General features: G+C 37.2%; 1 long non-coding RNA gene and 1 other non-coding gene across 2 annotated transcripts; one reads left to right on the top strand and one right to left on the bottom strand.

The window, feature by feature from the left end:
* Window positions 1–34,533: 34,533 nt before the first annotated feature.
* LOC112725775 (small nucleolar RNA R71) lies at window positions 34,534–34,641 on the bottom strand. The gene has a single exon (XR_003164858.1). It is a non-coding gene; the product is annotated as a small nucleolar RNA R71 (small nucleolar RNA).
* Window positions 34,642–44,873: 10,232 nt separating this feature from the next.
* On the top strand, window positions 44,874–45,943 carry LOC140176503 (uncharacterized). Its single transcript, XR_011868105.1, has 3 exons — window positions 44,874–45,011; window positions 45,644–45,763; window positions 45,878–45,943. It is a non-coding gene; the product is annotated as an uncharacterized lncRNA (long non-coding RNA).
* Window positions 45,944–72,089: the final 26,146 nt, after the last annotated feature.

Raw genomic sequence — 72,089 nt, 5'->3', positions numbered from 1 at the left:
CGTACTCTGTATCCATCTTTTCTCGCTGAGTTACAATCCTTGAAAAGAAAAAGGCTTTCCTTTTGTTGAAAATCTAGAATTTTTAGATTGGAACCAACTCTTTAAAATCCAAAAACCTGTTTATCCTCTGTTGGTTCAAGAGTTTTATGCGAATCTGACATATCATGAAGCGACTGTTCATTCTTATGTAAAAGGCAAGGACATTGTCTTGAACAATGAAACAATCAGTGATGCCTTGAAGTATACTGATGTTGGGCCGTGCGCTTATACGTCTGTAAAATGGATGAAGGAGTTGGTATCTCTTACCATGATGCTTTGGCTCACATTTGTGAACATGTTTCCTTAATTGATGGCATTACACCCACTCACAAAGCCCTAGGATATGAACGTGCTCAGTTGCACCGAATGATCAACCACATCATTCTTCCTCAAAGTGGTTCATATCAACGGGTTTCCTACATTGATACTCTTATTTTATATGACATTCTCACCAAAACAGAAATTTCATTTGCATATCTGATGGTTAGATACATGTTTGACTCTATTAGGAGTGAAAAAGACAAAGCACTTCCATATGGCATGTTTCTAACCTGCATATTTGAGTATTTTGGTATTGACTTAAAAAATGAGGATTATCAAAATAGACATTCCTATCTAAAGGGAGGTGGTGCAGTGAAACAGCAAAAATGACCCACTAGATCTGAAAGGGTGGTCCTAGATGATGAAGATGATGACTTTGTCCCTGAGAAATCTCCTGCTCCTTCCATCGAGGGTACTTCCATCTCTACTGGGAAGAAATCCGCTCTGCTGGATGTGGTCAAGGATGTGGTTCAAGAGTTTGTCTCCCAATCCAATCATATGATTGCCATGAGTAAGGAACAAAGGAAGCTAGCAAGCAAGCATGAGAATTTCCTCCGAAAGTCAAGAGATAGAGTGGCTGTGTTCATGACTTTTATTGATAATATTCAAAAGAATGAAGACCCTGCCACTGATGTTGAAGAGGAAGCTGATTCAGAGGGGAATGGTTCTAATTCCTAAAAATTGTCTCATGAAAACTGCTGCTGCTGCTCTCTTTTTGTCTCATGAATTATGTTTTTTTTGCTACTGTTATACTGTTTTTTATTTTGGATGACTGTAATAACTCCAAATACTGTTGCACCTTTGATAGTTTAGTTAGAAATTTGCACTGTGATCTGATTCTTTCCTGCAGGATTCAAGACATCGCTTTTGTTGTTCATGCTTATTATCCACGCTTGATGACAAAAGGGGGAGTAATAGCAATAGGATACTAGATGGTAAATGTGTCCTATGATTTTTTGGCATTTCTTTTGGGATTTTTGTCTGATTGCTGCATTAAAACTTGATTTCACATATTGAATCTTTTGGCTACTGATATTAGCTTGATGTTGGGCTGATTATGTGGTGTTGTTTGTTTGATATCCCTTAGACCAGATAAATGTGTGTAGCTCTTTATTGTGTTCTCCTTAAGTACAATATAAAATAGAAACAAAGAGGAAAGCATAAATCCAGGGGGAGCTACTCTTGAAAAAGAAAGGGGGAGCAACTCAAAATCAAGTAACATCAATCAAAGGGAGTTCTCTATCTTTACTAAAATTCAAATCCTTTTGGTTATTGCTTGATTATGTTTGTCCTCAAGGGGGAGATTGTTGAGTTAAGAAATTAACTAAATTAATTAGTAATGACAAACATTATTTTTGGGCAAAATAAATAATTAGTGTTGATTATAAATTAGTATATATTACTAATTATTTATTATATGTTGCAGGCCAAAACTTAGTTCAGCAACTCAAATTGGTATGAAAATAATATAGCAAGGCTGGTGGGTTAATAAATAAACAAAGCCCATAAGGAAACAAGGCTGGAAAAATCAAACCGGGCAAAAAGAAGAGATCCAATCCAAGCCCGAGTTGATTTCACCAAATCCCTCCAACTTGCTCCTAAAGCAACGTTCTTCTCTCCTCTGTCTTAGTCAAATCACAAAACTCAGAAAAGTGAGAAAGAGAAAGAGAAAGCTTCTTCCCTAAGGTGATTATCAAAGAAGCAAGAAAGAGAAAGTCCAAGCTTGAAACGCAGAAGTCCAATCAGAAAATCCAAACCATATCAAGCTTAGGTTAAAGGTAACCCATTTCCTTTTACATGCAACACACCTTCTTCTCTTCATCTTCAACTCTTTGCCACTCTGTTTTGAGCTATATGGAAAAGAGAATTTCTGTTTCTCTCTGCTATAAATCCACGGTCTCAAACATGTCTTAAGGACCAAGTTGGTTTTCAAGGGCTCAAATCAAGTTGACCATTGGAAGACTCTTGTGGTTGCTGTTTTATGACTTTCGGTCAAGATGGAGGAGTCAGAAGCAAAGTTTCTACTCTGAGGTAAAAATAAAAAAAAGTGAGTTTGTGGGTTGGTGAAGCTCAAGGCTCAAGAAGTTGACCTAGAAAGATGAACTTAGCAACATGCAAGGAGATAAAAGAAGACTTTCTGCTCATTCAGAGCTAAGGAGAGGAAACCAGTGAACCTGAGGTGTATGTTCTGAGAAGAGCTCTTTGAAGAAGTTCATCTAGCTGGACAATGTTTCCTAGTCAAAGGTGCATTCCGCCAGTATGAAGAACTGAATAAGAGGCTTGCTAATCTGGTTTTTCGCATAGCACAAAGGCTGTTGATGAAGTCAATCTCCTTCATGTTCTATAGATTGTGATGTACTTTTCTATGTTTATCTTTCTGTAATTTCTTGTGAGAAAAGGCATTGTGAGAAAGCTCAAGTAAAAGCCATGAGTGGAAAAAGGCTGAGTGATACACTTGAGAGAAAACCCTAGAGTTATTTTCTGATTTCTTTAGGTATATCTATGTCTTGTATCTTGTACCTGTGAGGTATCCCTTTCTTAGTTGGGTTAGCACTAAGAGTGAATAGTTAGGTATTTGCATAGCCAATGTCAAGTTAGGTTAGAACTTGAGTGAGAAAGGATTGGGTCAATCCTGTGAAATTGGTGTATGTAATACTGTTAACTATAGTGAAAATTCTTCCATAGTTATGGAGGAGACTGGACGTAGGTTGCATAGCACAAGGCAACCGAACCAGGATACATGATGGTGTTGGCTTTTCTCTTCTCTGCTGGGTTCTGTTTTTTGATATTCATGAGACAAAAACAAATTGTCTCATAAATTTCTGCTGCTGAGTACAAATAGAATCAGAATTGAAAGTTTGTTTAAAAAGGGTCATAACAGCAACTTAAAAGGAAGGCATAGATTCAACCCCCTTCTCTAAGCCTACCACAACCTTCAATTGGTATCAGGAGCTAAGGTCTCAAGAATCAAGCTTAACCGCTTGGAGCAAAGATCCAATGGCAAACAACTTGGGCACAACCACAGTTGCCTACACCCTCACTGAAGGCCAGTCAAACAACCGGCCACCTTTCTTCAACGGGAAGAATGATAAACCCTGATTTCATGGTTCATCTTGTGCTTAATTTGGGGGATTTTATCACCTTTTTGCATATTTATTCAATGAAATAGCATGGTTTTGCAATTCTCCCTTGATTTGTATTTAAATGTGAAAACATGCTTTTTAGTCCCTAAAATTGGTGATTTTAATTCACTTTAATTCCATTCGATGTCTTGATGTATTTTTTTTAGTGATTTCAGGTTTAGAAGGCAAGTATTGGATGGAAGAAGTGAGGATAAAAGCATGCAAAGTGGGAGAACTCATGAAGAAATGAAGGAACCGTAAAGTTGTCAAGCCTGACCTCTTCACACTCAAACGACCATAACTTGAGCTACAGAAGTCAAAATGAGGCGGTTCCAGTTGCGTTGGAAAGCTAACATCCAGAACTTCAAAATGATATAAAATTTCCCATATTTTACTTCGCGTATAGGGGCGCCCACGCGCCATGTACGCGTGAGCGCCGATACTGCTCGTGGGTCCACTTTAGTGAAATCGCCCCCAGCGATTTCTAGCTCATTTTGGGCCCAATCCAACTCATTTCTGATGCTATTGAACCCAAGGATTGAAGGGGAAAAGAACAAAGTAGTCATAGTTTATTTTTCATCATGTTTTAGTGTAGAATTCTAGAGAGAGAGGCTCTCTCCTCTCTCTAGATTTAGGATAGAAATTAGGATGAAATTAGGTTAATCACTTTCAAATTTCTCTTTCAATTCTTGTTTTGATTTCAATTCTCTTTACATTTTAGTGTTCTATTGTCTTTGTTCTTCTAGTTTCTCTTGTTAATTTCTTATTCTACTCTCTTTTATGTTGATGAACATTGTTGGATCTAATTTTCTTTTAATGTAATTTAATGTTTGTTGTTCTTTTATTGTTAATTTGAGTTGTTGATCTTGTCTCCTTGCAATTTGTAGTTGATAGATTTTACTATTTCTTATCATTTATTATGCTTTCCTTTTATGCCTTCCAAGTGTTTAACAAAATGCTTGGTTGGATGTTAGAGTAGATTTTGAGCATTCTTGGCTTGGAGAGAGTAATTAGGCAATCTTGAGTCATGAAAACCCAACTTATGTTGGTGATCTAGAGTTGTTAGCTAATATTGTTTCTATTGATGCTAATCTTTTGCTAATTTAATTAGTAAGTTGATTAGGACTTTTGGATTGAGATTAGCTAGTCTTATTAGACTTTCTCTCATGGAAGATAATATAATACCTTCTTCCAATGTTGGAGATGACGTAATAAGATAAATTCTTGTTATTATTGTGGTATGATTGATTAGTCTTGTTTGACTTTCTCCCTATTTTTTGGAGTTGACTAAATAAGATAAATTAATCATTGCATGACTAGGATAGAAAGCCTATGATCTCAATCTTTGCCATGAATGTCTCTCTTTATTAATTACTTTATTTAATTGCTCTCTTTACTTTTCTTGTCATTTATTCTCTTGTCCTCATATCAAATGAAACCCCCCTTGTATTTTCATAGCCAATAATTGAACACTTCATTGTAATTCCTCGTGAGACGACCCGGAGTCCAAAATACTCCGGTTATTTCTTATTTGGGGTTTGTTACTTGTGACAACCAAATTTTTGCATGAAAGGACTATTGTTTGGTTTAGAAACTATACTTTACAACAAGAATTCATTCAATTAAGGGAATTCTAGACCACACAAAAGTTCGTTCATCAAAGAACTACTCCTACTGGAAAGAAAGGATAAGGATCTTCATCCAATCCATTGACTACAACATATGGAAGATTGTTATGAGCGGTCCCAAGATCTCAACAAAAATAAGTGCTAACGGAGTAGTGACTCCAAAAGAAGAAGCTGAATGGAATGAAGATGATAAGAAGAAGATAGAGCTGAATGCTAAAGCAATCAACCTTCCTCACTGTGCTATCAGCTTTGAAGAGTACCGGAAGGTGTCTAGATACAAGATAGCAAAAGAAATCTGGAAAAAACTCCAGGTTACACATGAAGGCACTAAACAAGTAAAAAAAAATGAGGATTGATATGCTACGAAAAGAGTACGAGATGTTTAACATGAAGGATGGAGAAAGCATTGATGAAGCATTTGAGAGATTCTCAATCATAATCAACAACTTTGATGCTATGGGTACAAACTATGCAGAACAAACTTTGGTGAGAAAACTCCTTAGAAGCCTCACAAAAGAATGGGAAACCACTGCCACTGTCCTAGCCGAGAGCAACAACCTAAGTCCCATAACCTATGATGAGCTGAGAGGAAAACTCCTTACCTATGAAGCCACACACACAAACACAGACTCAAAGAAAAAGGGAATAGCCCTCAAGTCACAAATAGAACCAAAAGAGAGTGAGTCTAGTGATGGTATTTCAGATGATGAACTTTTGTTTTTTGCTAGGAGATTTAGAAGGATGATAAAGAACAAGGGCAAATACAAGGGTTCAAGCTCAAAGGAGCACAAGATCGACTTGAGCAAGGTGACGTGCCATCATTGCAAAGAGGCTGGACACTTCAAGCTAAACTGTCCAAAGCTCAAAAAGGAGGACAGAGGAAAGAAGGAAAGGAAGAGAGTGCTCATGGCAGCTTGGGAGGATCTTGAGAATGACTCAAATGAAGAAGAAGAATCTGAAGGTGAAGATAAAGACTGCTTCATGGCTGGAAACAACAATCTTGATGAGGTAAATTATTATGATTTGACTATTGAGGACTTACATGCTATTATTGATGATCTCACTTTAAACACCTTAAAATTGCTTGACAAGTACAATGAATGCAGATCTGAAAGAGATGTGTTAAGAGCTGAAAATGATTTTTTAAAAGAAAAAGTGAAAGAAACTGAATGTGCTTTGGACATCATTGAAGAAAACAGATTTCTAAAATCTGAACTTGAAAAATTAAAAAGAAAACACATTGTGGATCCTTCTCATGAGTTAATTGCTGAAAATGAAAGATTAAATGATATGATTAAAAGGCTAAATGGTGACTTAGAAAAATTTGCTCAAGGTTCTAGTAACTTGGACAAATTACTTGCAAGTCAAAGACCATTGTTTGAAAAATCTGGTTTAGGCTACATAGCCAAGGAAGATGCAGTTTCCAATATTTCCTCTGTATAGTTTGTGGCTTCTTCATCAAATACCAAATCCATACCAAACAAATCTGGTATTGGATATGTTTCAACATTTGAAGAAAAATTTGATGAAGTATATACAAGTGAAACTGAGCCTTCACCAAGAACCGAACCGAGTTCAAACAGGCCAGGTTTGGGATACAATTCGAAAAATGAGGTTGTTTTCAAGAAACCACCATTTTACAACAAAACCTCATATTCGAAAAGTCCAAATGTTCAAAGAAATTCTGGTGAAAATGCTTTTGCAAGGAGGAATAATTTTAATAAAAATCAGTTTATCAAAAGAAATGCATCTCCTCCAAAAACCAAAAAATTTCAACTCTTTAATCATTTCAAGCAATATAACTCACCTCAATTTCAACGACACACATCAGAAAATCATTGTGTTAATTGTAAGAAATTTGGTCACTCATATGCACAATGTTTCATTGAAAAAAGAGTTGTAGGAAACAAAGTTTACAATGTTGTTTGTGATTTCAATGCACTTGGGCAACCAAGATGGATTAACTTCAAAGGATCCAAATTAATTTGGATATCTAAGGCTACTTGAAACTCTCCATGCAGATTTGCCTAGCATCCAAGAACAAAAAGGACATGTGGTACATGGATAGTGGATGTTCAAGGCACATGACTGGAAGGTCAACTTACTTCATCAAACTAAATAAGTATGATGGAGGTTTTGTGACCTATTGCTGTTAGAAAAGTAGGTAATGAGCAATCTACTTTCATTGATGATGTACTTTTGGTATGTGGTTTGAAGCACAATCTTTTGAGTATAAGTCACCTGTGTGATTTAGGATATTTAGTGACTTTCAAAAGACTTGAATGATGTTTTGTTAGTAAAAAGACAAATGAAGTGATTTTTGTTGCTAAGCATTTTAATAATATGTATGGACTTACTCTTGATGAACTAAAGGATCAAAATGTAGCTTGTCTTCACTCTAAAGAATCTGAAAAGTGGTTATGACACAAAAGATTGGGCCATGCAAGTATGTTTCAAGTAAACAAACTTGTAAAGAAAGAATTAGTAAGAGGCCTTCCTTTGATAAAGTTTGACAAAGACATCACTTGTGAAGCTTGCCAAATGAAAAAACAAACAAAAAGTTATTTTAAACCAAAGGAAGACATCTCTACTAAAAGACCACTTGAATTGCTACACATTGATTTATTTGGTCCAACAAGAACTCAAAGCCTAGGTGGTAAACATTATGGTTTAGTAATTGTGGATGACTATACTAGGTTTGGTTGGGTTTTATTTCTTGCACACAAAAATGAAGCCTTTTCGGCCTTTGAACCTTTTTGCAAGAAAATTCAAAATGAAAAGGATTTAAAAATCTCTTCTATAAGAAGTGATCATGGAACTGAATTTGAAAATAATTTATTTGAATCCTTTTGTGAGGAATTTGGAATATCTCACAACTTCTCTTGTCCAAGAACACCACAACAAAATGGTGTTGTGAAAAGAAGAAATAGAAACATACAAGAGATGACAAGAGCTATGCTTTGTGAGAGTAATGTTCCAAAATTCCTTTGGGCTGAAGCGGTTAACACTGCTTGCCACATTTTGAATAGAACAATCATAAGGAAATTTTTGAAGAAAATTCCTTATGAACTTTGGAAAGGTTACCCACAAAACTTAGACTACTTGCACATCTTTGGATGCAAATGTTTTGTTTTAAATAACAAGGATAATTTGGAAAATTTTGATCCAAAGGTGTATGAGTGTTTGTTTGTAGGATATTCCACAACTAGTAAAGCATATAGGGTTTATCATCAAGATGCTAGGATTATTGAGGAGTCCATACATGTTATATTTTGTGATACTAACTTGGTACAAAGCATTTTGGAAGATTGTGATGCAGGAAATCAAGCTCAAAAGGAAGATGAAACTACTCAAAATCATGAAAAAGAAAATTCTGGTCAAGATGAACCAGAAAATGCAAATGCTGAAAATTCAAGAGACAATTCCATTTTGTCTCATGAATCTAAAGGAAATCCTGAAGCCAGCAGCACCTAGAATCCCTTGGTATCTGAATATGCCTCCAAATCTACCAAACCTCGTGAATGGAGATTCTTGAAGAATTATCCTGAGGAATTTGTCATTGGGGACGTCTCTCATTGAGTGCAAACACGGTCTTCCACTAGAAAGGCAAATGAAGGATCAAACATTGCCCTTCTTTCACAAATAGAGTCTCAAAACGTCAAGGAATCCCTTAGTGACCCCTCTTGGGTTAAAGCTACGGAGGATGAGCTTATTGAGTTTGAAAAGAACCAAGTATGGACTTTGGTTCCTAGGCCAAGTGGAAAGAAAATGACCGGCACCAAGTGGATAGTTGAGAGAAGATGGTAGCATTGCAAGAAACAAGGCAAGGCTAGTGGCACAAGGATATGACCAAGAAGAAGGAATAGACTTTGATGAATTCTTTGCCCCTGTTGCCCGAATGGAAGCCATAAGACTTCTCTTAGCTTATGCTGCATTTTGTGGTTTTAAATTATATCAAATGGTTGTGAAGTATGCATTTTTAAATGGTGTGATAGATAGAGAAGTATATGTGGAGCAACCTCCTGGTTTTGAAAATAAAGAGCATTCTAATCTTGTTTTCAAATTATCTAAAGCTCTCTATGGTTTAAGACAAGCTCCTAGAGCTTGGTATGAGAGACTTAGCTATTTTCTTTTGAAAAATGGTTTTCAAAGAGACACCACTGACACAACTCTATTTGTCAAGAATTCTAATGATTCTTTTATTCTAGACCAAATATATGTTGATGATATTATTTTTGGATCAGCCAATGAATCCCTTTGTTCTAAATTTGGAAAACTCATGACAAGTGAATTTGACATAAGTATGATGGGTGAACTTAATTTTTTCCTTGGGCTACAAATTAAACAAACTGAAAATGATATTTTCATTCATCAAGAGAAGTATGCCAAGGAATTAGTTAAGAAATTTGGTATGGAAAATGCCAAACCTATGGGAACTCCTATGCACCCTAATTCAAAATTAGATAAGGGAGAAACTGAGAAAGATGTTGACGAGACTAGGTATAGAGGAATGATTGGTTCTCTTATGTACTTAACTTCCTCTAGACCCGATATTGTGCAAAGTGTTGGATTGTGTTCTAGGTTCCAATCCAAACCAAAAGAGTCACACCTTTCTGCAGTTAAGAGGATCATTAGATATGTTCATGGCACATCCAATTTTGGTCTTTAGTATCCTAAGATTGATGATTTTTCTACAGTTGGTTATTGTGATGCAGATTTTGCTGGTGATAGAGTTGATAGAAGTAGCACTTCAGGCTTATGTTGCTTCCTTGGGAAGTCCTTAAATGTTAGGTCAAGTAAGAAACAGCCAACAGTGGCTCTATCCACTGCTGAGGCTGAGTATATAGCTACTTCTTCATGTTGTTCTCAGCTTTTATGGTTAAAAACACAACTTGCCGATTACAAATTAAATGTTAAAAATATTTTCTTGATGTGTGATAATATGAGTGTCATTAATATTTTTAAAAATCCATTTTTGCACTCTAGGACTAAACATATTGAAGTGAAATTTCAGTCAATAAGAGAGCATGTCCAAAAGGGGGATATTAGCATTCAATTTGTTAAATTGGAGGAGTAATTAGCAGATATTTTCAGAAAATTACTTGCTGAGGACATATTCTGCATACTTAGGACTAGTCTAGGAATTTTGAGTTATGATTCTTTGCTCGGAGGTTACTGATGTGCTTGTTGGAGAATTTTATCTCATAAACAGGTATGAGACAATTCTGGGCAGATGAAGGACATTCCTTTCAATCAGCGTGTTCTGGGCTTGCTACAAGTGAAGATTGATCTGGGCCAACCTCAAAAAATCAAATCTAGAGTGGTCCAATGTGTTTCCTTAAATCCAACCATCTCTGGGCCCAAATATGAATGTTACACTTTTTGTTTGGTTGATCATTTTTTGGTGCGTGTGAATTTATTTTTTTTTGAAAGGGCTTTCATTTAAATGTCTTCTGGTCCAAAAAGGGATTTTAGTTTAATTTTTTTTCGTTTGTTTTAAAATTTAAAATTAATTTTCTGTTTTAATTTAAAATCAAATAAAATCTTTTCTTTAATGAGGTCATGTCTTTTCAAGTCAAATCAGTGGTGATGCAGTTGCATGGTTTGAGAAACTTTCTTTTGGGTACGGTTACCAACACTCTCTCTCTTCCCTCCATAACTTCTCCTCAAACCCTTCAGTTTCTTCCCACTCTCTTTACTGCTTCTCTTCCCTCAAAAGCCTAAATATTACCAAATGAGGAAGAAAACCATTGCTAAAAGGCCTCTTCGTGAAAAATCTTCAAGCCTCACACAAAGCCTTCAACCCGCTCTCACGACCGAACCTTCACTCCATCTCCTTCTCCTCCTACCTCTTCTCCTCGGTGTGATCCCATGGCTCGAACCAAAAATCCTTCTAGGGTTACTCCTTCCGCCAAGCAGACACCACCGCCGAAAGAACCTCCATCCAAGCCAGGGTCATCGAAGCCGAGTACATCCAAAGGGAAGCGACCAGCCCCACCTGAACCTCCACCTGAGCCCACACAACCAAAGTCTAGGTCTGTTCCTTTACGTTCTCGGAGAGGTAAAACTCGAGTTCCTCTTAAATCAGTTAGTGAACCAGACATTGGGCCTTTTGATCACAAGTCGCATTTTTTGACCTCTCATTCAAACTACAATCCTTATAGATTCAAATCTACCATGAATAATGATTTTTTTGAAGGAGTAGTTAAGTACCGTACTCTGTCCATCTTTTCTCGCTGACTTACCATCTTTGAAAAGAAAAGGCTTTCCTTTTGTTGAAAATCTGGAATTTTTAGATTGGAACCATCTCTTTAAAATCCAAAAACCTGTTTATCCTCTGTTGGTTCAAGAGTTTTATGCGAATCTGACATATCGTGAAGGGACTGTTCATTCTTATGTAAAAGGCAGAGACATTGTCTTGAAAAATGAAACAATCAGTGATGCCTTGAAGTATACTGATGTTGGGCCGTGCGCTTATACGTCTGTAAAATGGGATGAAGGAGTTGGTATCTCTTACCATGATGCTTTGGCTCACATTTGTGAACATGTTTCCTTAATTGATGGCATTACACCCACTCACAAAGCCAAAGGATATGAACGTGCTCAGTTGCACCGAGTGATTAACCACATCATTCTTCCTCAAAGTGGTTCATATCAACGGGTTTCCTACATTGATACTCTTGTTTTATATGCCATTCTCACCAAAACAGAAATTTCATTTACATATCTGATGGTTAGATACATGTTTGACTCTATTAGGAGTGAAAAAGACAAAGCACTTCCATATGGCATGTTTCTAACCTGCATATTTGAGTATTTTGGTGTTGACTTAAAAAACGAGGATTATCAAAATAGACATTCCTATCTAAAGGGAGGTGGTGTAGTGAAACAGCAAAAAGGACCCACTAGATCTGAAAGGGTACTCCTAGATGATGAAGATGATGACTTTGTCCCTGAGAAATCTCCTACTCCTTCCACCGAGGGTACTTCCATCTCTAATGGGAAGAAATCCGATCTGCTGAATGTGGTCAAGGATGTGGTTCAAGAGTTTGTCTCCCAATCCAAACATATGATTGCCATGAGTAAGGAACAAAGGAAGCTAGCAAGCAAGCATGAGAATTTTCTCCGAAAGTCAAGAGATAGAGTGGCTGTGTTCATGACTTTCATTGATAATCTTCAAAAGGATGAAGACCCTGCCACTGATGTTGAAGAGGAAGCTGATTCGGAGGGGAATGGTTCTGATGCCTAGAAATTGTCTCATGAAAACTGCTGCTGCTGCTCTCTTTTTGTCTCATGAATTTTGTTTCTTTTGCTACTGTTATACTATTTTTTATTTTGGATAACTGTAATAACTCCAAATACTGTTGTACCTTTAATAGTTTAGTTAGAAATGTGCACTGTGATCTGACTCTTTCCTGCAGAATTCAAGACATTGCTTTTGTTGTTCATGCTTATTATCCACGCTTGATGACAAAAGGGGGAGTAATAGCAATAGGATACTAGATGGTAAATGTGTCCTATGATTTTTTGGAATTTCTTTTGGAATTTTTGTCTGATTGCTGCATTAAAACTTGATTTCACATGTTGAATCTTTTGGCTACTGATATTAGCTTGATGTTGGGCTGATTATGTGGTGTTGTTTGTTTGATATCCTTTATACAAGATAAATGTGTATAGATCTTTATTGTGTTCTCCTTAAGTACAATGTAAAACAGGAACAAAGAGGAAAGAATAAATCCAGGGAGAGCTACTCTTGAAAAAGAAAGGGGGAGCAACTCAAAATCAAGTAACATCAATCAAAGGGAGTTCTCTAACTTTACTAAAATTCAAATCGTTTTGGTTATTGCTTGATTATGTTTGTCATCAAGGGGGAGATTGTTGAGTTAAAAAATTAACTAAATTAATTAGTGATGACAAATATTATTTTTGGGCAAAATAAATAATTAGTGTTGATTATAAATTAGTATATGTTACTAATTATTTATTATATGTTGCAGGCCAAAACTTAGTTCAGCAGCACAAATTGGTATGAAAATAATATAGCAAGGTTGGTGGGTCAATAAATAAACAAAGCCCATAAGGAAACAAGGCTGAAAAAATCAAAACGGGCAAAAAGAAGTGATCCGATCCAAGCCCGAGTTGATTTCACCAAATCCCTCCAACTTGCTCCCAAAGCAGCGTTCTTCTCTCCTCTGTCTTAGTCAAATCACAAAACTCAAAAAAGTGAGAAAGAGAAAGAAAAAGTTTCTTCCCTAAGGTGATTATCAAAGAATCAAGAAAGAGAAAGTCCAAGCTTGAAACGCAGAAGTCCAATCAGAAAATCCAAACCATATCAAGCTTAGGTTGAAGGTAACCCATTTCCTTTTACATGCAACACACTTTCTTCTCTTCATCTTTAACTCTCTCCCACTCCGTTTTGAGCTATATGGAAAAGAGGATTTCTGTTTCTCTCTACTATAAATCCACGGTCTCAAACATGTCTTGGGGACCAAGTTGGTTTTCAAGGGCTCAGATCAAGTTGACCATTGGAAGACTCTTGTTGTTGCTGCTTTATGGCTTTCGGTCAAGATGGAGGAGTCAGAAGCAAAGTTTCTACTCTGAGGTAAAAATGAGAAACAGTGAGTTTGTGGGTTGGTGAAGCTCAAGGCTCAAGAAGTTGACCTAGGAAGATGAACTCAGCAACATGCAAGGAGATAAAAGAAGACTTTCTGCTCATTCAGAGCTAAGGAGAGAAAACCAGTAAACCTAAGGTGTATGTTCTGAGAATAGCTCTTTGAAGAAGTTCATCTAACTGGACAATGTTTCCTAGTCAAAGGTGCATTCTGCTAGTATGAAGAACTGAATAAGAGGCTTGCTAATCTGGTTTTTCGCATAGCACAGAGGCTGTTGATGAAGTCAATCTCCTTCATATTCTACAGATTGTGATGTACTTTTCTATGTTTATCTGTCTGTAATTTCTTGTAAGAAAAGGCATTGTGAGAAAGCTCAAGTAAAAGCCATGAGTGGAAAAAGGCTGAGTGATACACTTGAGAGAAAAGCCTAGAGTTATTTTCTGATTTCTTTAGGTATGTCTATGTCTTGTATCTTATACTTGTGAGGTATCCCTTTCTTAGTTGGGTTAGCACTAAGAGTGAATAGTTAGGTATTAGCATAGCCGATGTCAAGTTAGGTTAGAACTTGAGTGAGAAAGGATTGGGTCAATCCTATGAAATTGGTGTATGTAATACTGTTAACTATAGTGAAAATTCTTCCATAGTTGTGGAGGAGACTGGACGTAGGTTGCATAGCACAAGGCTACCGAACCAGGATACATGCTGGTGTTAGCTTTTCTCTTCTCTGCTGTGTTCTATTTTCTGATATTCATGAGACTAAAACAAATTGTCTCATAAATTTCTGCTGCTGAGTACAAACAGAATCAGAATTGAAAATTTATTTAAAAAGGGTCATAACAGCAACTTAAAAGGAAGGCATAGATTCAACCCCCTTCTCTAAGCCTACCACAACCTTCATAATATAATAAAGTAAATCTATTCAGAGTACTTAAAATATAATTAAAATCATGAACATATAAATATAATAGTAAATTTTGTACTCTAAACAAGTAAACATATGATTTATCATACATAAATTATTTTAAAAATTGAATAAATTGTTAAAATTAATAACACAAATTTAAAATAATAAAATCTAACTTTTTTACCGTATTTTTTATAACATTTTTATTCTTTTAATTTTTAATTTATTATTACTTTATTATTTAATAAATGATTAAACAAATTATTTTTATGAAAAATTATTTTTTGTATTATCTTAAAGAAAAGACCAATATAACAATTTAAAAAATAACGTAAAAATAATATTTTAAATAAAAAATATTTAATATTAATTTTTAAATACAAAAATAAATTGTATAAATATTTAAGAGATAAATATGAAATACATGCCTAAAATAAATAAAACATGTAAATAGGAGTACTCTTGAGAAATAGAAAAGTATCTTTCTCTGTTTTATTTATTTTAGGCATGTATTTTATATTTATCTCTTAAATATTTATACAATTTATTTTTTTATTTAAAAATTTTAATATTAACTATTTTTTTATTTAAAATATTATTTTTACGTTATTTTTTAAACTGTTATATTGGTCTCTTCTTTAAGATAATACAAAAAAATAATTTCTCATGAAAATAATTTGTTTAATTATTAAGTAAATAATAAAGTACTAATAAATTAAACTTTAAAAGAATAAAAATACTATAAAAATACTTGTAAAAAAGTTGAATTTTATCTTTTTAAATTTGTGTTATTAATTTTAACCATTTATTCATTTTTTCAAAATAATTTATGTATGATAAAAGATATGTTTACTTGTTTAAAATATAAATTTTATTATTATATTTGTATGTTCCTGATTTTAATTATAATTTTAAGTACTCTAGATAGATTTACTTTATTATATTATATTTTACATATGAATATACGTTCTATCATGTAATTAAATAAAGATACATTTTTTTAATTAAAAATTTAATAACTAAACTGACTATTACTTATGTTGATAAGGAGTGATCCACGGACCGAAAGAGGGATCGAGTAAGAAGACAGAAGATAGCGATGACGTGAAGGATGGCAAAGTTACGGACAACGAGAATTCAACGACGTCGTTAAGAGATGATGACTGGCGCTTCTTGTCATGACGGTGTGACGGCGATGCTTGGAAGGTCGGAGGAGTGGAAATGTGCTTCAATTAACAGGGGTGAGGTTTTGATATTTTAAAAAATTATACCATTATCCATCTCAATTAATAAATTACAAAATAACTCAACTATGGTTAAGATAATGACCAATTAAAATTTGACACATAATGAACAATTACATGTTATTTTAGAGGGAATTTGGTAGAAAGAAAAATTTAGGATGGTAGCAACTTTTCCAAATTCTGCCCAGCATATAACCAGCAAAGAAAAGTGAGCCATTAAATGAAATCTCACACCAATCTCATACTATTAAAATCATCATTGATGGCTATTTGATGATTACAAATCACAAAAATTACTAACTCCCTAACACTCTTCATAGTAAAATTCACCACATATATATATATATTCAGTTACTAAATTAATTATTCGTATAAAATATATATAAAAATATAAAATATATATTAAAAATAAAATAAATATTACATATATTTATACATAAATATATATTAACTGATTTAGTAGCTAATTTTTTCATATATACGTAATATATTTTAAAGACTTTACTGTTGAATAATTTCTCTCGTTATAATTTTTATAACTCTCGCAAATGTCTTCTAAACATAATTTATATCTTTAATAAATTGGCTAAGAAAGAAAACAATTCTTCTTTTTAAATTGCAAAAATAATTAGGATGAAAAACAAAGAATAATGAATACACATAATCTATACTATATACCATGAGAATATAGAAAGAATTAGTGTCTAATTTTTTTTAAGTATCTTTTGCTATATATAATTTATAAAAAAATATTTTTTTTATGTTTTCAAGATTTAAACTCAAAATCTCTTAATTTAGTTATAAATCGCTTATCATCTTATTTAATTTGATTTTTATTAATTTTTACACTTTAAATAGAAAATAAATTAATAAACACGTTAGTATCTGTTAATTCGTTAATAATTTAAACTCAAAATCTCTTAATTTAGTTATAAATCGCTTATCATCTTATTTAATTTGATTTTTATTAATTTTTACACTTTAAATAGAAAATAAATTAATAAACACGTTAGTATCTGTTAATTCGTTAATAACTGCAGCAACTAAAACTAAATATGGATCCAGAATTTCATATATTGGATGTATTAGTAGTTGGAATATTTCGATTCGGCATCTTCATCAAATTTAAATTTAAATATATCAACATTCCTTTTAGATTGGTTATGATTTTTTAAAAAAATAATTACTTGAGTTGGCTACTTGGCTTATTTGTGCCCACTCATCCACGCTCTTTTAAATGAATTAAATATAAATTTTTTTCTTTGTTACACATAAAATATGAATTTGTTTCCAAACAACAAAGTTGTTTATTTTATTAAAGCGGCAAATTAATTTTTAATACAGCAACACAAGTGTCCATGATGTCAACGATGGATGATATCTCTCACAATCTACGAATCTATCTATCAATCTATCCTATGGTTTTTTAGTTGGATTCAGCTGTGTCAGACACAAGTTAGACCCACGCGCATGGATCTGCACTGAAATGCACGATCATTTTTGTTTTACTTTGCAGTTATAAAATACTCGCATAGGTTTTTTTAAAGAGTAAAACCTCAAATCCCCCCCCCCCCCCCCAAACCCCAAAAACTATTTTATTTCGTTTTTTATTGATTAAAAAATGATATTACAATCTCTTACGATTAATTCTATAAGATGTTATGTCTTTTTTTATTATTTTCATTCAAAATTAACATATTTTATCTGTATATATCGTTAATTTATAATATAATGCTGTCATTCTTCTTTTTCTTTTTCTACTATTATACTTTACTGTTACTTCCAAAACTTCAACGCTGTCACTACCACCAACTCCATTCCATCATCTTTATCTTTCTCGAACCACACCTCCTCACTTTATTGTCACCACTTACTCTTTTTTCACAATGCTCATCTCTGTATGTTTCTACTCCTCAACTTTATCCCCGGTCCATTTTCATAATCTCATTCATCCCTACAACAATACAATATACCCATTAGATTCATATCTCACTTCACTTAAATTTTGTCATCTCCTATCTCTCTTTTTCTCTCTTCCATTCGTCCCTCTTGTTTTAGTAATTTTTTAAATTTAATTAATTTTGAATCTATGTTTTAATTTATTTAAAAGAAAAAAAAATTAATGTTGCAGCTGATGATTTTGCTATTGTTGGAATTGAGAAATGATAATATTGTGGACGAGAATAAAGAGTGAAAGGCAGAGTTAGACATAGTGAAGGTGGAGTGAGAGAGGTATGGTGAAAGAAGATGATATAGATGATGGAGGAGGAGGGGGTAAGTTTGTGGTGACGTTAAGAAGTGTTAGTGAGGTGCAATGGCAAAGGTTAGATGATGATGGAGGTGAGAGAGTAAGGTAGTGGCAGTTGGGGTGGAGTGAGGAGGTGTAATTGTGGTGGGATGAACAACGAAAGGAAGAAGAAGTAAAGTATTTTGAGATGTGCAAAACAGCAGCATTCTGCTAACTCACCAGGGGACGATTTGTCCTTTTAAATGGTTGCTTGACACGTTTTGAGTTAACGGTACATGTAAGAAATCCGTTAGCTCTAGACGGAAACATTAACAGAGAGGACATAATGTCCGACGGAGTTAATCGTGAAGGGCCGCGATGTCATTTTTCAATCAATGAGGGGGTGGAATGAGGATTTGTGAAATTGTTAAAGGACGGGTTGAAAGTTTATTTTTTTAATAATAAATAAATTTATTGTTAAAACAAACTTATTAGAAATGTTATTTTTACTAGGTTGTGGGATCTAACCTAGTAGAGTAGGAACCACCAGAAAGGATGGCAGCTGAATGACAACAAAAGTTGGACACCATAGAATTTGACCAGGTAATATTATGATTAATTTTGATAATAATTAATGTTGGATCTGGGCTGCAAGTTTTGTGCCTTGACTAGATGCAAAGCACACATCAGATCCATGCCTGGAGGTCAAGTGTGCTGCTAGTCTCTTTCAACCTTGTTGAGTTTCATGAAATCAACTATTGGGGTCAAATTAGCACATTTTTGAGAATCCGATCAAAGTAGACAAGTTCTTAAACACCACTTCTCAAGAGAGACAATGTATGGTGACATAATTTTTTGTAAGAGTGGTACAACAGATAAAGAGCTCCCACTAACCATATTACATGGTTACAAGCAAGAGTACTTTTGCTAGTGGATAGAACAACGTCAAATTTGGTACTTGTCAATTTATGATGTGCTGGACAATTCTAGACTCATAAAACTATTCAATGAGATGTGGACTATAGCCACACAACTTAGGAATGTTTTGTAGCTTCTCTCAGATGTACCAGGCATAGGTGTCAGGGGACTCATCCACACCTTGACAATAGAAAAATGGAGAAAAGAAAGATAGAGAAGGGAGAGAGGAGGACTAAATTGAGAGTCCATAGAGCACGACTGGATATGCAGACAAAGGAGGAGATAGAATACCAACTGCATCAGGATTTCGAGGACCTTGTCACCCTTGAAAATGTCTCCATTATATTCTAGTCGACAACCACCACTACAGATCTAATTCCATTCCATCTGCATGGTAGGATCATCCTCAGGTGCCTATTAGTAACCCCCGGTCAGCACATACGCTATTAGTACTATGGTAGGTCACTACTCTAGGATTGGATCTACTATTTAGGCCTAGTTTGGATAAACAACTTAAATAAGCTCTTTTGAAAAAAGAGTTTAAAATGTAAGGACTTTTATTAATAGCAGCTTATAAATAAGTTATTTTGTGTTTGGATTTTTAGTTATAGAAGTACTTGTTTTAAAGTTGTAGCGTTTAGATAAATGACTCAAAAAATACAATTTTTTTTATACAAGAGAATGGATATTAAAATAACGATGATAACAAATACCTTCTAATATTAAATGTTGATTTTACATAACCTAATCACTAAGATTACAATCGATTAGGCAATTAATTCTTTATTTGCCATTTTAATGAATTTGTTGAGGAAGAACATAAAAAACTATAAAAAAAACTACAAATTTTAATTGGGATAAAGAACTTGCTATAACAACTATAAAAAAATAGCAAGCTATATAAAAACAAAATCACATGTGAAAAAAATTGAATTGAAATTGAGATTTCATACCACACACAATGTTAAATACAAATTTAATAATAAAAATAGAGTGGTAGAATGATAAAAAAAATACATGAAAGATACATATACAACAGGTGGAACATTGTGAAAATGGTAGTGCATGGTCAATACTTCTAGCAGATAGAACATTGCGTGAAAATGGTGGTGGAGGGTCAGTATTTCTAGCAGAATCAGGAAACCAAGAATGAAAGTAGCACAATGGTCTCTTTCATTTTGAATTTATTTTTTTAATAGGAGTGATAAAATAACTTTTGAGAAGGAGAGAAGTCATATTTTTCTACTTCTCAAAAGCTCTGAATTAATTTCTCAAAAAGTTATAAGAATTTCTAAAAAATAGTACTAAACATACACACGTAATATGACTTTTCATAATTCAAAAGTAAAAAAAAATAGCTTTTGCTACTTCCCAAATGGGCTTTTAATAGACTAACCATATCGGCATTGGAATTTCACTTGAGAAGGCATATGACATCGTTCGAGCCTCAGAGATGTCACTAGGGAGATTGTCAAGTAGTATTGTGCTAGGAAAGAGCATGAGGCATATCATTTTCCACCATTGTTAGCACATAGTGGTACTCAACGTATGTGTCTCCACTATCAATGTATAGGTTTGGTGTCTTTGTCCCGTTGCAGATGCTGCATATGACGTTCATATCACATATCTGTTAGCTATGATTAGTACATGGTACCACTCCGTGTTGAGAAGCCACCACCACTTCCTCGTTAAAACTAGTTTGTCAATCTTTTAACAAGGACTAATTTGACTAAAAGAAAAATTGTTCATAACCAATTTAAAATGGTTCGTATTATTATTATGGTGGTTAAAATCAAGGTAGTTAAAATCACGACTCAACTCGTGGAATCGCATGATTCTATGATTTTGCCTCTCCATCCCATCTCGTTTATGCTTCTCATCTTCTAGGATGTAGATTCATGCAGAATCTCCTGAAAAAAAATGGTCAAACATTAGAATCGCGAGTTTTTGGCGAGGCTGCATTCTAGTTTGAAGAAAGTCTCTAGAAGCGGCTTTCTTGGCCCAAATTGCAATCAAATCCAACCCAATAGCCCAATCTGAAGTGAAGGAAGTAAATCCCTACAAATTCTCCCACTTTAATCGTTCACCTTAGCAATTTATCTTCAATCTATGACTACCTTTTTAGTTTGTCAAAATTTTCCTCATTCAATCTCTCACTTTCCCTCACTCTAATATCTGAACTCCGATTGAAGTCACTAAATTGGAGTGTTAGTTGTGTTATCATGACCAGTGAAGCCTGTTGCAGTGCCGCATGTGGATATTGCGTGATTGTGACTGCTTTTATCATGACTCCGTGAGCGTATCTCTAGCTCTCTTTGACTGTGACTGCGTGTAATACCCTACTACACAGAGCTTTACGCTTAAGTAATAAAACAGAGGTAGTGAGGTATTACGACCTCTAAAATAAAATATATACATAGTAATAGTTGAAAGAAATTCATAACGAGGAGTCTTGAAGGAAAGTTTAAACAAAAGTCACAAAACAAAAAGTGCAACACTCATGTAAACAGAAATTGAGAACGAGAAAAGGGGTAAAGAGTATAAACATAAAGAGTAGAATATCAAAGGTACAAAATATCAAGCTCCAGGCTCGACCTATGAAGCCAAGGCAGGACAGAGAATATATATATATACTGATAATAAATGATAGAAATATAAAAATAATTTCATATAAATACGGAGATTGCTTTCTTCGTTTTGCTTTTGCAGTTGAGTTTTGTTTTGCAAAAGTCAAGCAATTTAGGGGGCAAGTTATCAGTAAGAGAGAGTTTCTCAAGCCTTCCATTCCAATATATATATATATGATGCGAGATATTTTGTCGGTATAGAATTTTACCAATAAATTCGTCGTGAGTATAGTCTAAACCAACAAGCTATAACGCATCAAAGTTAGAAAATGTGTCACCACAATTCAAAATCAATAACCGGGAGTAGAATTCCGGGTCGTTCTCCCTAGGAGTTGCCCTAAGATGCACATCATTAGTTAGGAGATCTCTTGGTAGTTTGAAGTTGAGTACAAGAAAGGTAAATGAATATGAATTAAAGCAATGAGCAATTAACAATTGAAATAAAGAAAACAAGAACTTAAACTAGCAAGTGAATGACAATCAATCAATGTAAAATCCTTGGCTAGGGGTGAGAATTGGAATTCCTATCCTCATTGCCTCCATCCATTGTGATAACAATTGGTTATTGCTCCACTTCGTTAACCTTTAACTATGAAGAAAAGTCAAGTGGAGATAATCAATTTGAGTCCCCAAGTCCTAGTCAAATCCTAAGGAAAGACTAGAGTTAGTGTCATTCAAATCAATTATCAATTTTCAATTATCAATCAACAAAAGGCTTTGACAATTCAAGTGTCTCTAATTACCCAACCCCCAAGCCAAGAGTGAAAATCTACTCCATAGCTATAGTTGATATTTTCTCAAACATTTGGTGAGCAATAATGAAAGACATCATGGAATTGAGAAGAGAATTTGAATTAAAGCTATCTAATACAAGCAATCAACAACAATAAAGCAATTAACAACAATAAACATGAAATTCCTCAATGCATTAATAGAAATCAATGTAAACAAGATCCAAATCCAAGATCCAAATAACTAGAGTAACAAGAATACTAAAATGAGAGTAGAAGAATGAGATCTACAGATTAGAACAATGTAAAATTGAATTAAATTCAGATCTAACCAAAGGATCCAAGTGAAATTGAAATTGAGAAGGCCAAAACCTAGAGAGAAGTTAGAGTTTCTCTCTCTAGAACCATCAATTCAAAAACTAGCTAAAAACTTGTCTAATGTGTGAATCTCCCTTTCCTCCTTGTTCCCTTGGGTCTTTTCCCTCCAGAATTCAGCTCAAATTGGGCCTGGAGCTCTTCAGAAATCGCCAGCCACGATTTCACTAATGAAGTCACGTGCCGAGCGTCACGCGTGCGCGTGGTACACACGTACGCGTCGATTAGGTTTTTGCTAGCCACGTGTACGCGTCAAGCATGCGTACGCGTCGATGAGATTTCTACACAGCCGTGCGGATGCATCAACTTTTGCGCACCAATCCCAAAACAAAGCTCCCACGCGTGCGCGTCGGCCACGCTCGCGCGTCGATGCCAATGCTCCAAAGCTCCATTTTCCATGCTCCTTCTACTTATGCATGCTTCTTTCCTCTCTTCTAGACCATTCTTGCCCCCTATAAACTCTAAAATCACTTAACAAAAAGATCACGGTATCGAATGGTAATAGAGGAAGATAAAAATATAGCATATTTAAGGCCTAAAAAGCATGTTTTCAATCATCAAGTAAAATTAGGAAGGAGACACAAAACTACGCATTTTATATGGATAAGTGTGATAGAATATTGATAAAACCTCCCAAATTCTACACAAAATAAACCCTAAAATTGGGATTTATCAAATCTCCCCACACTTAAACCAAACATATCCTCATGCTAAAAGGGATTGAAAGACCAAAGAATCATAGGAGAATGGGGGTTTATTAAATGCAAATCACCTATATGGATGCAACTAATGCAAATGTATCTATCTACTTGGTCAAAGATAAATCAACTTCCAAGAATATATATGAGCACATGGAGCCAAAATGACAAAATAATTCATGACTCTACCAATTCAAATATCAAAGTGGAGTGTATATAACTTGCATGAGGAAAGCTCGTGAAAGCTGGGAACAAGGAATTGAGCATCAAACCCTCACCGGAAGTATTTGCACTCTATCCTCTCTAGTGTTTAGGGTTGATCACTCAATTCTCCTCTAATCATGCTTTCCGTAATTTGTTTTTCATCTAACAATCAACAATTATTCAATGCATGCATACACCTATCATGAGGTCTTTTCATAGGTTGTAACGGGGCTAGGGTCAAGGTAAGGTTATATATAGCTAAGTGAGCTCAAAATTTGAATCTTTGATTAACATAAGCTTCCCACCTAACCTATATAACAACCTATAAAAAGCTAATACAAGCCTAACTATCCATTCTCCTCTTTTTTCACACACTCATGCATTTCCTTTTCTTTATCACCTCCCATATGCATTGATTATTATTGAACCTTACTTTGGGGCGTTTTGTCCCCTTTTGATTTCTTCCTTTATATATATATATATATATATATATATTTCTATTTTCCCTTTGTGTATTTTTTTCTTTTCAATCTACAAATATATACAAGAGCATCAATGTATATGGTTTAACATTTAATGCATGAGTATGTACCCAATTCCCAAGATCTTCAATGAAAATTCTAAATATACTTTTATCTCAACCAATGTCCCAAGTTTCTCCACACTTGAATGACACACACTCACTAGCCTAAGCTAATCAAAGATCCAAATAAAGGACATTTATTATTTTTCGCTTAAAGGCTTGTAATGTGCTGAAATTAAGAACAAAGGGGATAAAATAGGCTCAAAGTTGGCTAACAAAAGTTGATGAAAGGTAGGCTATTTGGGTGAGTGAGCTAAATGAAATGATGGCCTCAATCATATAAATGCATGTCTACATGGAGTAATGGACATAAAGAATCAAACAAATCAAAGATCACAATCATAGAAAGAGAATAATCACACAAGAAGGAAGATAGTGGTTATAAGATGTAACCACACAATTAGGCTCAAATCTCACATGCTTGTGTTCTTAGCTCAAAAACCATGTTCCAGAATAAATTCTTCAAGCAAGATTGACACAAATTTTTTTTTTCAGATTGGTAGGGTGGTGTGCGAAATCGTGATCGTTCCTTCCTTGGTAACGGCGCTAAAAACTCAATACGCACGTTCATGTTCTTAATACTGTTTCACAATTTCGTACAACTAACCAGCAAGTGCACTGGGTCATCCAAGTAATAAACCTTACGTGAGTAAGGGTCGATCCCACGGAGATTGTCGGCTTGAAGCAAGCTATGGTCACCTTGTAAATCTCAGTCAGGCGGATTCAACTGATTTTATGAATTGATAAGTAAAAGATAAATAAAATATAAAATAGGATAGTGGTACTTATGTAATTCATTGGTGAGAATTTCAGATAAGCATATAGAGATGCTTTCGTCCCTCTGAACCTCTGCTTTCCTGCTGTCTTCATCCAATCCTTCCTACTCCTTTCCATGGCAAGCTGTATGTTAGGCATCACCGTTGTCAATGGCCACCTGTCCTCTCAGTAAAAATGGTCCAATGCGCTGTCACTGCATGGCTAATCATCTGTCGGTTCTCGATCATACTGGAATAGGATTTATTATCCTTTTGCGTCTATCACTACGCCCAGCACTCGCGAGTTTGAAGCTCGTCACAGTCATTCAATCCCTGAATCCTACTCGGAATACCACAGACAAGGTTTAGACTTTCCGGATTCTTAAGAATGGCCGTCCATGGGTTCTAACTTATACCACGAAGACACTAATAACTCAGACTCGGTCCCCTGTATTAGATATCCAAGAGATATCCATTCAATCTAAGGTAGAACGGAAGTGGTTGTCAGGCACGCGTTCATAAGTTGAGAATGATGATGACTGTCACGATCATCACATCCATCATATTGAAGTGCGAATGAATATCTTAGAAGCAGAATAAGTTGAATTGAATAGAAAAACAGTAGTACTTTGCATTAATCTTTGAGGAATAGCAGAGCTCCACACCTTAATCTATGGTGTGTAAAAACTCTACTGTTGAAAATACACAAGTGATAAATGTTCAGGCATGGCCGAATGGCCAGCCCTCACAAAAGTCTAAGATAGCATAAAACTAATCAAAGATGATCCCAAGATAGTAAAAATTCCTATTTATACTAAACTAGTTACTAGGGTTTACAGAAATGAGTAAATGATGTAGAAATCCACTTCTGGGGCCCACTTGGTGTGTGCTTGGGCTGAGCATTGAGCTTTACACGTGAAGAGGCTTCTCTTGGAGTTGAACGCCAGTTTGTAACCTGTTTCTGGCGTTTAACTCCACTTTGCAACCTGTTTCTGGCGTTTAACTCCAAAATGCAGCATGGAACTGGTGTTGAACGCCAGTTTGCATCATCTAAACTCGGGCAAAGTATGGACTATTATATATTACTGAAAAGCCCTGGATGTCTACTTTCTAACGCAATTGAGAGTGCGCCATTTGGAGTTCTGTAGCTCCAGAAAATTCACTTTGAGTGCAGAGAGGTTAGAATCCAACAGAATCTGCAGTCCTTCTTCAACCTCTGAATCTGATTTTTGCTCAAGTCCCTCAATTTCAGCCAGAAAATACATGAAATCACAGAAAAATACACAAACTCATAGTAAAGTCCAGAAATGTGAATTTTAATTAAAAACTAATAAAAATATACTAAAAACTAACTAAATTATACTGAAAACTATGTAAAAATAATGCCAAAAAGCGTATAAATTATCCGCTCATCATAGGGTGCCCTAAAGATGATTTCTTGGAAGACAAGTCATCACCCTAACAAAGTAGTCCTAACATGAAAAAAGTGTTCAAATACAAAAACTGACCATGCAATTTATTCTAACTAATGAAAGAAAAATCAAAATCATGGGTGTTGAAAAGAAAAGGGTACCTACGGAAGTCGGTAACCGACCTCCCCATACTTAGAAGTTTGCACAGTCCTCCGTGCCAATGGTGATATGCAAAGGGGGATTTGGGTCGCCACTTCCAACATCTGTCTCTTGAGTGCTTGCTTCACTGTGGTCCGAAGTGGATGTGGAAATGTCTGGCTCTTCCATAGGCGGGTTGACAACCCCAAAGCTTCTTCATGTAAGAAATTGGCGTTTGTTTCGCCGCTCATATCGATCTATCTTCTCATGGATCTCCACAAGCAGTTGATAGGTTGACTTCGGTGGTGCGGATGAAGTGGTAGGAATGGCGGAGGGTGGGGCTATGTCCAGGCTTGTGGTGTCCAAGGGAGGCTGAAGATTGATGAGCGGATATTTTATACGCTTTTTGGGGTTAATTTCATGTAGTTTTTAGGATGTTTTAGTTAAGTTTTTAGTATATTTTCATTAGTTTCTAGGAAAAATTCATATTTCTGGAAGTTACTATGAGTTTGTGTGCTTTTCTGTAATTTCAGGTATTTTCTGGCTGAAACTGAGGGAGCTGAGCAAAAATCTGATTCGGGCTGAAAAAGGATTGCTGATGCTGTTGGATTCTGACCTCTCTGCACTCGGAATGGATTTTCTGGAGCTACAGGAGTCCAATTGGTGCGCTTCTAATTGCGTTGGAAAGTCGACATCCGGGGCTTTCCAGCAATATATAATAGTCCATACTTTGCTCAAGGATAGATGACGTAAACTGGCGTTCAACTCCAGTTTCATGCTGCAGTCTGGCGTCCAGCGCCAGAAACAGGTTACAAGTTGGAGTTCAACGCCAGAAACAGGTTACAACCTGGCGTTGAACGTCCAAAACAGCCCAGGCACATGAGAAGCTTTAGTCTCAGCCCCAGCACACACCAAGTGGGCCCCAGAAGTGGATTTCTGCACTATCTATCATAGTTTACTTATTTTCTGTAAACCTAGGTTACTAGTTTAGTATTTAAACAAGTTTTAGAGATTTATTTTGAATCTCATGACATTTTAGATCTGAAATTTGTACCTTTTGGCAGCATGAGTCTCTAAACCCCATTGTTGGGGGTGAGGAGCTCTGCAGCGTCTCGATGAATTAATGCAAGTACTTCTATTTTCCATTCAAACATGCGTGTTCCTATCTAAGATATTCATTCGCGCTTAATTATGGAGAAGGTGATGATCCGTGACACTCATCACCTTTCTCAACCCATGAATGTGTGCATGACAACCACCTCCGTTCTATATTAGATTGAATGAGTATCTCTTAGATTCCATAATCAGAATCTTCGTGGTATAAGCTAGAATTGATGGCGTCATTCAGAAGAATCCGAAAAGTCTAAACCTTGTCTGTGGTATTCCGAGTAGGATTCTGGGATTGGATGACTGTGACAGACTTCAAACTCGCGAGTGCTGGGCATAGTGACAGACGCAAAAGGATAGTAAATCCTATTCCAGTATGATCGAGAACCTCTAGATGATTAGCCGTGCTGTGACAGAGCATTTGGACCATTTTCACTGAGGAGATGGGAAGTAGCCATTGACAATGGTGACACCTTACATAGAGCTTGCCATGGAAGGAACTTTGCACTTTTGCATGCATGAGGAAAGAGGAATACAAGAGAAAAGCTGAAATTCAGAAGACAAAGCATCTCCAAAACCCCAACATATTCTCCATTACTGCATAATAAGTATTTATTTCATACTCTCTTATTTTTCGTAATTCAATTTGATAAGTGAATTGTTTTCCTGACTAAGAGTTACAAGATAACCATAGATTGCTTCAAGCCAACAATCTCCATGGGATTCGACCTTACTCACGTAAGGTATTACTTGGACGACCCAGTGCACTTGCTGGTTAGTTGTGCGGAATTACATAGTGTGAAGTAATTTTCGTGCACCAAGTTTTTGGCGCCGTTGCCGGGGATTGTTCGAGTTTAGACAACTAACGGTTTATTTTGTTGCTTAGATTAGGAAAAATTTTTCTTTTTGGTTTAGAATCTTCTATTATTGTTTTTGGTTGAAATTATTTTTTTTAAATCCTTATTTTCTTTTTTTTTAAATTTTTTGAAATTTTTTTTAACTAATAATTGAGTTTTTTTTTTAGTTATAAAAAATACTTCTTCAAAACAAGTGTTACATTTACTGCCCAATTGGCTAGAGCGTTGGTCTATGTTCTTGGTAATTGGGTATCTTCTTGTTAAAATCTTTTTTTTTCAAAAATAATTTTTCTTTGATTAAATCTTGTGCCAAACTTTAAGTTTGGTGTTTTCTTGTTAATCTTTCTATAATTTTTGAAAATTTTAGTTTGGTTTGCTAAAAATTTTAAGTTTGGTGTTCTACCTTCATGTTCTTGTGGTTCTTGTGATTTTTCAAAGTGTTCTTGAGTTTTCCTTGTGTCTTGATCTTAAAATTTTTAAGTTTGGTTTTCCTTGGTGTTTTTCCTCCAAAATTTTCGAAAACAAGGAGCATTAGATCTAAAAATTTTAAATCTTGTGCTATTTTATTGTTTTTTTCTTTCCTTATTAAATTCAAAAAAATATCTTTTCTAACTATTTTTAAGCTAATATGTCGAAATTCTTCATAAAAATTTAGATTTCAATTTCAAAAATTTTATCTTATCATATCTTAGTTGTCAAGTTTTTTTAAAAAAAAAATCATATCTTTTTCAAAATCTCCTAACCACTTATTCTCTCTCTTCATTTTTTTCGAAAATCCTCTTAAACTATTTTCAATTTTTTTATTATAGTTTTATTATTTCGAGTTTTTTTAATATAATAAAATAAATAAAATAAAGCCACATCATCTCCCTTTCTCCATCATGGATCTAAGTGGAAATGAACAGTCTAGAAGGACTCTGTGGTCATATGCTAACCCCACTACTGCTTCATATGGGAGTAGTATCTGTATACCCTCCATCGGAGTCAGTAGCTTTGAGTTGAATCCTCAGCTCATTATCATGGTGCAGCAAAGTTGCCAGTATTCCGGTCTTCCACAGGAAGAACCTACAGAGTTTCTGGCACAGTTTTTACAAATTGTTGACACAGTACATGATAAGGAAGTAGATCAGGATGTCTACAGATTATTACTGTTTCCATTTGCTGTAAAAGATCAAGCTAAGAGGTGGTTAAATAACCAACCTAAGGCTAGCATAAGGACATGGAAACAGCTGTCAGAAAAATTCATGAATCAATACTTTCCTCCAAAACGGATGACACAGCTATGGCTGGACATCCAAGGCTTTAAACAAGGAGATAATGAATCTCTTTATGATGCCTGGGAGAGATACAGAGAGATGCTAAGAAAATGCCCCTCTGAAATGTTTTCAGAGTGGGTTCAGCTAGACATCTATTATGGGCTTACAGAAAGAGCTCAGATGTCTCTAGACTACTCAGCTGGTGGATCTATCCACATGAGAAAGACAATTGAAGAAGCTCAAGAGCTCATTGATACAGTTGCCAGAAATCAGCATCTGTACCTAAGCAGTGAACCTTCCATGAAAGAAGAGGCTAAAACAGTGACTACTGAATTCAGTCCTGCTGAACAAGCTACTGAATTCAATCAGTAATTGGATTTTCTAACAAAACAGTTAGCCGAATTCAAAGAGAGACTACAAGAGACAAGGATGGCTAATATAAATATGGAAGAACAATTAAAGCAAACAAAGCAGCAGCTATCAAAAAAAATAACAGAAGAATGCCAAGCAGTTCAATTAAGAAGTGGGAAAACATTAAATACCCCACCTCAAGGCAGCATGATGAGCGGATAATTTATACGCTTTTTGGCATTGTTTTTAGTATGTTTTTAGTAGGATCTAGTTACTTTTAGGGATGTTTTCATTAGTTTTTATGTTAAATTCATATTTGTGGACTTTACTATGAGATTTTGTGTTTTTCTGTGATTTCAGGTATTTTCTGGCTGAAATTGAGGGACTTGAGCAAAAATCAGATTCAGAGGTTGAAGAAGGACTGCTGATGCTGTTGGACTCTGACCTCTCTGCACTCAGTGGATTTTCTGGAGCTACAAAACTCAAAATGGCGTGCTTCAAATTGCGTTGGAAAGTAGACATCCAGGGCTTTCTATAAATATATAATAGTCCATACTTTGGCCAAGTTTAGATGACGCGAAAGGGCGTTGAACGCCAGTTCTACACTGCAGTCTGGAGTTAAACGCCAGAAACACGTCACGAACCAGAGTTGAACGCCAAAAACACGTTACAACTTGGCGTTCAACTCCAAAAGAAGCCTCTGCACGTGGAAAGCTAAAGCTCAGCCCAAGCACACACCAAGTGGGCCCTGGAAGTGGATTTATGCATCAATTACTTACTTTTGTAAACCCTAGTAGCTAGTTTAGTATAAATAGGACTTTTTACTATTGTATTTTCATCTTTGGAAGATCCTGGATTGTATTTTTGATCCTGTGATCACGTTTGGGGGCTGGCCATTCGGCCATGCCTGAACCTTTCACTTATGTATTTTTCAACGGTAGAGTTTCTACACTCCATAGATTAAGGTGTGGAGCTCTGCTGTTCCTCATGATTTAATGCAAAGTACTACTGTTTTTCTATTCAATTCAACTTATTCCGCTTCTAAGATATCCATTCATTCCCAAGAACATGATGAATGTGATGATTATGTGACGCTCATCATCATTCTCACTTATGAACGTGTGCCTGACAAACACTTCCGTTCTACATGCAAACAAGCTAGAATGAATATCTCTTAGATATCTAATACAGGGGACCGAGTCCGAGTTATTAGTATCTTCGTGGTATAAGTTAGAACCCATGGATGGCCATTCCTGAGATCCAGAAAGTCTAAACCTTGTCTGTGGTATTCCGAGTAGGATCTGGGAAGAGATGGCTGTGACGAACTTCAAACTCGCGAGTGCTGGGCGTAGTGATAGACGCAAAAGGAGGGTGAATCCTGTTCCAGTATGATCGAGAACCTCAGATGATTAGCCGTGCCATGACAGAGCATTTGGACCTTTTTCATAAGAGGATGGGATGTAGCCATTGACAACGGTGATGCCCTTACAGAAAGCTTGCCATGGAAAGGAGTAGGACTGATTGGATGAAGATAGCAGGAAAACAGAAGTTCAGAAGAATGAAAGCATCTCTATACGCTTATCTGAAATTCCCACCAATGAATTACATAAGTGTTTCTATCTTTTCTATTTATCTATTATTATTTATTTTCGAAAACTCCATAACCATTTGATATCAGCCTGACTGAGATTTACAAGATGACCATAGCTTGCTTCATACCAACAATCTCCGTGGGATCGACCCTTACTCACGTAAGGTTTTATTACTTGGACGACCCAGTGCACTTGCTGGTTAGTTGTGCGAAGTTGTGAAGTTATGTCTGGACCATGGTATTGTGCACCAGTTGTGGTGCCATTGCCAGGGAGAGAACGAACAATAAATTTTACAACCTCAGAGTAACAATTTCGCATGTATCAAGTTTTTGGCGCCGTTGCCAGAGATTGTTTGAGTTTGGACAACTGATGGTTCATCGTGTTGCTCGGATTAGGTAATTTTCTTTTTGTTTTATTTTCAAAAAAAATTTTCAAAAAAAAAAATCTTTCAAAAAGTTCTCATCTGTTTTCGAAAATTATTCTAAAATTTTTTTAAGAATGAATTCTAGTGTTTCATGAGGCATGTTGAAGCCTGACTGGCTGTAAAGCCATGTCTAAATTCATTTAGACTGGGGCTTCCAACCCAACATTATCAAGAGCAAGCTAGTTGTTGCTAATCCACCTGCTGCTGTTCCTGATCCACCTGATTTACATGCTAAAGCTTGACTGGCTATTAAGCCATGTCTAACCCTCAAATTGGAGCTTTAGACTAAGAGTGCATGATTCCTGGAATTCATATTAAAAATTTTGGAATCCTTATTTTTCTTTTTCACATTAATTTTCGAAAAATCCAAAAAAAAAAATCATAAAATCATAAAAATAAAAAAATATTTTGTGTTTCTTGTTTGAGTCTTGAGTCAATTTCAAGTTTGGTGTCAATTGCATTTTTTCTAAAAATTCTTTGCATTTTTTTCGAAAATTCATGCATTCATAGTGTTCTTCATGATCTTCAAGTTGTTCTTGGCCAGTCTTCTTGGCCAGTCTTCTTGTTTGATCTTCATATTTTCTTGTTTTGTGTCTTTTCTTGTTTTTCATATGCATTCTTGCATTCATAGTGTCTATACATGAAAAATTTCTAAGTTTGGTGTTTTGCATGTTTTCTTTTCTTGAAAATTTTTCAAAAATAAGTTCTTGATTTTCATCTTGACATTCATAGTGTTCTTGGTGTTCATCTTGACATTCATAGTGTTCTTGCATGCATCACATGTTTTGATCCAAAATTTTCATGCATTGCATCATTTTTCATGTTTTTCTCTCTCATCATTAAAAATTCAAAAATAAAAAAAATATCTTCCCCTTTTTCTTTTCATAAATTCAAAAATTTGAGTTGACTTTTTCAAAACTTTTTAAAATTCAATTGTTTCTTATGAGTCAAATCAAATTTTCAATTTAAAAATCTTATCTCTTTCAAAATCTTTTTCAAAAATCAAATCTTTTTCATTTCTCTTACTTATTTTTAAAAATTTGAAAAATATTTTTCAAAAATCTTTCTCTTAATTTTATTTCATAATTTTCGAAAATATCATCAAAAATTAATGTTTTGATTCAAAAATTTCAAGTTTGTTACTTGCTTGTTAAGAAAGATTCAAACTTTAAGTTCTAGAATCATATCTTGTGATTACTTGTGAGTCAAGTCATTAATTTTGATTTTCAAAAATCAAATCTTTTTCAAAACCAATTTCAATCATATCTTTTCAAAAATATCTTTTTATCTTATCTTTTTCAAAATCATATCTTTTTAATCATATCTTTTTAAAACATATCTTTTTCAAAAAGTTGATTTTAAAAATTATCTTTTCTAACTTCTTATCTTCTTATCTTTTCAAAATTGATTTTCAAATTTGTTTCAACTAACTAACTAACTTTTTGTTTGTTTCTCATCTCTTTCAAAACTGCCTAACTAACTATCCCTCTCTAATTTTCGAAAATCCCTCCCTCTTTTTCAAAAATTCTTTTTAATTAACTAATTGTTTCAAATTTTAATTTTAATTTATTTTTTCTTTTAATTTTCGAAAATCACTAACCATTTTTCAAAAATAATTTTCGAAAATCCTTCTCTCTCATCTCCTTCTATTTATTTATTCATCTACTAACACTTCTCTCCCATCCAAAATTTCGAACACTTCCTCCCTCTCTGTGTTCGAGTTTTTCCTCTTCTTCTTTTCTTCTACTCACATAAGGGAACCTCTATACTTGGGCAAAAAGGATCCCTATTATTATTATTATTATTATTATTATTATTATTATTATTATTATTATTATTATTATTATTATTATTCTGTCCCTCTTTTTTTTCATATGAGCAGGAGCAAGGACAAGAATATTCTTGTTGAAGCAGACCCTGAACCTGAAAGGACTCTGAAGAGGAAACTAAGAGAAGCTAAAATACAACAATCTAGAGATAACCTTACAGAAATTTTTGAACAGGAAGAAGAGATGGCAGCCGAAAATAATAATAATGCAAGGAGGATGCTTGGTGACTTTACTGCACCTAATTCCAATTTACATGGAAGAAGCATCTCCATCCCTACCATTGGAGCAAACAATTTTGAGCTTAAACCTTAACTAGTTTTTCTGATGCAGCAGAACTGCAAGTTTCATGTACTTCCATCTAAAGATCCTTTTCAGTTCTTAACTAAATTCTTGCAGATCTGTGATACTGTTAAGACTAATGGAGTAGATCCTGAAGTCTACAGGCTCATGCTTTTTCCTTTTGCTGTAAGAGACAGAGCTAGAATATGGTTGGACTCTCAACCTAAGGATAGCCTGAACTCTTGGGATAAGCTGGTCAAGGCTTTCTTAGCCAAGTTCTTTCCTCCTCAAAAGCTGAGTAAGCTTAGAGTGGATGTTCAAACCTTCAGACAGAAGGAAGGTGAATCCCTCTATGAAGCTTGGGAGAGATACAAGGAACTGACCAAAAAGTGTCCTTCTGACATGCTTTCAGAATGGACTATCCTGGATATATTCTATGATGGTCTGTCTGAATTAGCTAAGATGTCATTGGATACTTCTGCAGGTGGATCCATTCACCTAAAGAAAATGCCTGCAGAAGCTTAGGAACTCATTGACATGGTTGCTAATAACCAGTTTATGTACACTTCTGAGAGGAATCCTGTGAGTAATGGGATGCCTCAGAAGAAGGGAGTTCTTGAAATTGATACTCTGAATGCCATATTGGCCCAGAATAAAATATTGACTCAGCAAGCCAATATGATTTCTCAGAGTCTGAATGGAATGCAAGCTGCATCCAACTGTACTCAAGAGGCATCTTCTGAAGAAGAAGCTTATGATCCTGAAAACCCTGCAATAGCAGAGGTGAATTACATGGGTAAACCATATGAAAACACCTATAATCCCTCATGGAGAAATCACCCAAATCTCTCATGGAAGGATCAACAAAAGCCTCAACAAGGCTTTAATAATGGTGGAAGAAACAGGTTTAGCAATAGTAAACCTTTTCCATCATCCACTCAGCAACAGACAGAGAACTCTGAACAAAATACCTCTAATTTAGAAAACTTAGTCTCTGATCTATCTAAGGCCACTGTAAGTTTCATGAATGAAACAAGGTCCTCCATTAGAAATTTGGAGGCACAAGTGGGCCAGCTGAGTAAAAGGATCACTGAAATCCCCCCTAGTACTCTCCCAAGCAATACAGAAGAAAATCGAAAAGGAAAGTGCAAGGCCATTGAAATGACCATCATGGCCGAATCCAAGGAGGAAAGGAAGGACGTGAATCCCAAGGAGGAAAACCTCCTGGGACGTCCAGTGATCAACAAGGAGTTTCCCTCTGAGGAACCAAAGAAATATGAGGCTCATCTAGAGACCATAGAGATTCCATTAAACCTCCTTATGTCATTCATGAGCTCTGATGAGTATTCCTCATCTGAAGAGAATGAGAATGTTACTGAAGAGCAAGTTGCCAAGTTCCTTGGTGCTATCATGAAGCTGAATGCCAATTTATTTGGTAATGAGACTTGGGGAGATGAACCTCCCCTGTTCAGCAATGAACTAAATGCATTGGATCAACTGAGATTGCCTCAGAAGAAACAGGATCCTGGAAAGTTCCTGATACCTTGTACCATAGGCACCATGACCTTTGAGAAGGCTCTATGTGACCTGAGGTCAGGAATAAACCTCATGCCACTCTCTGTAATGGAGAAATCGGGAATCTTTAAGGTACAAGCTGCTAAAATCTCATTAGAGATGGCAGACAATTCCAGAAAACAGGCTTATGGACAAGTAGAGGACATATTAGTAAAGGTTGAAGGCCTTTACATCCCTGCTGATTTCATAATCTTAGATACTGGGAAGGATGAGGATGGATCCATCATCCTTGGAAGACCCTTCCTAGCCACAGCAAGAGCTGTGATTGATGTTAACAGAGGTGAGCTAGTCCTTCAATTGAATGAGGACTCCCTTGAGTTTAAAACTCAAGGACATCCTTCTGTAAACATGGAAAAGAGGCACAGTAAGCTTCTCTCAAAACAGAGTCAACCAGAGCCTCACAGTCAAACTCTAAGTTTGGTGTTGGGAGGCCACAACCAAACTCTAAGTTTGGTGTTGAACTCCTATATCCAAACTCTAAGTTTGGTGTTGGAAAGTCTCAACAATGCTCTGAACATCTGTGAGGCTCCATGAGAGTCCACTGTCAAGCTATTGACATTAAAGAAGCGCTTGTTGGGAGGCAACCCAATTTTATTTATTTTTAATTTATTTTTATTGTTATTTCATGTTTTATTAGGTTCATGATCATATGGAGTCACAAAATAAATATAAAATTTGAAAACGGAATCAAAAACAGCAGAAGAAAAATCACACCCTGGAGGAGGATCTTACTGGCCTTTAAATGCCAGTAAGGAGCATCTGGCTGGCGTTCAATGCCAGAACAGAGCATGGATCTGACGTTGAATGCCAGAAACAAGCAGCATCCTGGCGTTCAGATGCCAGAAATGCACAGTGAAGAAGAGCTGGCGCTGAACGCCAGAAACAAGCATCTGGCTGGCGTTCAACGCCAGAAATATGCTGCATCTGGGTGCTGAACGCCCAGAACAAGCATCAATTCGGCGTTTAAACGCCAGAATTGCCTGCAAAGGCATTTTACATGCCTAATGGGTGCAGGGATGCAAATCCTTGACACCTCAGGATCTGTGGACCCTACAGGATCAACTCAGCATCTGTGGACCCCACAGGATCCCCACCTACCACCACTCACTCTCTTCCCTCTTCTCAATGTTCATCATCTCTTTCCAATAAACACTCTTCCCCAAAACTCTTCACCAATCACCTCAATCTCTCTTCCCTATCACCACTTCACCACTTACATCCATCCACTCTTCCCCATAAACCTACCTCATCAACCCCACCTACCTTCAAAATTCAAAATCAATTTCCCACCCAAAACCCACCCTTATGGCCGAACCTTACCCCCCTCCCCTCCCTATATAAAGCCCTCCATTCTTCTTCATTTTCACACAACACAACCCTCTCTTCCCCTTCTTGGCCGAAACACATCTCTCTCTCCCTCTTCTTCATCTCTTCTTCTTCTTCATCTATTCTTTCTTCTTTTGTTCGAGGGTAAGCAATATTCTAATTTTGGTGTGGTAAAAGCATAAGCTTTTTGTTTTTCCATTACCATTGATGGCACCCAAGACCGGAGAATCCTCTAGAAAAGGGAAAGGGAAGACAAAAGCTTCCACCTCCGAGTCATGGGAGATCAAAAGATTCATCTCCAAAGCTCATCAAGACCACTTCTATGATGTTGTGGCCAAGAAGAAGGTGATCCCCGAGGTCCCTTTCAAACTCAAGAAAAATGAGTATCCGGAGATCCGACATGAGATCCATAGAAGAGGTTGGGAAGTTCTAACAAACCCCATCCAACAAGTCAGAATTCTAATGGTTCAAGAGTTCTATGCTAATGCATGGATCACTAGGAACCATGATCAAAGTAAGAACCCAAACCCAAAGAATTATCTCACTATGGTTCGGGGGAATTACTTAGAATTTAGTCCGGAAAACGTGAGGTTGGCGTTCAACTTGCCAATGATGGAAGAGAACGCATGCCCCTACACAAGGAGAGTCAACTTTGATCAAAGGTTGGACCAAGTCCTCATGGACATATGTGTGGAAGGAGCTCAATGGAAGATTGACTCAAAAGGCAAACCGGTTTAACTGAGAAGACTGGACCTTAAGCCTGTAGCTAGAGGATGGTTGGAGTTCATTCAACGCTCAATCATTCCCACTAGCAACCGGTCTGAAGTTACTATAGACCGGGCCATCATGATCCATAGCATCATGATTGGAGAAGAGGTGGAGGTTCATGAGATTATACCTCAAGAATTCTACAAGGTGGCTGACAAGTCCTCCACTATGGCAAGGTTAGCCTTTCCTCACCTCATTTTCCATCTATGTTACTCAGTTGGAGCTTTAATAGAAGGAGACATTCCCGTTGAGGAAGAGAAACCTATCACTAAGAAAAGGATGGAGCAAGCAAGAGATCCCATTCATGGATCTCAAGAGACGCATGAAGCTCATCACCATGAGATCTCGGAGATGCCTCAAATGTATCTCCCTCCACAAAACTATTGGGAGCAAATCAACACCTCCCTAGGAGAATTAAGTTCCAACATGGGACAATTAAGGGTGGAACATCAAGAGCACTCCATCATCCTTCATGAAATTAGAGAAGATCAAAAAGCAATGAGGGAGGAGCAACAAAGACAAGGAAGAGACATAGAAGAGCTCAAAGACATCATTGGTTCCTCAAGAAGGAAACGCCACCATCACTAAGGTGGATTCATTCCTTGTTCTTAAATTCTCTGTCTTTCGTTTTCTTTATGTTAAGTGCTTATCCATGTTTGTGTCTTATTACATGATCATTAGTATTTAGTAACTTTGTCTTAAAGTTATGAATGTCCTATGAATCCCTCACCTCTCTTAAATGAAAAATGTTTTAATTCAAAAGAACAAGAAGTACATAAGTTTCGAATTTATCCTTGAACTTAGTTTAATTATATTGATGTGGTGACAATACTTTTCGTTTTCTGAATGAATGCTTGAACAGTGCATATGTCTTTTGAAGTTGTTGTTTAAGAATGTTAAATATGTTGGCTCTTGAAAGAACGATGACAAGGAGACATGTTATTTGATAATCTGAAAAATCATAAAAATGATTCTTGAAACAAGACAAAGCAGTGAATACAAAGCTTGCAGAAGAAAAAAAAATAGCGAAAAAAATAGAAAGAAAAAGAAAAAGCAAGCAGAAAAAGCCAAAGCTCTTAAAACCAAAAGGCAAGAGCAAAAAGCCAATAGCCCTTAAAACCAAAAGGCAAGGGTAATAAAAAGGATCCCAAGGCTTTGAGTATCAGTGGATAGGAGGGACTAAAGGAATAAAATCCTGGCCTAAGCGGCTAAACCAAGCTGTCCCTAACCATGTGCTTGTGGCGTGAAGGTGTCAAGTGAAAGCTTGAGACTGAGCGGTTAAAGTCAAGGTCCAAAGCAAAAAAAAGAGTGTGCTTAAGAACCCTGGACACCTCTAAATGGGGACTTTAGCAAAGCTGAGTCACAATCTGAAAAGGTTCACCCAGTTATGTGTCTGTGGCATTTATGTATCCAGTGGTAATACTGGAAAACAAAGTGTTTAGGGCCACGGCCAAGACTCATAAAGTAGCTGTGTTCAAGAATCAACATACTGAACTAGGAGAATCAATAACACTATCTGAACTCTGAGTTCCTGTAGATGCCAATCATTCTGGACTTCAATGGATAAAGTGAGATGCCAAAACTATTCAAGAGGCAAAAAGCTACAAGTCCCGCTCATCTGATTGGAGCTATGTTTCATTGATAGTTTGGAATTTATAGTATATTCTCTTCTTTTTATCCTATTTGATTTTTAGTTGCTTGGGGACAAGCAACAATTTAAGTTTGGTGTTGTGATGAGCGGATAATTTATACGCTTTTTGGCATTGTTTTTAGTATGTTTTTAGTAGGATCTAGTTACTTTTAGGGATGTTTTCATTAGTTTTTATGTTAAATTCATATTTGTGGACTTTACTATGATATTTTGTGTTTTTCTGTGATTTCAGGTATTTTCTGGCTGAAATTGAGGGACTTGAGCAAAAATCAGATTCAGAGGTTGAAGAAGGACTGCTGATGCTGTTGGACTCTGACCTCTCTGCACTCAAAGTGGATTTTCTGGAGCTAAAAAACTCAAAATGGCGTGCTTCAAATTGCGTTGGAAAGTAGACATCCAGGGATTTCTAGAAATATATAATAGTCCATACTTTGGCCAAGTTTAGATGACACAAAAGGGCGTTGAACGCCAGTTTTACGCTGCAGTCTGGAGTTAAACGCCAGAAACACGTCACGAACCAGAGTTGAACACCAAAAACACGTTACAACTTGGCGTTCAACTCCAAAAGAAGCCTCTACACGTGGAAAGCTAAAGCTCAGCCCAAGCACACACCAAGTGGGCCCTGGAAGTGGATTTATGCATCAATTACTTACTTCTGTAAACCCTAGTAGCTAGTTTAGTATAAATAGGACTTTTTACTATTGTATTTTCATCTTTGGAAGATCCTGGATTGTATTTTTGATCCTGTGATCACGTTTGGGGGCTGGCCATTCGGCCATGCCTGAACCTTTCACTTATGTATTTTTCAACGGTAGAGTTTCTACACTCCATAGATTAAGGTGTGGAGCTCTGCTGTTCCTCATGATTTAATGCAAAGTACTACTGTTTTTCTATTCAATTCAACTTATTCCGCTTCTAAGATATCCATTTGTTCCCAAGAACATGATGAATGTGATGATTATGTGACGCTCATCATCATTCTCACTTATGAACGCGTGCCTGACAAACACTTCCGTTCTACATGCAAACAAGCTAGAATGAATATCTCTTAGATATCTAATATAGGGGACCGAGTCCGAGTTATTAGTATCTTCGTGGTATAAGTTAGAATCCATGGATGGCCATTCCTGAGATCTGGAAAGTCTAAACCTTGTCTGTGGTATTTCGAGTAGGATCTGGGAAGGGATGGCTGTGACGAACTTCAAACTCGCGAGTGCTGGGCGTAGTGACAGACGCAAAAGGAGGGTGAATCCTGTTCCAGTATGATCGAGAACCTCAGATGATTAGCCGTGCCGTGACAGAGCATTTGGACCTTTTTCACAAGAGGATTGGATGTAGCCATTGACAACGGTGATGCCCTTACAGAAAGCTTGCCATGGAAAGGAGTAGGACTGATTGGATGAAGACAGCAGGAAAGCAGAAGTTCAGAAGAGCGAAAGCATCTCTATACGCTTATCTGAAATTCCCACCAATGAATTACATAAGTGTTTCTATCTTTTCTATTTATCTATTATTATTTATTTTCGAAAACTCCATAACCATTTGATATCAGCCTGACTGAGATTTACAAGATGACCATAGCTTGCTTCATACCAACACTACAAGAAAAATACCCATTCAGCCACACTTTTTTTAACCTACATTTGAAAAGCGTAGCCTATTCATAGAATAGGCTACGCTTTTCTCTATGTTGCCTTTTCATAAGAGAAAAGGATACACAATTGTGGCATCATTTAAAAAGTGTAGCCTTAGGTATTTTAGAAATCACTTATAAAACGTAGCCGTAGGTTGATATCTATAGGTTCACTTTTTGTATCAAAAGGAACGCTTTTAGAAAGTAGCCTATTTATTAAGTTTTGGGTACATTTTAAAAGTGATGCCTAATCTTTTTAGAGCAAAAAATTTGACACTTAGTAAATTTTTTAATTTCCCTATTAACTTTTTATCGGTGTAAGCACACACACTCTGTAAGCTCACACTTAGTAAAAATTTTCCCTCCAAAGCTCAGAATTCACCCAACTTGTCACCACCAACACTTTGTCGCCTATCTCATCAAACCCCAGATACGTTCTGCCGTCGCACTATCCACTCAAGAACCATCGGTGTCGCCAGAAATTAAACTCCAAATACGCTCTGCCGCCGTCGTCATCGAATGCCAGTGAGAGAGAGAAAGAGAGCTCAAGGAAGAGAGAAAACACAATGGAAGAGAGAAGAAAGGGGTGCTCTGTCGCCGCTGAAGCTCCACCGCCGCTGCTAGGGCTCCACCAACACAAATATGTTCTTTCAAGGGAGGCATTGACACAGCTCTCCAAAGCACACTTAGGGATTTTTTTACCCTTTCCTCCCAAAGCACACTGATCATATCGCACCCTCACCTTCGATTCCCCATCAGAGAAACCTTTCGTGCCCTCACCTCTCACCTTCGCCACTCACCGTCCCCACTCACCACTCACCACTCACGACTTCGCCAGTCATGGTCAGCTGCGCCCTCCTGCATTGATCGTCAGCTGCGCCCTCCTGAATTGATCGTTAGCTGCGCCCTCACCATCGTCGTCTCTGCCCTCAGCTCATCCTCTCTGCGCTCAGCTCGTCTCTCTGCGCTCACATCGTCGAGAAGGTATCTATAGATTTCTGTATGGTTCTGAAATTTGGGTGGTTAGGGTTCCAATTTTAGGGTTTTTAATTTGGGGATTTTTTATCTGGTTTACATGCAATTGTGAATTGTGATTTGATGAACAACCCATGTATTGTTGATGAACATACATGCTATTTATTTATTTCCATCTGCGTCTACTCGTTCTTCTTGCCTCTGCGCATTCTGGTTCCATTTTCTCCTTTGAATCTGCCGCTGCTTGTGCAATCTGATGATGAACATTTTTTTTAATGGTTGAGTATATTGCTAAATTTATTGCTTTAATCACTAGGTGCTGTGTTAAAGAAGGAACAAATTTTTTCTGCAACCCAGCATGTTTAAGGAGAGTCGCAAGCTTCTGCTAGGTCCATACGTCTTTGTTGTATGCTATAATTGCTAGTGCTTCCTCTAATGAACTTGTATTCTATAGTTGGAAAATAATTAATTGCTAGTGCTTCTTCAGTGTCCTACAATTTGAAAGCCCAGGAGCCTCTGTCCTTTCTTTTCATTTGTTGTATAGTTTTGCATTTGACTTGTTTTTTATGTGCAGGATAAATACAAAGTATACAATCTTTGTTCTGAGCGGCTGTATGATGCATCATTGTTTGAGGGAAAGGTGAGTCCTAAATTTTACTGAGTCTTTGAGGAGAAGTGTGGAACCACAAAAGCGATGTGAATTTCATTTATACTCCATAAACTTTAAGTGTCTCATTAATGTATGCTTTAATTTCTTTGTCTACTTTGAATATATTAATTCATATCATCTATCATTAGTTTTGTTATGATGATAACTAGACAGCTTAGACTATATGTGTCAGCTTTCTGTTTCACTTGGGTTATAGTTTTTTTCAGCACTTAGATTTGTTTTTCAAACTTCATAGTTTCGTGAATTGAATGGATGCTTTGCTCTGTATTCTCTCTGGTTTTATTATTGCATTAGGGGCAAAGCTTTTTTGTTCTTCTATTGTGTACGATTGAATTTGTGCTATAGAGTTCATGTTCTTGTTATGTAATTTGTATTAATGGAATCCAAAATAGTGCAGGGGCATTTGAGTTTTGAAATACTTTCAATTCTTATTAATAGTCTTCAATATGTAATGCAAGATCACTTGGAGGATTTTAATTGGTGTTGCCACGGATTATGTAATCCGACAGCCCATTCCAGAGGTAAGCAGCACTGTATTTCTCAAAATTTGGAGGCAAAAAAGTTTCTGATTGATGCACTAATTTATGAAGTTTTATTCCTTAATTTGTCTTCAATTTTTTAAACCTTATGCTTCAATTTACTTGTGTAACTTGATGTATTCTTGAACTATGTGTTATGTGCATTGGTGGAGATTTTGCTACTTGTGTTCAGTGCAGTAAATTGCCGGTCCTACTTGTATTCAGTGCTGTGAGATTTTGCTAATAAACATGTTTGCTAGTAAATTTAGAAGTTCATATAGTTCTAATTTCTACTGTGTTGTGTGCCTGTCCTTTCTTGACATGCATTTGTTGACTTATTTTGGTGTTGCATGTTATTTGGGGGTGTTAGCTACTGGATATACCACTGATAGGAATTGGGGGTTTTAGCATTATACTGATTCGCGTTATACTGCATGATCAATGCCGAGCAGCAGACTTTCATTTTCTCTCAGTGACATTTAATCGGAAAAGAGGAGAAACTATTAGTAAGTGTAGCTTCTGCTAAAGAGCTTCTCTTCATGTGGTATTTCAGGGTAACTCAAGAGCTTCTCTTCATCTTTATATTCATGTTTGGACGGCAAGTACTAAACTTTACCATTACAGACTAACTGTGATGTGAAATGCATACTTCCATTTGGATTAAGTTAAAGGGTACTTCATTTTGTACCTTTATCTATATATGCTATACCTGCATGCAAATGGGCGTTGAATTCTTTGGATATGCATGGCTTAGTTAGCATTTAATTGGTTCAACTGTATGGACTCTTGAAATATATTAAAAATATATATGATTTTTTTCCTACCCAATTGCATAGGCAGTCAAATAATGCACACTTAGGAAATAGTTTCTTTTTGAGTATGTGCTCACATCGTTAAGTATGTATTTATTGATTTCTATTTGGTTCTGCAATTTCAGAGGTTTAGGGTTCCGATTTTAGGGGTTTTAATTTGGGGGTTTTAATCTGTGAAATATGGGTTTGTGAATAGTGATTTGATAACATGCATGCTGTTGTTGATGAAGATGCGTGGTTTAACTGATTATTTTTTTGCCTGTTTTGTACTTATAAATAACTAACTCATTTGGGGGAAATTGTTTCTGATATTCTGTTATTTATTAAGAATTAGAATGCTCATGATAAGACACAAGTAAAAACTGGAATAAGTTAGGGAAAATAGTATTGGCTTTCACAACAACGATAAAAATTTTTGTTCATTGAAATATTAATTCAATTGGACACAAGGGAAAACTTAAGAAAAATATTAATTCCCTTATGCTCATGATTACTGATTGTAGATCCTTCTTCACGGGGCATCTACCTGAGGGAGGCTACTGCTTTCCAACAATCTACTGAGGTGAGAGCATAATCAGCTTGTGCACCATTGATGATCAAAGCATATCTTTAGGTCAGATATTTGAAAAAACTATGATTTGAAAATGGATTAAAGATTGGAATGTGGGAAAAATTCTACTAGACATGCTACTTTTGCATTTGTCTTTACCAGCTAGGTCTCAGCTTGGACCAAGGGAAAGGAGCCGATGGAGCAGCAGCACCAGGAGTAGGCTTCTTGAAGCCACCGGAAGAGGCCTCCGGTAGCGGCAAGCGCTTTCGCGACGACGTCCTTGATGCCAGAGCTAAGAATGTAAACACCCTGTCCCTCTCTCTCTCTCTCTCGCTTTGCGTAACAGAAAATTAGCTCAAATGCATTCAATATTTGTTTTTTTTTTCAAGGCAGGGTTTTGAGTTCCGAACTGGAACTAAAATACAATTGCATGTGGCAGTTTTTTAACTAATTAGAATCACTTTCGAAATTCCTTGAAAATGATGTTGGGAAAGAAAGCATGTTGTAGTTTTGAAAAAATAAAGAGCAAGGCAGGGTTATTCCATGGCTGTTATGGAAACCAAATTATTGTTTCAGGATGGTCATCTTTGGTTTTTCTTTTCCCCTCTATTCGAGGTCAGACAGCAGGGGAAAAAACTTGTTGCAGTGTGTGCTTCAGTGCTTCTTGATTTGAGCAACTAGCTATTGATAAACTCTGCACTTGTGCTGACTATTATTGTTGAATCATTGTTGTAGGTATTGACTTATAGGTGTAAGTTGGTGTTACAAATTTTGATAAAATGGTTTGAACATTTCAGGATTACGATTTAGTGCAAGTTTATTTACACCTTCTCCATACTGCTGTGATCACTGAGAGGCAGAGGAGGAGTTGCTGTTTTAGTTTCCTCACCCCCTTATTTTGGCCCCCCTGATCATCTGTAATCTTTTAACAGGTTTTTCATGGCCAACCAATGCCTACTACTATTCCGGCAGCTCCACATCCTCCAACAATGCGTCCTAGGGTGCGGGCTAGAAGAGGACAGGCTACAGACCCACACAGCATAGCTGAACGGGTGAGCTTTGGGATATTTGCACAAATATATGCTGTCTGCTGGTTATGGTGTTAAAATTTAAAGACGGGGTGTTTATTTTGTAGCTCAGTTCTTCACGTTACATTATGGTTACAGTTGCGCAAAGAAAGAATAGCAGAAAGAATCAGGGCTCTACAAGAACTGGTTCCAAGTGTCAACAAGGTATGTAACTGCTCTAATGCAGTTTGTGATCCTCTTTAATATTAGCAATAGTGAAATAGTATAAAAGGAAAGGAATATTGTCTTGTTTAGCCAAAAAAGTGAGAAAAGATGGTGTATTATGTTGACATTTATAGAGATATATCTATTATCATCCCCCACTTTCCTTTCTGGCTTGAAATTGTAAATGATAATGCCACACTTTAGTTTATTATCAACTTGTGAATAAGTGTATTCATGTCTTTCTCCTAAAACAAAAATAGGTCTTTTCATGGTGTGCATTTGGTCATTTTGTCCGCATTGTAGGTATCGTTCATTCACTACTTCTTTAGCTCATCAGATCTCCACTAACACTATTGCCTATCATAGGTCTTATCTTTCTTTTTACAATATAAATACTAAAATAGATGTTATTACTTATATCAAGGGGTTGGTTTGCTTTTCTATATATGGCCTAAGAAACAATATCTTTTACTTTTCCTCCAATTTTTTGTCTTTCAATAGGAAAATTTGATAGAAAATACAATAGAAGGAAGTAGCCATTTTCATAGAAATATGGAGGATCTGTATTCGTTTTAGTCTTCTGGTCTTTTCCCTGTCAATATATTGTTCCAATAGATATGATATTTGCAGATATATATATATAATGTAATTTATGTAGCGAATTGGCACCTTGAAAATTATTTTCATATAAATGAGTAAATGTGTTCTTTGGATTTAGAATATGGCATCTGCCTCTGGACCTATTGAGTTGTCAAATCAGTTTAAGATTGTGCTTGTCCGCAACTCCACATATAGATTAAATCTCCTGATCCACTTTTCATGCAATTGTTTCATTGAGCATAAATAACAAAAACATGCTTGAAAAGGATAAAAAGAGGGATACCATGCCCACATATTTTGACTTGATGTGTACTAAATTTTTTATACTTCTTGAAGCTTGAAATTAATCTACTGGTTTCAGGGGATATTTCTTTTAATAATTTCTTTGAAGGTAGTTTTGCTCTGTTTGCATGACCGCCCTCTGTTTCATTAAAAAGACAATAACACTGAATTGTTCTAACATTTTTAATATTATTGTGCTTTTTCTCTTGATCAGACGGATAGAACTGTAATGTTAGATGAAATAATTGATCTGCATTTGTTTATTTCAGGTACTGCACTTATTTAATTGATCTGTCCTGTTTCTATCCAAGGAACAAGCTTTTGCCTTCTTCGATTCCGCCTGCTCTGCTCTTCTGCCCTGTGCTATCCAGTTCTGCCCTAATTTTCACCTTCTTCTAGGTTGTCTTTTTAAGTAACGAAGATTAAGCAATGGAGATTAAGCTGATTATTATTGTGGTTTATTGGCTAAGATAGAGTACTGTTTAAAATGTTTACATGTATAGTTGACTAATGACTTTTATTAGAAGATACTTATATATGTAGGATATGTTTTTTTGTAGAGTATTAGTAGTAAATTCAAAGTAATATTATGGTTATTTTGATATGGCTATGCTTACTTTAGTGTGAGATGTATGAATTTTTACAATTAACTTCATTCTAGTACTTTTGGATTATTATTATAAATATATTTTGGTTAGAGATAATTTTTATTATTTAAAAAAATTATTTAGTATAATTATGTATTTATTTTTATTTTATAATATTCAACTCATTTAAATAAAAATGCAGAATTATTATACATGTAATCATATTAACTATTATGTTGTATTAATATATATATATATATATATATATACAGAAAAAAAAAGAGACCTAAGGCTACACTTATATACAGTAGCTATAGTATACAAAAAAAAAAAAACGAGGGACCTAAGGCTACACTTATAAAAAGTAGCCATGGTATACAATGTGGCTACGCTTTATAGGTGATGCAGTAGGTATTAAAAAGCGTAGCCTATTCTGGCAAAAATGGAAGCTGAAAAGCGTAGCCTTTGGTCCTGGACAGCATCACTTGAAAAGCGTAGCCTATTCCCAAACGCCAAAAGCGTAGCCCTTGGTGCAGAAAAGCGTAGCCTTTGAGAATAGGCAACGGCCGAATAGGAATCACCCCAAAAAGCGTAGCCGTAGCCCAAAAAGCGTAGCCGTAGCCTAAGGCATCATTTTTTTTCACTTTTGGCTACACTTTTCAAGTGTACCTGAATGGGTGTTTTTCTTGTAGTGCAACAATCTCCGTGGGATCGACCCTTACTCACGTAAGGTTTTATTACTTGGACGACCCAGTGCACTTGCTGGTTAGTTGTGCGAAGTTGTGAAGTTATGTTTGGACCATGGTATTGTGCACCAGTTGTGGTGCCATTGCCAGGGAGAGAACGAACAATAAATTTTACAACCTCAGAGTAACAATTTCGCATGTATCACAGCAGGAAGCCAAGAAATGAGCAAACTACCCAAATTCCATCTGAGGACAGTAAGAGCCCGGGGAAAAATAATTCTGGCGCTAAAACGCCAGAAATTGGGTGGAAGGCTGGCGTTGAACGCCCAAACCATGCTCAGGACTGGTGTTCAACGCCAGAAACAAGCAAGGAACTGGCGTTGAACGCCCAAAGGAAGAACAGTTCTGGCGTTCAGACGCCAGGAACACCTGAGGAGTTGGCATCTAACGTCACTCCAGCTTCCAACCCTGGCACTCAATTGCCAGTGAGGGATTAAACACACACACAAGTGCTGATGACAACCCCTCTAAAAGGGCTTCTTCAACCACTTCTGTAGGAAATAAACCTGCAGTAACCAAAGTTGAGGAATATAAAGCCAAGATACCTTATCCTCAAAAACTCTGCCAAGAGGAGCAGGATAAGCAATTTGCTCGCTTTGCAGACTATTTCAGGACTCTTGAAATAAAGATTCCATTTGCAGAAGCACTTGAGCAAATACCTTCTTATGCCAAGTTCATGAAAGAGATCTTAAGTCATAAGAAGGATTGGAGAGAAACTGAAAAAGTTCTCCTCACTGAAGAATACAGTGCAGTCATTCTGAAAAGCTTCCCTGAAAAGCTTAAAGATCCCGAAAGCTTTCTGATACCATGCATATTAGAGGGTAATTGCACCAAGACAGCCTTATGTGATCTTGGGGCAAGCATCAACCTAATACCTGCATCCACTATCAGAAAGCTTGGTTTAACTGAAGAAGTTAAACCAACCCGGATATGTCTCCAACTTGCTGATGGCTCCATTAAATACCCATTAGGCGTGATTGAGGACATGATTGTCAGGGTTGGGCCATTCGCCTTTCCCACTGACTTCGTAGTGCTGGAGATGGAGGATCACAAGAGTGCTACTCTCATTCTAGGAAGACCTTTCCTAGCAACTGGACGAACTCTCATTGATGTTCAAAAGGGGGAATTCACCCTGAGAGTCAATGAGGATGAGTTTAAGTTGAATGCTGTCAATGCCATGCAGCATCCAGACACACCAAAAGACTGTATGAAAGTTGATCTTATTGACTCTTTGGTGGAGGAGATCAACATGGCTGAGAGTCTCGAATCAGAGCTGGAAAACATCTTTAAAGATGTTCTGCCTGATCTAGAGGATTAAGAAGAATTGAAAGAGTCTTTGAAATTTCCTCAGGAAGAGGGAAAACCTCCTAAACCCGAGCTCAAACCATTACCACCATCCCTGAAATATGCATTTCTGGGAGAAGGTGATACTTTTCCAGTGATCATAAGCTCTGCTTTAAATCCACAGGAAGAGGAAGCACTAATTCAAGTGCTAAAGACACACAAGACAACTCTTGGGTGGTCCATAAGTGACCTTAAGGGTATAAGCTCAGCTAGATGCATGCACAAGATCTTATTGGAGGACAATGCTAAGCCAGTGGTTCAACCACAGAGGCGGCTAAATCCTGCAATGAAGGAAGTGGTGCAGAAAGAGGTCACCAAATTAATGGAGGCTGGGATTATTTATCCTATTTCAGATAGCCCCTGGGTGAGCCCTGTTCAAGTTGTCCCCAAAAAGGGAGGGATGACAGTGGTTCATAATGAAAAAAATGAACTGGTTCCTACAAGAACAGTTACAGGGTGGCGCATGTGTATTGACTACAGAAGGCTCAATACAACCACCAGAAAGGATCATTTTCCTTTACCATTCATAGACCAGATGCTAGAGAGACTAGCAGGTCATGATTATTACTGCTTTTTGGACGGCTATTCAGGCTACAACCAAATTGCAGTAGATCCCCAGGATCAAGAGAAAACAGCATTCACATGTCCATCTGGAGTATTTGCTTACAGAAGGATGCCATTTGGGCTGTGTAATGCACCTGCAACCTTTCAGAGATGCATGCTCTCTATTTTCTCTGATATGGTGAAAAATTTTTTGAAAGTCTTCATAGATGACTTCTCAATATATGGAGACTCATTCAGCTCCTGTCTTGATCACCTGACACTGGTTTTGAAAAGATGCCAAGAGACCAACCTGGTTTTAAACGGGGAAAAATGTCACTTTATGGTGACTGAAGGGATTGTCCTTGGGCATAAAATTTCAAACAAGGGAATAGAGGTGGATCAAGCTAAAATAGAGGTAATTGAAAAATTACCACCACCTGCCAATGTTAAGGCAATCAGAAGCTTTCTGGGGCATGCAGGATTCTATAGGAGGTTTATAAAGGATTTTTCAAAAATTACAAAACCTCTAAGCAACCTGCTAGCTGCTGACACGCCATTTTTGTTTGACACAGAGTGCCTGCAGGCGTTTGAAACTCTGAAAGCTAAGCTGGTCACAGCACCAGTTATCTCTGCACCAGGCTGGACTTTACCATTCGAATTAATGTGTGATGCCAGTGATCACGCCATTGGTGCAGTACTGGGGCAGAGGCATGACAAACTTCTACATGTCATTTATTATGCTAGCCGTGTTTTAAATGATGCCCAGAAAAATTACACAACCACAGAAAAGGAATTGCTTGCAGTGGTCTATGCCATTGACAAGTTTAGATCATACTTAGTAGGATCAAAAGTGATTGTATACACTGACCATGCTGCTCTTAAATATCTACTTACAAAGCAGGATTCAAAACCCAGGCTTATAAGATGGGTATTGCTTCTGCAAAAGTTTGATATAGAAATAAGAGACAGAAAAGGGACAGAAAACTAAGTGGCTGATCATCTGTCCCGAATAGAGCCAGTAGAAGGGGCGCCCTCTCCCTCTATTGAGATCTCTGAAACCTTTCTGGATGAGCATTTGTTCGCCATTCAGGAAACACCATGGTTTGCAGACATTGCAAACTATAAAGCTGCAAGGTTCATACCCAAGGCATACAGCATGCAACAAAAGAAAAAATTAATTTCTGATGCAAAGTACTACTTGTGGGATGAACCCTATCTCTTTAAGAGATGTGCAGACGGAATAATCCGTAGGTGTGTGCCTAGAGAAGAAGCACAGAGCATCTTATGGCATTTCCATGTGTCACAATATGGAGGTCATTTCGGAGGTGAGCGAACAGCCACCAAGGTCCTCCAATGTGGTTTCTACTAGCCTACACTCTACAGATATTCCCAAGAGTTTGTACGTAACTGTGACAGTTGCCAGAGAGCTGGTAATTTGCCTCATAGTTACGCCATGCCTCAACAAGGAATCTTGGAGATTGAGTTGTTTGATGTATGGGGAATTGATTTCATGGGGCCTTTCCCACCATCATACTCAAACACTTATATTCTGGTGGCAGTTGACTATGTATCAAAATGGGTAGAGGCCATTGCCACACCCACCAATGATACTAAAACAGTGCTGAAGTTCCTCCAGAAACATATATTCAGCAGGTTTGGTGTTCCTAGGGTACTAATCAGTGATGGGGGCACTCACTTCTACAACAAACAGCTTTACTCTGCCATGGTCCGGTATGGAATTCGCCACAAGGTGGCAACTCCATATCATCCACAGACAAATGGGCAAGCTGAAGTTTCTAACAGAGAACTGAAAAGAATCCTGGAACGGACTGTAAGTACCCGTAGAAAGGATTGGACACGAAACTTGGATGATTATCTGTGGGCTTACAGAACAGCATTCAAGACTCCTATATGGACCTCTCCGTACCAACTTGTGTATGGTAGGCTTGTCACCTGCCCGTGGAACTGGAACATAAGGCCTACTGGGAAACCAGATTCCTAAACTTTGATGCCAAATTAGCTGGAGAAAAAAGATTGCTTCAGCTGAATGAGCTAGAGGAATTCAGATTCACTGCTTTCGAAAATGCCAAGCTTTATAAAGAGAAATCTAAAAGGTGGCATGACAGAAAGCTGTCATCTAGAATCTTTGAACCAGGACAAAAGGTTCTGTTGTTTAACTCTAGGCTCAGGCTATTCCCAAGAAAACTGAAATCCCGGTGGAGGGGACCATATATACTTACAAGTGTATCACCATATGGTTATGTGGAGCTTCAAGACATTGATTCTGATAAGAAGTTCATTGTTAATGGACAGAGAATCAAGCACTATCTTGAAGGCAATGTTGAGAAAGAGTGCTCAAGGCTGAAGCTAGATTAAAAGCTCAGCAAGGTCCAGCTAAAGACAATAAAGAAGCGCTTGCTGGGAGGCAACCCAACCATTGGGAAGACTTTTTCTGTTAATTTGCCCTATTCTTGATTTTATTTGTTTATATAAAGTTCATTGCTACTAAGGTAAAGAGTCAATTGGATAAGTTCACAGGGTTACAGAAGGATTCAGCACACAAAACAGAGAAAGAGAGCTCACTGGCAAGAAAACGCCAGTAAAAGTCTGTTTTGGGCGTTCAACGCCCAAAAGAAGCATCCACTGGGCGTTGAACACCAGTAAGGATAGCTATCTGGGCGTTTAACGCCAGATTTACAGTGTCCTGGGCGTTCAGAAAAACGCCCAGTGACAAAGGAGTTCCTGGCGTTCAACGCCAGAAAGAAGCAACAGCTGGGCGTTGAACGCCCAGGAGAAGCAGCAATTGGGCGTTAAACGCCCAAAACATGCAGCGTTTGGGTGTTTAACGCCAGGATGGTGGGGAGGTGGTAAATTCGTTTTTACTTCATATTTTTCATTTTAATTTTAATTTTTATGTTTCAATTCATGATTTCTTACATAAACATGTTACAAACCCTGATTTCTAAAATCCCTAATTTCTAAAAAGCCTACTTTAAAAATATCAAATGTATCTTAATCCATAAACACAAATTCTTTTTCAATCCAATCCAACTCTTTTTCAAAAATTTCCAAAACAAATCTATCTCTTTTCCTTCTAAAATCCTTTCAACTCATCAATATCTTTTTCAAATCTCCACATTATCTTTTTCAAAATCCAAATTTATCTTTTTCAAATATCTTTCATACCTTTTTAATTTTAAATCACATCTTTTCATATCATACTTATTTTTTTAATCATATCTTCTATCTTATCTTTTTTTTTAAAAAAAAATTTTCGAAAACCCACCCCCTCCCTTTTAAATCCACATTTGGCCTCCCTCCTCTCATCCACCATTTGACACTAGCTCTCCTTCTATCCCTCTCCTTTCTTTTCTTTTGTTTGAGGACAAGCAAACCTCTAAGTTTGGTGTGTTTATCCGTGATCACTAAATTATACCCACTAAGATCATGGCTCCTAAAGGAAAATAAACCACTCCAAGAGGCAAGAAAGAGAGTATTCCAAAACCACTTTGGAATCAAGGGAAGTTCTTAACCAAAGAACATTCAGACCATTACTACAAAATAATGGGTCTAAGATCAGTGATCCCGGAAGTCAAGTTCGATCTGAAGGAAGATGAATATCCGGAGATCCAAGAGCAGATTCGAAACAGGAACTGGGAAGTCCTAGCTAATCCTGAAACAAAAGTGGAAAGGAATATGGTTCAGGAGTTCTACGCTAATCTGTGGCAAACAGACAGGTAGAGAATATCTGGAACTGCCCTCTATGACTATCGGACTATGGTCAGAGGAAAGATTGTTCACATCCACCCTGACATAATCAGGGATATCTTTAAGCTACCTCAGCTGAAAGATGACCCAGACTCCTTCAATAGGAGAATGATGAGAACAAACAAGGGCCTGGATAAGATTCTAGAGGATATATGCATCCCTGGAGCCAGGTGGACCACCAGTAGTAAGGGTGTCCCAAATCAACTCAAGAGAGAAGATCTCAAACCAGTCGCCAAAGGATGGCTGGACTTCATTGGGTGTTCTATATTTCCCACTAGCAACCGTTCTGAAGTCACCGTCAAAAGAGCAGTGATGATCCATTGCATTATGTTGGGAAAAGAAGTGGAAGTTCATCAACTGATTCCATCTGAATTTTACATACTTGCAAACAAGAACTCCAAAGATGCCAAGTTGGCTTATCCAAGCCTAATCTCTATGCTATGCAAAGATGCTGGAGTAAGGATGGGAATAACGGAGTACATCTCAGTGGAGCAACCAATCACTAAAACCACAATGGAAAAACAACAAATGCAGGATGACCCCATCAAGAGGAGGGCGCAAGAATTCCTCCCGGAAGTCCCTCAATTTGAATATTGGGAACAGCTTGAAGCATCTGTCACCAAGTTGCAAGAATCTATGGACCAAATAAAGGAAGAACAGCAAAATCAAAACAGTATGCTCTGCAAACTGCTCAGGGAACAAGAAGAGCATGGGCGTGACTTAAAGGAACTGAAGCGTCAGAAGTTATCTCTTGAAGGACCAAGCACTCCACAGACTAGAGGAACATCCACATCCCAAACTCAAGGTTGTTGAGCTCTAATCTTAACCTTAACTCTATGATAATTGTTCTTATTTTTAGTTTTACCTTAGAAGATATAGTGGTAATTAGTAGTTATTTTATCTCCAATTAAGCTATAATTTATTTTTTTCATCATCATTAAACATGAATAAAATAGAAGATTTTCTTTAGAATAAGGAGGCAATATTTTTCGAATTTTAAATAAAACAAATTCTAATTGTTTACATGTGGTGGCAATGCTTTCTGCCTTCTGAATGAATACCTGAACAGAGCATATGTCTTTGGAAGTTGATGTTCTTGAATGTTAAATATGTTGGCTCTTGAAAGAATAATGAACATGATACATGTTATTGAGAATCTGAAAAATCATAAAAATGATTCTTGAAGCAAGAAAAAGCAGTGAATACAAAGCTTGCAAAAAAAAAAAAAAGCAAGCAGAAAAAGCCAATAGCCCTTAAAACCAAAAGGCAAGGGTAGTAAAAAGGATCCAAGGCTTTGAGCATCAGTGGATAGGAGGGCCTAAGGGAATCAAATCCTGGTCTAAGCGGCTAAACCAAGCTATCCCTAACCATGTGCTTGTGGCGTGAAGGTGTCAAGTGAAAACTTGAGACTGAGCGGTTAAAGTCAAGGTCCAAAGCAAAAAGAAGAGTGTGCTTAAGAACCCTGGACACCTCTAATTGGGGACTCTAGCAAAGCTGAGTCACAATCTGAAAAGGTTCACCCAGTTATGTGTCTGTGGCATTTATGTATCCGGTGGTAATACTGGAAAATAAAGTTCTTAGGGCCACGGCCAAGATTCATAAAGTAGTTGTGTTCAAGAATCAACATACTTAACTAGGAGAATCAATAACACTATCTGGATTCTGAGTTCCTATAGATGCCAATCATTCTGAACTTCAAGGGATAAAGTGATATGCCAAAACTGTTTAGAAGCAAAAAGCTAAAAGCCCCGCTCATCTAATTAATACTGATCTTCATAGATGTTTTTGGAATTCATTGTACATTCTCTTCTTTTTATCCTAATTGATTTTCAGTTGCTTGGGGACAAGCAACAATTTAAGTTTGGTGTTGTAATTTCAGGTATTTTCTGGCTGAAATTGAGGGAGCTGAGCAAAAATCTGATTCGGGCTGAAAAAGGATTGCTGATGCTGTTGGATTCTGACCTCTCTGCACTCGGAATGAATTTTCTGGAGCTACAGGAGTCCAATTGGCGCGCTTCCAATTGCATTGGAAAGTAGACATCCGGGGCTTTCCAGCAATATATAATAGTCCATACTTTGCTCAAGGATAGACGATATAAACTGGCGTTCAACTCCAGTTTCATGCTGCAGTCTGGCGTCCAGCGCCAGAAACAAGTTACAAGTTGGAGTTCAACACCAGAAACAGGTTACAACCTGACGTTGAACGCCCAAAACAGCCCAGGCACGTGAGAAGCTTTAGTCTCAGTCCCAGCACATACCAAGTGGGCCCCAGAAGTGGATTTCTGCACTATCTATCATAGTTTACTCATTTTCTGTAAACCTAGGTTACTAGTTTAGTATTTAAACAACTTTTAGAGATTTATTTTGAATCTCATGACATTTTAGATCTGAAATTTATACCTTTTGGCAGCATGAGTCTCTAAACTCCATTGTTGGGGGTGAGGAGCTCTACAGCGTCTCGATGAATTAATGCAAGTACTTCTATTTTCCATTCAAACATGCGTGTTCCTATCTAAGATATTCATTCGCGCTTAATTATGGAGAAGGTGATGATCCGTGACACTCATCACCTTCCTCAACCCATGAACGTGTGCATGACAGCCACCTCCGTTCTATATTAGATTGAATGAGTATCTCTTAGACTCCATAATCAGAATCTTCGTAGTATAAGCTAGAATTGATGGCGTCATTTAGGAGAATCCGGAAAGTCTAAACCTTGTCTGTGGTATTCCGAGTAGGATTCTGGGATTGGATGACTGTGATGGGCTTCAAACTCGCGAGTGCTGAGCGTAGTGACAGACGCAAAAGGATAGTAAATCCTATTCCAGTATGATCGAGAACCTCTAGATGATTAGCCGTGCTGTGACAGAGCATTTGGACCATTTTCACTGAGGAGATGGGAAGTAGCCATTGACAACGGTGACACCTTACATCGAGCTTGCCATGGAAGGAACTTTGCACTTTTGCATGCATGAGGGAAGAGGAATACAAGAGAAAAGCTGAAATTCAGAAGACAAAGCATCTCCAAAACCCCAACATATTCTCCATTACTGCATAATAAGTATTTATTTCATACTCTCTTATTTTTCGTAATTCAATTTGATAAGTGAATTGTTTTCCTGACTAAGAGTTACAAGATAACCATAGATTGCTTCAAGCCAACAATCTCCGTGGGATTCGACCCTTACTCACGTAAGGTATTACTTGGACGACCCAGTGCACTTGCTGGTTAGTTGTGCGGAATTACATAGTGTGAAGTAATTTTCGTGCACCAAGTTTTTGGCGCCGTTGCCGGGGATTGTTCGAGTTTGGACAACTGACGGTTTATTTTGTTGCTTAGATTAGGAAAAATTTTTCTTTTTGGTTTAGAATCTTCTATTATTGTTTTTGGTTGAAATTATTTTTTCTAAATCCTTATTTTCTTTTTTTTTTTAAATTTTTTGAATTTTTTTTAACTAATAATTGAGTTTTTTTTTAGTTATAAAAAATACTTCTTCAAAACAAGTGTTACATTTACTGCCCAATTGGCTAGAGCGTTGGTTTATGTTCTTGGTAATTGGGTATCTTCTTGTTAAAATCTTTTTTTTTTCAAAAATAATTTTTCTTTGATTAAATCTTGTGCCAAACTTTAAGTTTGGTGTTTTCTTGTTAATCTTTCTTTAATTTTCGAAAATTTTAGTTTGGTTTGCTAAAAATTTTAAGTTTGGTGTTCTACCTTCATGTTCTTGTGGTTCTTGTGATTCTTCAAAGTGTTCTTGAGTTTTCCTTGTGTCTTGATCTTAAAATTTTTAAGTTTGGTGTTCCTTGGTATTTTCCCTCCAAAATTTTCGAAAACAACGAGCATTAGATCTAAAAATTTTAAATCTTGTGCTATTTTATTATTTTTCTCTTTCCTTATTAAATCTTGTGCTATTTTATTGTTTTTCTCTTTTTGGCGTAAAACACCCAAACTGGCACCAGAATTGGAGTTAAACGCCCAAACTGGCACCCAAGCTGGCGTTTAACTCCAAGAACAGCCTATGCACGTGAAAGCTTCAATGCTCAGCCCAAGCACACACCAAGTGGGCCCCGGAAGTGGATTTCTGCACTATCTGCACTTAGTTACTCATTTTCTGTAAACCTAAGTTACTAGTTTAGTATAAATAGCACTTTTTACTATTGTATTCGCATGCTATCGTAGACTATTGTTCACGTTTGGAGGCTGGCCTTACGGCCATGCCTAAACTATTTTCACTTATGTATTTTCTACGGTGGAGTTTCTACACCCCATAGATTAAGGTGTGGATCTCTGCTGTTCTTCATAAATTAATGCAAGTACTATTATTTTTCTTTCAATTCACGCCTACTTCTTCTCCAAGATATACTCTCGTTCTTAATTCAGTTAAGTCAGAATGAAGGGATGACCCGTGATAATCACAAAATCTTCGTTACTCACTTAGCCAAGATCCGCGTGCCTGACAACCACAAAGCGGTCTACATGATGTTCAACGTAGTCATTGGACGACAGCCGGAGTATATTCTCTTGGGTATCTAATACACGGACCGAGTCCGTGAGATTAGTATCTTCATGGTATAGGCTAGAATCATTGGCAGCATTCCTGGGATCCGAAAAGTCTATACCTTGTCTGTGGTATTCCGAGTAGGATCTGGGAAGGGATGACTGTGACGAGCTTCAAACCTACGAATGTTGGGCGTAGTGACAGTGTGCAAAAGGATCAATGGATTCTATTCCGACGCTAGTGGGAACCGACAGATGATTAGCCATGCGGTAGCTGTACCTGGTATTTTTCATCCGAGACGAGAAATCTGACAGTTGATTAGATGTGCAGAAATCGTAGAGGACCATTTTCACTGAGAGGATCTTATAGCTTGCCATGGAAGGGAGCATGCATGATTGGAAGAAGGCAATAGGAAAGCAGAGGTTCAGAAGCAGCAAAGCATCTCCAAACGCTTATCTGAAACTCCCACCAATGAATCATATAAGTATCTTTATTTTATTTTATGTTTTATTTATATTTTAATTATCAAAACCTCATAAGCAATTGAATCCGCCTGACTGAGATTTACAAGATGACCATAGCTTGCTTCAAGCCGACAATCTCCGTGGGATCGACCCTTACTCACGTAAGGCATTACTTGGACGACCCAGTGCACTTGCTGAGTAGTTGTGCGGAGTTGTGAAAAGTGTGAATCACGATTTTCCACACCAAGTTTTTGGCGCACTTGCCGGGGATTGTTCGAGTTTGGACAACTGACGGTTCATCTTGTTGTTTAGATTGGGTAATTTTATTTTATGTTTAAGTTTTTATTATTTTTATTTTCAAAATATATATATATATAATACAAAAAAAAATTAATAAAATCATAAAAACCAAAAAAATTTTGTGTTTCTTGTTTGAGTCTTGTGTCAAATTTTAAGTTTGGTCTCAATTGCATGTTTTAATTCTTCTTAAATTTTTGAAAATATATGCATTGTGTTCTTCTTGATCTTCAAGTTGTTCTTGATGATTTTTCTTGTTTGATCTTTAAATTTTCTTGTTTTGTGTCTTTTCTTATTTTTCTTGTTCATTTTCGAATTCATGGTGTCTAAACATTAAAAATTTTTAAGTTTGGTGTCTTGCATGTGTTTCTTTTTCTTAAAAATTTTCAAAAATATGTTCTTGATGTTCATCATGATCTTCAAGGTGTTTTTGGTGTTCATCTTGACATTCAAAGTGTTCTTGCATGTATTAGTTGTTTTGATCTTAATTTCTTATGTTTTGTGTCTTTTTGTTATTTTTCTCTCTCTTCACTAATTCAAAAATAAAAAAATAATATATTTCCCTTATTTTACTCATAAATTTTGAAATTTTGGATTGACTTAGTAAAAAAATTTTAAAATTTAGTTGTTTCTTGTTAGTCAAGTCAAAATTTCAATTTAAAAATTCTATCTTTTCAAATCTTTTTCAAAATCAAATCTTTTTCATTTTTCTTTCCTGTTTTTCAAAAATTCTTCAAAATAAATTTTTCAAAATCTTTTTCTTATTTTTATTTCATAATTTTCGAAATCATTGCTAACATTTAATGTTTTGATTCAAAAATTTCAAGTTTGTTACTTTCCTGTTAAGAAATGTTCAATCTTTAAATTCTAGAATCATATCTTTTAGTTTCTTGTTAGTCAAGTCATCAACTTTAATTTTCAAAATCAAATTTTTTTAAATTTTTTTTTCAAATCTTTTCAAAATAAATTTCAATCATATCTTTTTCAAAACTTAATTTCAAAATCTTTTTCTAACTTCTTATCTTTTCAAAATTTTCAAATCTTTTTCAATTAACTACTTGACCTTTTGTTTGATTTTAAAAGTTTACTATTTCTTATCTTTTTCAAAACTACCTAACTACTTTTCTCTCTCTAATTTTCGAAAACCACTAACCACTTTTTCAAAAACCTTTTTAATTAACTAATTGTTTTAAATTCTAATTTTATTTTATTTCTTTTAATAATTTCGAATACTAACCAATAATTAAAATAAAAACAAAAATATTTTTCTTTTCTTTTAATTAATATTCAAATTCCCTCTCTCTCTCATCTCTTTCTATTTATTTTATTTAATTACTAACACTTCTCTTCTACTAATAATTCGAACCCTCTCCCTCTCTCTGTGTTCGAATTCTTCTCATTCTTCTATTCTTCCATTCTTCTACTCACATAAAGGAATCTCTATATTGTGACATAGAGGATTTTTTTTCTTTTCTGTTCTCTTCTTTTTCATATGAGCAGGAACAGGGATAAAGACATCCTTGTTAAAGGTGATCCTAAACTTGAAAGGACTCTGAAGAGGAAGCTAAAATAAGCTAAAGCACAACACTCTGGAGAGGACCTGACAGAAATCTTCGAAAAAGAAGTAGACATGCCAGCCGAACCCAACAACAATGGTGGAGTTGCAAGGAAAGTTCTTCGTGACTTTACTGCACCAACTTCCAACTTCAATATAAGAAGTGAATTACATGGGAGAATCCTATGGAAACACTTACAATCTTTCATGGAGGAATCATCCTAATTTCTTAGCAGAAGCCTAATCAAAGCTTCAATAATAATAATAATGGTGGGAGAAATAGGTTTAGCAATAGCAAGCCTTCTCCATCATCTTCTGAACAACAGATAGAGAATTCTAAGCAGAGCCTCTCTGACTTAGCAACCATAGTCTCTGATCTATCTAAGACCACTCTCAGTTTCATGACTGAACCAAGGTCCTCCATCAGAAATTTAGAGGCACAAGTGGGTCAACTAAGTAAAAGAGTGACTGAAACTCCTCCTAGTACTCTCCCAAGCAATACAGAAGAGAATCTAAAAAGAGAGTGCAAGGCCATCAATATACCCAACATGGCTGAACTTGGAGAGAGTCAAAGGGCAGTAATTTCCAGTGAGGAAGACCTCAATGGACGTCCACTGACCACTAAGGAGTTCCCTCCTGAGGAACCAAAGGAATCTGAGGCTCATACAGAGACCATAGAGATTCCACTGAACTTACTGTTGCCATTCATAAGCTCTGATGAGTATTCTTCCTCTGAAGAAGATGAAGATATTTTTGAAGAACAAGTTGCTCAGTATCTAGGAGCAATCATGAAGCTGAATGCCAAGTTATTTGGTAATACGACTTGGGAGGATGAACCTCCATTACTCATCAATGAACTGAATGTCTTGGTTCAACTAAAATTACCTCAGAAGAAATCGGATCCCCGAAAGTTCTTAATACCTTGTACCATAGGAACCATGACCTTTGAGAAGGCTCTGTGTGACCTGGTGTCAGGAATAAACCTCATACCACTCTCTGTAATGGAGAAACTAGGGATCTTTGAGGTACAAGCTGCAAGAATCTCACCAGAGATGGCAGACAAATCAATGAAACAGGCTTATGGACTTGTAGAGGATGTCTTAGTGAAGGTTAAAGGCCTATACATCCTTGCTGACTTCATAATCCTAGACACTGGGAAGGATGAGGATGAATCCATCATCCTTGGAAGACCCTTCTTAGCCACAGCAAGAGATGTGATTGATGTAGACAGAGGAGAGTTAGTCCTTCAATTGAATAAGGACTACCTTGTGTTTAAGGCTCAAGGATCTTCTTCTGTAACCATGGAGAGGAAGCATGAAAAGCTTCTCTCAATACAGAGTTAAACAGAGCCCCCACACTCAACTTCTAAGTTTGGTGTTGGGAGGCCACCATTAAGCTCTGAGTCTCTGTGATGCCCTCTAAGAGCTCACTGTCAAGCTATTGACATTAAAGAAGCGCTTATTGGGAGGCAACCCAATGTTATTTAATTATATTTATTTTAGACATTTGTTTTCCATTGTTATTTTATGTTTTCTTTAGGTTGATGATCATGTGAAGTCATAAAAACAGTTGCAGAAATAAAGCAAAATAAAAAATAGCACACCCTGGAGGACAGGCTTACTGGCGTTTAAACGCCAGTAAGGATAGCATTCTAGGCGTTCAGAAAAACGCCCAGTAAAGAAGGAATCCTGGCATTTAACGCCAGCCAGGGTATCTGGCTGGGTGTTAAACGCCCAAAATGGCAGTCAAGTGGGCGTTAAACGCCAGAATAGATAGCATTCTGGGCGTTTAACGCCAGGATGACACAATGGTGGTAATTTTGTTTCCAATTCGATTTTTTTTTCAATTTTTCATGTTTTAATTCATAATTTTTTGCATCAAACATATTTTAAAATTTCATCTTTCAATTTTTATTTTCAAAAATTAATAATCTTTCCAATTCTTTTTAATTCTCTTTTTAATTCTTTTCAATTCCTTCCAAAACGTTTTCAAAACTTACATATCTTTTCAAATTCTTTTCAACTCTTTTTCTTGTATACATTAATATGTTTTCAAAAATTAATTGCATCACTCTTCTTCTACTCCCTTCTATCTTATTTTGCTCGAGGACGAGCAAAGCTTTTAAGTTTGGTGTGGAAAAGCTCAGTTTTTTTGTTTTTCCATAACCATTAATGACACCTAAGGCCAAAGAAACCTCTAGGAAGAGGAAAGGGAAGGCAGTTGCTTCCAACTCTGAGTCATGGGAGATGGAGAAATTAATCTCAAAAGCCCATCACTAGAAAGAAGATGGAGCAAACAAGAGAGCCCACTCATGGACCTCAACAAGAGCACTCCATTATCCTCAATGAAATCAGAGAGGACCAAAAGGCCATGAGAGAGGAGAAACAAAGGCAAGGAAGAGACATAGAGGAGCTCAAGCACTCCATAAGATCTTCCAGAGGAAGAACTAGCCGCCATCACTGAGGTGGACCCGTTCTTTAATTTTCATGTTTTTATTTTTCTATTTTTTTCGAATTATATGCTTTATGTTTTGTCTATGTTTGTGTCTTTATTACTGATCATTAGTGTTTAAGTGTCTTTGTCTTAAAGCTATGAATGTCCTATGAATCCTTCATCTTTCTTAAATGAAAAATGTTTTTAATTGCAAAAGAACAAGAAGAAGTACATGAATTTTGAATTTTATCTTGAAATTAGTTTAATTATTTTGATGTGGTGGCAATACTTTTTGTTTTCTGAATGAATGCTTGAACAATACATATTTTTTATGTTGTTTATGAATGTTAAAATTGTTGGCTCTTGAAAGAATAAAGAAAAAGGAGAAATGTTATTGATAATCTGAAAAATCATAAAAGTGATTCTTGAAGAAAGAAAAAGCAGTGAATAGAAAAAGCTTGCGAAAAAAAAGAAAAAAAAAGAGAGAAAAAAAAGGGCGAAAAATAAAGAAGAAAAGAAAGAAAAAGAAAAAGCAAGCAGAAAAAGCCAATAACCCTTTAAACCAAAAGGAAAGGGTAAAGAGGATCCAAGGCTTTGAGCATTAATGGATAGGAGGGCCCAAAGAAATAAAATCCTGGCCTAAGCGGCTAAATCAAGCTGTCCCTAACCATGTGTTTGTGGCGTGAAGGTGTCAAGTGAAAAGCTTGAGACTGAGCAGTTAAAGTCATGGTCCAAAGCAAAAAGAGTGTGCTTAAGAGCTCTAGACACCTCTAACTGGGGATTCTAGCAAAGCTGAGTCACAATCTGAAAAGGTTCACCCAGTTATGTGTCTGTGGCATTTATGTATCTGGTGGTAATACTGGAAAACAAAATGCTTAGGGTCACGGCCAAGACTCATAAAGTAGCTGTGTTCAAGAATCAACATACTGAACTAAAAAAATCAATAACACTATCTGAATTCTGAGTTCCTATGGATGCCAATCATTATGAACTTCAAAGGATAAAGTGAGATACCAAAACTGTTCAGAAGCAAAAAGGCTACAAGTCCCGCTCATCTAATCAAAACTAATCTTCATTGATATTTTTGAGATTTATTGTATTTTCTCTTCTTTTTATCCTATTTTGTTTTTAGTTGCTTGGGGACAAGCAACAATTTAAGTTTGATGTTGTGATGAGCGGATAATTTATACCCTTTTTGGCATTATTTTTACATAGTTTTTAGTATGTTTTAGTTACTTTTTATTATATTTTTATTAGTTTTTATGCAAAAATCACATTTCTGGACTTTACTATGAGTTTGTGTATTTTTCTGTAATTTCAAGTATTTTCTGGCTGAAATTGAGGGACCTGAGCAAAAATCTGATTCAGAGGCTAAAAAAGGACTGCAGATGCTGTTGGATTCTGACCCTCCTGCACTCTAAGTGGATTTTCTGAAGCTACAGAAGCCTAATTGGCACGCTCTCAATTGATTTGGAAATTAGACATTCTGGGCTTTCCAACAATATATAATAGTCCATACTTTTTTCAAGATTTGATGGCCCAAACTGGCATCCAAAGCCAGCCTAAAACTTTCTGGCGTAAAACGCCCAAACTGGCACTAGAATTGGAGTTAAACGCCGAAACTGGCACCCAAGCTGGCGTTTAACTCCAAGAACAGTCTATGCACGTGAAAGCTTCAATGCTCAGAACAAGCACACACCAAGTGGGCCCCGAAAGTGGATTTCTGCAATATCTGCACTTAGTTACTCATTTTCTGTAAACCTAAGTTACTAGTTTAGTATAAATAGCACTTTTTACTATTGTATTCGCATGCTATCATAGACCATTATTGTTCACGTTTGGAGGCTAGCTTCATGGCCATGCCTAAACTATTTTAACTTATGTATTTTCTATGGTAGAGTTTCTACACCCCATAAATTAAGATGTGGAGCTCTACTGTTCTTCATGAATTAATGCAAGTACTATTGTTTTTCTTTCTATTCACGCCTACTTCTTCTCCAAGATATACTCTCGTTCTTAATTCAGTTAAGTTAGAATGAAGGGGTGACCCGTCGCAATCACCCAATCTTCGTTACTCACTTAGCCAAGATCCGCGTGCCTGACAACCACAAAGCGGTCTACATGATGTTCAACGTAGTCATTGGACGACAGCCGGAGTATATTCTCTTGGGTATCTAATAAACGGACCGAGTTCATGTGATTAGTATCTTCGTGGTATAGGCTAGAATCATTGGCATCATTCCTGGGATCTGAAAAGTCTAAACCTTGTCTGTGGTATTCCGAGTAGGATCCGGGAAGGGATGACTGTGACGAGCTTCAAACCTGCGAATGTTGGGCGCAGTGACAGTGTACAAAAGGATCAATGGATTCTATTCCGACGCTAGCGGGAACCGACATATGATTAGCCATGCGGTAGCTGTACCTGGTATTTTTCATCCGAGACGAGAAATCCGACAGTTGATTAGCCGTGCAGAAACCGTAGAGGACCATTTTCACTGAGAGGATCTTGCAGCTTGCCGTGGAAGGGAGCACGCATGATTGGAAGAAGGCAATAGGAAATCAGAGGTTCAGAAGCAATAAAGCATCTCCAAACGCTTATCTGAAACTCCCACCAATGAATCACATAAGTATCTTTATTTTATTTTATGTTTTATTTATATTTTAATTATCAAAACCTCATAACTAATTGAATCTGCCTGACTGAGATTTACAAGATGACCATAGCTTGCTTCAAGCCGACAATCTTCGTGGGATCGACCCTTACTCACGTAAGGTATTACTTGGACGACCCAGTGCACTTGCTGATTAGTTGTGCGGAGTTGTGAAAAGTGTGAATCACGATTTCCCACATCAGCCTCTCCGTGAGTATGCACCAGACAAGGAGAGCTAGGTCCGCTGTGATGGATGACTCATGGGTGCTTGGAAGCACGTAGTAAGATAAGATCTGGGCCTACGCTTGAGCCTCCATAGTAAGCGAGCGTGCGTCAATGAAGGAAGGAAAAGAGGAACATTAAACCCAAAGAGTCAACACATGGAGGATAACATGCAAGTGAAAAGTAAAGCCCAAAAGGAATAATGCATCTTGAGGACATGACAGCTGCAACATGTGACAAAACAACAATATAATCATAGGGTATATCACTAGCATGAGATGCAAGAGTATGAGAGGCATGCAAGTATAAGCCATGAGAAGAATAAACCCAAGCATCAAGAATTATACAAGGTAGCATATGCAAGAAAGATAATGGGCACAAGAGAGTCTTGCACCTAGTCTAACTCCAAGACTACGAAGCATTGAATGGGATAAGTTGGAGTTAGAGAGGGTGGACTCACAAATCTTGCAATATGCAATAAGGAAGCAAGTCAAGGGTAATGAGCATAGGAAAAGTAAACATGAAGCAAAGTATGCTCAATGCACATAAAGGAAAGGCAAGTGTATGAAAAAGAGGCATCGAGTTGAGAGCATAAAGTCAAATTGAACCAAAATGGTGTAGGTACCTTTCAACAAACACTTGGTGTGCAATATTCAAACAACGAGCAAGTAGGAAAAATTCAAAAAAATAAACCCCAAATGGAATATCGACTATCACAACCACACTACATAATCAAAAAGGAATCAAGAGATATCAAAATGACCCATCAAAGCAAGAGAGAACTCAAAGTTCAACACCCATGGAAAATATGAAATGAAAGAAAACAAACAAGCAATAATCAATTAATAAAAATGCAACCAAGAAGAAAAGAAAGAGAGAGACTAAATGCAACTTAGAAGAGAAAAATTTAAAATGAGAAGAAAGAGGAAGGGGTGGTGGTAAAACCTTGAGAAGAAGAGGAAGAAAGCAAGGTGGAGTGTAGGTGGAAAATAGGAGAGGAGAGGGAAAAGAAAGAGAGGAGAGAGAAAATGTGGGACCGCTGGAGTTGCTGGTCGCCGGAGGCGGTGGTCGCCGGTGGTTGTAGGTGGAGACAAGGTGGTATGAAGATGGGGGAAGAGAGGAAGAAGCAATGGACGAAGAAAGTGAAATAATTTGTTCAAAACAGGGTGCGCTGCATTTCAGGTGCGTCTGGGATGTGACGCGTGCGTGCCATCCACGCGTACGCATGGATGGTGGAAACAGAAAAGTGACGCGTAGGCGTCCCCCACGCATACGCGTGGGTAGCAGAAAAGGGAGAGGACGCATACGCGTCAGTTGACGTGCACGCGTGGATAGAATTGTGCCTTGCGCACAAAGTTGGCATGAAGTACGCACAACTCTCTGGTTTTTGTACCAGGAGTTGGCTGCAGTAAAAGCGACGCGTGCACGTGCCTTACGCACACGCGTGGATGGCGGCATTGGCGACCGACGAGTAAGCGTCTCCCACGCATACGCGTGGGTCGCAGTTGTGTCGCTCGCACAATTCACGTACAAGGTAGGCATAACTCTCTGGTTTTTACACAAGAGATTCCAAAATTCGCAATCGATGCGTGCGCGTTGCCCACGCTTACGCGTGGGTGTGCAAAATGACAAGGGACGCATAAGTTTCAGTGACGCGTGCGCGTGGAGAGCAGTTGTGCTCCCAGCACCAAACGCGCACAAAAGTCACACAACTCTCTGGTTTTAGTACTAGAAGTTGTGGAAGCGCGTCGATGCGCACGCGTAGAGCACGCTTGCGCGTGGATAGACCCCCCTTTTTTTTCATACACATGAGGAGGGGCAATTATAGCACAAATTGGTAGTAATGCATGCCAAAAGGTTCAAAAACACTCAAAATTTCATGTAACACTCAAGATTAAGCATTTCTTCAACATTCCAATTCAATCAAACCACTATCAATGAACTCCTCATGAGTAATTCAACAAAAACCAAATTCAAGCAATCACCAAATTCACAAAGACTCAAAAGGCTATATGCAAGAAACTATGTACAAAGGAAGATCATACCATGGTGGGGTGTCTCCCACCTGGCACTTTTCTTTAACGTCCTAAAGTTGGACGGTCATGAGCTCAGATCTCTTCGCCCTTGGGTGCGTCCTCAAGAAGGAACACCTCAACCTCTTTATTGCTTTTCATCTTCTCTCCATGATAAAGTTTCAAACGATGACCATTAACTTTGAGAATTGTGGGGCTTGAAGAGTGACTCAAGTGGAAGACTCCATATGGCTCAGCTTTCTCCACCCTATAAGGTCCTTCCCACCTTGATCTTAACTTGCCTAGCATCAACCTCAATCTTGAGTTATAGAGGAGGACTAGGTCCCCAGCTCTAAACTCTCTCCTTTTGATATTTCTATCATGCACCACTTTCATCCTCTCTTTGTAGAGTCTTGAATTCTCATAGGCTTCCAACTGAAGATACTCAAGCTCCACCAACTGTAACTTCCTTTCGATTTTGGCCCCCTAAATCTTGAGTTTCATTCTTTTATGGCCCAATAAGCCTTATGTTCTACCTCCACCGGGAGATGGCAAGCTTTTCCATAGACCAACCGGAACGGACTCATACCAATTGGTGTCTTATAGGCCGTCCGGTAGGCCCAAAGCGCATCTCCGAGCTTAGAACTCCAATCCCTCCTATGAGGCTTCACAATATTTTCCAATATGCGCTTGATTTCTCGGTTGGAGATTTCGGCTTGGCCATTTGTTTGGGGGTGATATGCCATGGCCACCTTGTGAATGATACCATACTTCTTCATCAACCCTGTCATCCTTTTGTTGCAAAAATGAGAGCCTTGATCACTCACGATTGCTCGTGGTGATTCAAAGCGACAAATAATATTATTCCGAGTAAAAGAAAAAACCACATTAGCATCATCAGTTCAGGTGGGAATCGCCTCCACCCACTTGGAAACATAGTCAACAGCTAGCAGAATATATATGAAACCATTAGAGTTTGGAAAAGCGCCCATGAAGTCAATACCCCAAACATAAAAAATTTCACAAAACAACATAGTTTGATAGGGTATCTCATTCTTCTTGGAAATATTTCCAAACCTAAGGCATTGTGGACAAGAGCTACAAAAGAGAGATGCATCTTTAAAGAGTATAGACCACCAAAATCCACAGTCTAGGACCTTTCTAGCAGTTCTTTGAGGACCAAAGTGGCCACCACCCTCAGAAGAGTGGCAAGCCTCCAAGATAGACTGAAATTCGGATTGTGGTATACACATCCTAATTATTTGATCAGCACCACATCTCCACAAGTATGGGTCATCCCATATATAATATTTGTATTCGCTTTTGAGTTTATCCTTTTGATGTTGAGAAAAATTGGGAGGAAAGGTGCGAGCAACCAAGTAATTGGCAATAGGTGCATACCAAGGGATCACCTCGGATATTGCTAGCAAGCCCTCAAGAGGAAATGAATCATTGATAGGAGTGGAATTGCCCTTTGTGTGCTCAAGGCGACTCAAGTGATCCGCCAGTAAATTTTGGGAACCACTCCTATCTTTGATCTCTAGATCAAACTCTTGCAAAAGCAATACCCATCGGATTAACTTGGTTTCAATTCTTTCTTGGCCAACAAATACTTCAAAGCCGCATGGTCTGAGTAGACTACCACCTTAGAGCTAAGTAAATAAGCCCATAATTTATCCAAGGCAAAGACAATTGCTAACAATTCCTTCTCGGTGGTAGTTTAGTTGGACTGGGCTCCATCTAAAGTCTTAGAGGCATAGGTAATGACATAAGGATTTTTACCCTCGCATTGAGCTAGTGCCACTCCTACCGCATAGTTTGAGGCGTCACACATGATCTCAAACGGCCTAGTCCAGTCAGGCCCTCTCACAATAGGAGCTTGGGTCAAAACAATCTTCAAATTGTCAAATGCTTCCATGCACTCTTCACTCAAATCAAATTCCACATCCTTGTGCAACAACCGAGATTTATGCCTTTGATGAGCGATATAAACAGACAAAGGCATAATGCTCACGCAAGCGACTAGTCACTTGTATCCCATCTATAGGGCAAGTGACTAGGCAAGGGCCGGGGTCACCACATTTTTCCGGTATATCGCTCATCAAAGCCAAAATTGAGATTTCCAATGGAATAGTTTCTAAATCATGGATTTTCTCCTTGTTCATGCACAAATTCTTTAGAAACTTTGCATATTTAGGGACTTGGTGGATAGCATCAAAAAGAGGAATGGTTACCTTAACCTTTTTAAATATCTCCACCATCTTAGGATCTAGCTCAACTTTCTTCTTGGTTTTCCTTGCCAACGTGGGAAATAGAATTGGAGTAGTTTCTTGCAAGACATTTCCATCCTTAAGAACTCTGCTCCTTGGTTGAGCAATCACGTCCTCAACTACCTCTTGTACCTCATCCTCTTTTTCAATGCCTTCTACCTCAACAACATCCTCGTTTTGAGTGACTTCTCTTGGGCTTGACTCATCGGGACTCCTCTCTTGCAATTTAGTGCCGGACCTCAAGGTGATGGCATTGATGCCACCCTTGGGGTTGGGTAAAGGTTGAGAAGGTAGTGCACTAGAGTTTGAGGGTTGAACGTTAGAGGTAGAAGTTGGTTCTATACAGGAAAGAAGGGCTTGGATGGTAGAGGTAAGACCGTTGATGCTAGAGTTAAACGAGGCTTGAAACTCTTTTTGTCCTTGAAGAATAGAACGGAGTGTCTCATCTTGGTTGGAGGAAGGAGGGCAGGTGGTTTGGGGCACTTATGGTTGGTTGAATTGAGGTGCTTGCCTTTGATGAGGTGGTTGGTAGCTTTGGTAGGTCCTTCCTTGGTTTTGGTGTTGGTATGGAGGGTTTTGTTGATACCGGTTTTATTGGTTGTTGTTGTTCCACCTTTGGTTCCCACCATTGTCCCTTCATCCTTGATTATAGTTGTCCCTCCATCCTTGGTTGGAATTGTCTTGCCAACTTTGATTATAGTTACTCCCTTGATTATAGTTGCCTCCTTGTTGGTAATAACCTTGGTTTGGACGATTGTAGTAGGCATTAGTAGCCGCCAAGGTATTGTCCTCTTGGAGACTTGGGCATTCATCGGTGTAATGGGAGTAACAAGAGCAAATTTCGCACACTCGTTGAGGGACCAACTGTTGACATTGTTGTTGCTGAGGAGGTGGAGGTTGTTGTTGATTGAGTTGGAGTTGCTTGAGAATATTGGTCATCTCTCCCAAGGTTTTGGTAAGAGCGGCGGTCTCACCACTAGAAGAAACTTCATTTATGGTTCTTGGATGTGTTTCTTTGTCTAGCATGTTGGATGGACTCGACCAAATCGGTGATTAGTTGCCATGCTTCCTCTGCCGTTCTATACTTTGTCAAGGAACCATTACTTGAAGCATCTAAGAGGATCTTGTCTTGAGGTTTCATTCCTTGGCAAAAATAGCTAATCAACACTAGAGTGTCAATCATGCCGTGAGGGCATGAGTCGAGAAGCTTCTGAAACCGTTCCCAATACTCATAAAGTGTTTCCAATTCACCTTGGACAATGCATAAAATTTCTTTCCTCAACCTATCCATCACCTCCGGAGGAAAGAATTTATCTAAAAACTCCCTTCTAAGAAAATCCCAATCACCAACAATCTCATCGGCAAAATGTAGAACCACTTTTTAGCTCTTCCTTCTAGAGAGAATGGGAAGGCAAACAACCAAATAGCAACCTCATCGGAACCCTCCCGCCTAGTTGTTGAGCACACACCTTGAAAGTATCTAAGGTGTCTAATAGGATCTTGAGCGGGAAGTCCATGGAACTTGGGTAGAAGATTGATCAAGGCGGTTTTGAGCTCAAAATTAGCATTCAACTCCGGATGACGCACTTGAAGCAGTTGAAGAACAAAGTCCGAAGCACCGGCTTCCTTAAGATTGACTCTTCTTGGAGCGGCCATAGTATTGATACCTAAATCAATGGAAGAGGTATTAGTAGTATCAATGGAAGAGTATACGGTTTCTTCCTCAAATGACGCTTCGGATTCCACCTCGGGTACAATTGGTGAATTGGTAGGAACCCTTTCACTACCTCCAAAGGCTAACCATCTCCGAGCTTGCCTAAGATGTGATATAGTTCTCTCAATTTCCGGATCAAAAGAGGCTAAGCTCGGATCC

This window comes from Arachis hypogaea, chromosome 11 (genome assembly GCF_003086295.3).
Source record: "Arachis hypogaea cultivar Tifrunner chromosome 11, arahy.Tifrunner.gnm2.J5K5, whole genome shotgun sequence".
Lineage (NCBI taxonomy): Eukaryota > Viridiplantae > Streptophyta > Magnoliopsida > Fabales > Fabaceae > Arachis > Arachis hypogaea.
This window is presented reverse-complemented; position numbering and strand designations above follow the sequence as displayed.